Source organism: Homarus americanus, unplaced genomic scaffold, assembly GCF_018991925.1.
Source record: "Homarus americanus isolate GMGI-L3 unplaced genomic scaffold, GMGI_Hamer_2.0 scaffold1438, whole genome shotgun sequence".
NCBI classification, from domain to species: domain Eukaryota; kingdom Metazoa; phylum Arthropoda; class Malacostraca; order Decapoda; family Nephropidae; genus Homarus; species Homarus americanus.
This window is the reverse complement of record NW_024753943.1, coordinates 245,915-318,003: the sequence shown is the minus strand read 5'-3', so window position 1 is coordinate 318,003 and position 72,089 is coordinate 245,915. Positions and strand designations below refer to the sequence as shown.

Genomic DNA, 72,089 nt, shown 5'->3' with positions numbered 1-72,089 from the left:
CCACCTGCACCCACCACCCTGTCTTCACCACCCCTCCTCCACCTCCACCCACCACCTGTCTTCACCACCCCTCCACCCTCTTGCCTCCACCCTGCCTGTCTTCACCCACCCCTCCACCCCCTTACCTCCACCACCGTCCCCACCCTCCACTCTACCTCCACCCCACCACCCTGTCTTCCCACCTCTTGCTACCTCCACCCACCACCCTGTCTTCACCACCCCTCCACCCTCTTACCTCCACCCACTCCTGTCTACCACCTCCACCCACCTCACCCACCACCTGTCTTCACCCCTCCACCCCTTACCTCCACCCACCACCCTGTCTTCCACCACCCCTCCACCCCCTTACCTCCACCCACCACCTGTCTTCACCACCCTCCCACCCTCTTACCTCCACCCACCACCCTGTCTTCCACCCCTCCACCCCTTACCTCCACCTCCTGTCTTCACCACCACCCCTCCACCCCCTTGCCTCCACCCCACCACCTGTCTTCACCACCCCTCCACCTCTTACCTCCACCCACCTCCTGTCTTCACCACCACCCCTCCACCTTACCTCCACCCACCACCCTGTCATCACCTCCCTCCACCCTCTTACCTCCACCCACCACCCTGTCTACCACCCCTCCACCCACCACCCTGTCATCACCACCCTCCACCCTCTTACCTCCACCCACCACCCTGTCTTCACCACCCCTCCACCCTCTTACCTCCACCCACCTCCCTGTCTTCACCCCCACCCCTCCACCCCCCTTACCTCCACCCACCACCTGTCATCCTACCCCTCCACCCTCTTACCTCCACCCCCTCCCTGTCTTCACCACCACCCCTCCACCCCCCCTTACCTCCACCCACCACCCTGTCATCACCACCCCTCCACCCTCTTACCTCCACCTCCTGTCTTCACCACCCACCCCTCTTACCTCCACCCACCCACCCTGTCTTCACCCCCTCCACCCCACCTCCACCCACCCACCTGTCTTCACCACCCCTCCCACCCCTTACCTCCACCCACCACCCTGTCTTCACCACCCCTCCACCCTCTTCCTCCACCCACCACCTCTTCTCACCTCCACCCCTTACCTCCACCCACCTCCCTGTCTTCACCACCACCCCCTCCCCCCTTACCTCCACCCCACCCTGTCTTCACCACCCCTCCACCCTCTGCCTCCACCCACCCCTGTCTTCCCACCCCTCCACCCCCTTCCTCCACCCACCACCCTGTCATCACCCACCCCTCCACCCTCTTACCTCCACCCCACCCTGTCCCTTCCTCCACCCTCCCACCCTGTCTCCACCCTCCACCCCTTACACCCTCCCCTCTTCATCACCACCCCTCCACCCTCTTACCTCCACCCACCTCCTGTCTTCACCACCACCCTCCACCCCCTTACCTCCACCCACCACCCTGTCTTCACCACCCCTCCACCCTCTTCCTCCACCCACCACCCTGTCTTCACTACCCCTCACCTCCTCCACCCACCTCCTGTCTTCACCACCCCCTCCACCCTCTTACCTCCACCCACCACCCTGTCTTCACAACCCCTCCACCCTCTTGCCTCAACCCACCTCCCTGTCTTCATCACCACCCCTCCACCTCTTACCTCCCCACCATGTTGTACCACCCCTCCACCCCCTTACCTCCACCCACCACCATTGTCATCACCACCCCTCCACCCTCTTACCTCCACCCACCCTGTCATCACCACCCCTCCACCCTCTCCTCCACCCACCACCCTGTCTTCACCACCCCTCCACCCCTTACCTCACCCACCACCCATTACTTCGTCCTTCTCCTCCCCAACTTCCTATTATCTCAAGTTTCCATCCCACTCGTCCTCATTAACTTTCCCTTTCTCCCTCTATCCTCCTTCCGTCCATTTCTCCCTCCCCAACCTTCTTCATCCCTCCCTCCTCACCCTTCCTTCATCCCTCCCTCCCAACCTTCCTTCATCCCTCCTCCCCCAACCTTCCTTCATCCCTCCCTCCCAACCTTCCTTCATCCCTCCCTCCCCAACCTTCCTTCATCCTCCTCCCTCATCCTTCCTTCATCCCTCCCTCCCCAACCTTCCTTCCTTTCCTTTTCTTTCTATCCTTCCTACTCTCAATCCTTCCCTCCATCCTCTATTTGCCTTCTTTTTCTCTCTTTCTCTCCCTCTCACTCTTCTCGTTCCTTCCCTTTCTCCTCTTCTCGCCTTCGTATCGCTCTCCTTCCTTTCTTCCTTCCTTTCTCCCTCTTGAACCCACGGCCACTAGGTCCCAGAAGTGTGTGTGTGTGTGTGAGAGAGAGAGAGAGAGAGAGAGAGAGAGAGAGAGAGAGAGACAGAGAGAGAGAGATGGCAGCCTCCGGAAGACAGGTCATAGGTGCATCACGTGACACCCTTCTGACATTTTCATCTTTCAACCCCCCTCCTCCCTCTCTCCCCCTCAGGAGAAGGGGGAGGAAGGCGAGGAAGGATCAGGGTTAAGATCTTGCTGCCTCTCTCATCGCTTTAATGCTTTCCGATCCCCGTTCTTATTTACCAATATCGACGCGCATTGGTCAATTGTTTTTAATTTGTGTGGCGAGAGAGAGAGCGAGAGAGAGAGAGAGAGAGAGAGAGAGAGAGAGAGAGAGAGAGAGAGAGAGAGAGAGGTTGTAGTGTGTTTGGAGAGGTGTTGGAGTACAATTCTGTAGGGATAAGATCGTCAGCAGCAGTGTGAGCCTTCAGCAGGGTATGGATCGTCAGCAAGGGTATGGATCGTCAGCAAGGGGTATGGATCGTCAGCAAGGGTATGGATCTTCAGCAAGGGTATGGATCGTCAGCAAGGGGTATGGATCGTCAGCAAGGGGTATGGATCGTCAGCAAGGGTATGGATCGTCAGCAAGGGGTATGGATCGTCAGCAAGCGGTACGGATCTTCAGCAAGGGTATGGATCGTCAGCAAGGGGTACGGATCTTCAGCAAGGGGTATGGATCGTCAGCAAGGGGTATGGATCGTCAGCAAGGGTATGGATCGTCAGCAAGGGGTATGGATCGTCAGCAAGGGGTATGGATCGTCAGCAAGGGGTATGGATCGTCAGCAAGGTATGGAACGTCAGCAAGGGTATGGATCGTCAGCAAGGGGTATGGATCGTCAGCAAGGGGTAGGATGTGCAAGGATGGATCGTCAGCAAGGGTAGGATCGTCAGCAAGGTATGGATCGTCAGCAAGGGGTATGGATCGTCAGCAAGGGTATGGATCGTCAGCAAGGGGAATGTCAGCAGGGGCATGGATCGTCAGCAAGGGGTATGGATCGTCAGCAAGGGGTATGGATCGTCAGCAAGGGGTATGGATCTTCAGCAAGGGTATGGATCTTCGCAAGGGTATGGATCATCAGCAAGGGTATGGATCGTCAGCAAGGGTATGGATCTTCAGCAAGGGGTATGGATCGTCAGCAAGCGGTACGGATCTTCAGCAAGGTATGGATCGTCAGCAAGGGTACGGATCTTCAGCAAGGGGTATGGATCGTCAGCAAGGGTATGGATCGTCAGCAAGGGTATGGATCGTCAGCAAGGGGTGGATCGTCAGCAAGGGTATGGATCGTCAGCAAGGAGTATGGATCGTCAGCAAGGGGTATGGATCTTCAGCAAGGGGCATGGATCGTCAGCAAGGGGTATGGATGGTCAGCAAGAGTATGGATCTTCAGCAAGGGGCATGGATCGTCAGCAAGGGTATGGATCGTCAGCAAGGGTATGGATCTTCAGCAAGGGATGGATCGTCACAGGGGTATGGATCGTAGCAAGGGTATGGATCGTCAGCAGGGGTATGGAGGCGTCAGCAGGGGTATGGATCTTGTTGGATCACAGGTGGATCGTCAGCAAGGTATGGATCGTCAGCAAGGGTATGGAACGTCAGCAAGGGGTATGGATCGTCAGCAAGGGTATGGATCTTCAGCAAGGGTATGGATCGTCAGCAAGGGGTATGGATCGTCAGCAAGAATGGATCGTCAGCAAGGTATGGATCGTCAGCAAGGGGTATGGAACGTCAGCAAGGGGTATGGATCTTCAGCAAGGGGTATGGATGGTCAGTAAGATTGAGAACCGTCAGGGTGGAAGTGTTGGGAAAGGACAGGTAAGTCAAGTAAAGTGGGTGTGGTGTTGTGAAAGGTTCTTAGTGTACAGACAAGAACTCTCTCTCTCTCTCTCTCTCTCTCTCCTCTCTCTCCTCTCTCTCTCTTCTCTCTCTCTTTTTTCACAGACGTACTAAGATAGGTGACTATGAGTAACACTGAGACCTACCTGTGTTGTCTTACCGTCTGTTAAGGAGTAAAAGTGATGTATGTGTGTGTGTGTGTGTGTGTGTGTGTGTGTGTGTGTGTGTGTGTGTGTGTACAGGCGTCGTCGTACTACTCCTCCTACCACCACTGTCCATCTCTGGTGTTGATAAAACCTTCACTCTCTCACATACACATATACATATACACACACACACACACACACACACACAAAACACACACACACACACCAACACACACATACATACATATATCTCAACACACGGGACAACTATACACAGAGAGGAACATCCCAGTATACAGAGTAAATATACAAACATACATACCGCCACGTATAACCCGACATACAGCTAGACCAGAGCCCATGAAAGCAGGTAATAACCCCAGCCATTTTGGGCTTAACGTCAGCTCATTTGGGTGTTGCCACATCACTCTGGGTTTTAAGGCGTTATTTGCTCAGTCAGCGTGTACAGGAGAGAGAGAGGGGGGTCCTAGGGGTAGTGGTTCTGGTAACACTGACAATGATGGCCACCCGCTCGGTCGTCCAGATCCTCAAAAGGTTAATTAAGTGTATTTTTAACACGAACGGGAAGACGAGAGAAAATATTTTAACTGGTTCACTGAAGGTACTGAACCGTGATGGATTCTCAATGGGTTTTAAGATACGAGAGCACAACTTACTACCTCACTTTATGTATTACGGTAAGATGGCGGCTTAAGTACATAGCGTTTTCTTATACATAAAAGAGTCGAGACTCGGAATTGACTAATGAATCTTTAAAAATACGAGACCATGTTAGGTTAGGTTAGGTTAGGTTAGGTTAGGTTAGGTTAGGTTAGGTTAGGTTAGGTTAGGTTAGGTTAGGTTAGGTTACAAAGGCTAGAGTGGATGACATTGCATTGGCCTCTGACCTAAGCCAAGACGTGGTAGTGGTGACTTTTGACCTCAGGTGTCGTGCCAGTGGTCGATCCTGGCTGGTAATGACATACATACTTCTCCCCTGAAGAGTAATTAGCCGTGTGTGACGCGCTTACCTGCTGCCAATTAGAGTTAAATACGGTGTCATTAGGCGTGGCGGTGAACCTCGAGGAAGACCCCGGCGCACCAAACACACCTGCTGATGCTGTACCACACACCTGGCACACCTGCTGATGCTGTACTACACACCTGGTGATGCTGTACTACTCACCTGGCACACCTGCTGTTGCTGTACTACACACCTGGCACACCTGTTGATGATGTACTACACACCTGCTGATGCTTCGCCACACACCTGCTGATGCTATATTACACACCTGGCACACCTGCTGATGCTTACTACACACCTGCTATTGCTACGCCATACACACCTGCGAATGCTACACCAACACCAAACACACTTGCTGATGCTGTACTACACACCTGCGAATACTACACCATATACCAAACACACCTGCTGATACTGACGGGGAAGCCACTCGTCATTATACAACACTGTGGGAGGTGTACCTCTTAGGGAGTATTATCAAAGTCAACATAAAGTGTGTGGGCGGACCTCTCTCTCTCTCTCTCTCTCTCTCTCTCTCTCTCTCTCTCTCTCTCCAAAGACCAATGATTCACTTCACTATTCACTCCTGCGTGGCATCTCTGCTGATAGATAGATGTGTTGTGGTTCAGAGACGATAGATAATGCGATCAAATCATCTTTATCTTCTAAAATGGATCAAGAAATGTGTCTTTTTGCGGAACCAAATGCAAGACAGAATCTTTTGAGGCTGTTGTGAAGATGAAGAAAACAAAAGATGAAACGAAAACAAAAAAAACATCACCTGGACTTGATTTCTTGAAAGGCTCGTGTGATGGTTCTTTTCTCTCTCTGTGCTGAGGATGAGAGAATCTTGTGTCTCTTTATTAAACATTATCTCTGAGTTCTCTCGATGCTGTCTGTGTCGTAACTCATAGTAAGACAATTTGATGCGTTGTTGTATTTCTTATATGAGGGAAGAGTTGTTTGCCGAAAGGAAGGTCTGAAAGTCCCAAGCCGGGAGGTGGTGTGAAGGGTCTTCTAGCAAGTCGTCAACAGGTGTGTCACGGGGACTGAGTACAGAAGTAGATCATAGATGTTTTAGTTGGGTTAGACCTGACGGAGGCACAGAAGGCGCGAGAGAAGGGGGGGGGGGGAATATGAAGATCTGAGGAAAAAGTAAATTATCTTATATGCTGACGGACAATTTTTACCACCGGGAGAAGATGCCAAAGTACAGTTGAGATTGGTGGTGTTGAACTAAAGTGGTTGGATATTATTTTTGTAAACCTCATTATAGAGATTACGAAGCAGTTTTCTTACGTGATACTAAATGGATTTAGGCTTTTTCAACATGTACGTGAACCAAAACTCTGCTGCATAATGTTAGTGGATAACAAGTGTCACTGAAGGAGCTAACGAAGAGTAGAGGGAATGAAGGTAATGCTCACCTCAGTCAATCCTGGCCAGTAAGGGTAAACAAACAGCCAGTGGTCCCGTCACAGTCAGCAACATGTTGATAATAGCAAGCATCACAGTCCCCAGTCAACACTTGAGGCGTTCCCGAGTTCCACAAATTCCAGGTCTGCGCCACTCACATTTCCCGACTGCATCTGTGGCGACGTGATAGTGTCAGCTGAAGCGCCACCTTCTAATGCTAAATCCACAGCGCGGATTGTCTCCTTGACAGACGTGGAGCGAGTTGCGGCCTCAGTACCTGTTAAGAGAATACCGGTGTCGTTTTTTGAAGTATAAGGTAACAGCCGCCATAACTCTCGCTGGGGGATCAGTAGGACCACAACCACCCTGGCGTATTGACTTAATGGAGCAATTACCCGTAGACGTCGACCCCACAGTGTTACAATTAAAGGACATTCACATCAACATCACACACATACACTAGGAACTCCCAGGTGCAGCAACTAGGTAGGGTTAAAATAGGCCTATACAATACTTCCCACATACATATTGCACAGATTTTCTTGCTATTCTACTCTTGTCTCCAGTCACTATATATGTAAATGAGTTTTGTTACCTCAGTGAGAGTGATTGAAAACTCCATGGAGCTCTGGCACTCAGTATCAGCTCCTCTCACCCAGGCTCTCGTGGCTGTGAATCTCAACATGGCTAGTTTAAGAGACATCTGTTGGTGACGCTGATTGACTTTACATTATAAACTTTTATGCAATTTACGTTCAACGAGACTGACAGAAATTAAGCTAAAACGAGAAGTGTATCGACGAGCACTTGGACACATCACGGTGAATCAACCCGGGCCTCACTCACTCTTGTCTTGTCTGGTCTACCCGTGACTAAACGTATATGTTGTCATGAAACAGTGAATCATGAAGCCACTTAATGGGAACAGTAACTTTTGCTTCGAACCTTCAACTCTTACTTGTGGATCGTATTAGCACTACACAGTAATCGTATATGTTTCGAATCTTGTTACTTTGTTTGTTTGTTTTTATTGTTACTTTCTTCCTATTTTGATATTGTTACTTCTTTCTTTGTTTTTATTTTAATGTTTCTTTTTAATCTTGTTAATTTATTGTTATTTTTTTATCTTCCTATCTATACAACGCCACACTCCTCCAGGAAACTCTCCCCTGGCCATGACATAATCCCCCCCCCCCTACCCCCGAGGCCACTCTACCAGTACCTACCTCCCCTACCATCCTCTACTTTTGTTTCCTCACAAAAGAAGTGAAAAGTTACTTACCTTTTGTTCTGCAGAATGACGAGAAAAAGAATTCAGTGTCCCAGTTTCACTACTTTTGTTTTAGGTGCATTTAATTGTAGGGTACCATAACAACCGCTGTAGGGTACCATAACAACCGCTGTAGGGTACCATAACCGCTGTAGGGTACCATAACAACCGCTGTAGGGTACCATAACAACCGCTGTAGGGTACCATAACCGCTGTAGGGTACCATAACAACCGCTGTAGGGTACCCATAACAACCGCTGTATGGGGTACCGCAACAGCCGCGCAGGTGCCATAACCGCCGCTGTAGGGTACCATAACCGCACCAGCGGGTGCCATAACCCAGCCGCTATAGTGCCATAACGCCGCTGTAGGGTACCATAACAACGCTGTGGGTACCATAACAACCGCTGTAGGGTACCATAACAGCCGCTGTAGTGCCATAACAACCGCTGTGGGGTACCATAACAACCGCTGTAGGGGTGCCATAACAACGTGTAGGTGCCATAACAACCGCTGTGGGGTGCCATAACAACCGCTGTAGGGTACCATAACAACCGCTGTGGGGTGCCATAACAACCGCTGTAGGGTGCCATAACAGCCGCTGTAGAGATGCCATAACAACCGCTGGGGGTACCATAACAACCGCTGTAGGGTACCATAACAACCGCTGTAGGGTACCATAACAACCGCTGTAGGGTACCATAACAACCGCTGTAGGGTACCATAACAACCGCTGTAGGGTACCATAACAACCGCTGTAGGGTACCATAACAACCGCTGTGGGGTGCCATAACAGCCGCTGTAGGGTACCATAACAACCGCGTGGGTACCATAACAGCCGCTGTAGGGTGCCATAACAGCCGCTGTAGGGTACCATAACAACCGCTGTAGGGTACCATAACAACCGCTGTAGGGTACCATAACAACCGCTGTAGGGTACCATAACAACCGCTGTAAGGGTACCATAACAACCGCTGTAAGGTACCATAACAACCGCTGTGGGTACCATAACACCGCTGTAGGGTACCATAACAACCGCTGTGGGTACCATAACAACCGCTGTGGGTACCATAACAACCGCTGTAGGGTGCCATCAACGTGGGTCCATAACAACCGCTGTGGGTACCATAACAACGCTGTAGGGTCCATAACACCGCTGTAGGTCCAACAACCGCTGTAGGTGCCATACCCGCTGCCATAACAACCGCTGTAGGGTACCAACAACCGCTGTAGTTACCATAACAACCGCTGTAGGGTGCCATAACAACCGCTGTAGGGTACCATAACAACCGCTGTAGGGTACCATAACAACCACTGTAGGGTACCATAACAACCGCTGTAGGGTACCATAACAACCGCTGTAGGGTACCATAACAACCGCTGTAGGGTACCATAACAACCGCTGTAGGGTACCATAACAACCGCTGTAGGGTACCATAACAACCGCTGCCTATAGGGTACCATAACAAGTAGGCCTTTAGGTACATACCGTAAAGCCCTCTTAAGGTACCGCAAATTTGTGAGTCTTTAGAACACGTCATGATTTTTTTCAGCACCTGTTGTGAGAAATGACGTGTATTGTTCAGTGTTCATTTCTCAGGTTATAATGTTCACTCGGGCCAACTTCAGGAGCCGCACAAAAGCCTCTGAGCTCAAAGGATCTAACCTCAAAATTCTCTTGCCTGAATTATGTTGTTTACTATTGATAATAATAATCGTAGTTGAAATAGTAATAATGAAATTATAATGATCAATAATAATAGTAGTTATCCAGTAATAAGATAATGATTGATAAATTAATGATAATAAGACCTATTTTTATCATTATTATCAATTTGGTGAACTGATAAAGGTATAATTGGCAATTCGCAACTTCTTTATATTCTTATGATTTTTATTCTACTACTACTACTACTACAGTACTAATACTTCTGCTACTACTACTAATAATAAAAGTACTTCTGCTGCCACAACTACTAAAGAACAATGCTGAACACCTCAAACAGATAGTCGTAAATCCTTTTGTAAAGACATAGGATTAACACCCTTATCCCTACTGTCGTTATTAGACCCTAACCTAACCTGAATATGCGATTGACTTTACTTTCATTAAAAAAAGCGAAAGAAGTATAGAGACTGAGCTAAATAGTGAAGGAAACGGGTGACATAAACAAACTGGGTGTCATGGCTGCCAACCTTACCGCAAACGTCGTAATTATTTTCACCCCATTTCCCTTCATCTTGTTTTTTTTAATTTTACTTTTATTATATCATTTTATTTATTTTGGTGTTGTGGGAGTTGACTGGACTATTTCTGTACTGCCTTGAATTTGGGGGCTTGTACCGTTGATCTGTACCTGTACCGTTGATCTCTACCTGTACCGTTGTTCTCTACCTGTACCGTTGTTCTCTGCCTGTACCGTTGATCTCTACTTGTACCGTTGATCTCTACCTGTACCGTTGTTCTGTGCCTGTACCGTTGATCTCGACCTGTACCGTTGATCTCGACCTGTACCGTTGATCTCTACCTGTACCGTTGTTCTCTACCTGTACCGTTGTTCTCTACCTGTACCGTTGATCTCTACCTGTACCGTTGATCTCTACCTGTACCGTTGTTCTCTACCTGTACCGTTGTTCTGTACCTGTACCGTTGTTCTCTACCTGTACCGTTGATCTCTACCTGTACCGTTGTTCTCTACCTGTACCGTTGTTCTGTGCCTGTACCGTTGACCTGTACCTGTACCTGTGTTGATCTGTACCTGTAACTTGTACCTGTACCGTTGATCTCGACCTGTACCTGTACCGTTGATCTCGACCTGTACCTGTACCGTTGATCTCTACTTGTACCGTTGATCTACTTGTACCGTTGATCTCTACCTATACCGTTGTTCTGTACCTGTACCGTTGATCTCTACCTGTACCGTTGTTCTGTGCCTGTACCGTTGTTCTGTGCCTGTACCGTTGATCTCTACCTGTACCGTTGTTCTGTGCCTGTACCGTTGTTCTGTACCTGTAACGTTGATCACTACCTGTAACGTTGATCACGACCTGTACCTGTACCGTTGATCTCTACGTGTACCGTTGATCTCTACCTGTACCGTTGATCTCTACGTGTACCTGTACCGTTGATCTCTACCTGTACCGTTGATCTCTACCTGTACCGTTGATCTCTACCTGTACCGTTGATCTCTACGTGTACCGTTGTTCTGTACCGTTGACCTGCACCTGTACCGTTGTTGTAGTTTATTATTAACAGACTACCGTGATAATCCAGGCAGTCAGTCATGTGTGTAACTTAAATTAATAAGATCACTATGGTCTTTGTTCTAAGTTCCTTAATACTTGGCACAGTAAGTTTGGGTTAATGTGTCTTGTCTGGCTTTGAGGTCAATATTATTATTATTATTATTATTATTATTATTATTATTTTATTATTATTATTATTATTATTATTATTTTTATTATTATTATTATTATTATTATTATTATTATTATTATTATTATTATTATTGTTGTTTTGTTATTATTTTTATTATTTTCATTATTATTATTATTATTATTATTATTATTATTATTATTATTATCAATATTTTATTATTATTATTGTTTTTGCTGTTTTCTTTTATACACAAATTTCATATTCAAATAAAAAAAAACGTGCATCCCACTTACTTTAGTTCGTTAAACTCAAAGTCATATTTAGAACAATTGTCAACATTTATATGACACTCGTGTAGTTAACTTGCTAACGAATATATGACGGACTGTGTTGAAATATATCACCTGTTGATCGAAAAGTTTTAAAAGGTTTTTGTAAGTTTATGTTTTGTCCTTTGTGGAGACTGAAAATATACATAAATGAATATAATGTGTGTGTGTGTGTTAAGCCTTAATACCTTATCAAACTACAGTATTGACTCTCTCTCTCTCTCTCTCTCTCTCTCTCTCTCTCTCTCTCTCTCTCTCTCTCTCTGTAAATTTTTAACGCCTCTAACTTTACTTACTTAAGCGCACTAAACTGCTGCCAGTACTTGTTTACAGCGTGATATAAATTCACTCTCTTTTTTTTTCTGGGGCTGGTGGGGGGGGGGTGTCACCTCTCGGTAGTGGCCCTGTGATAATTCCCTACAGTTTGTTACAATAAATTCTAGCCCCACGGAGTCGTGAGTCAGAATTCCCCCCCAAATCCATACGTTATACATGTTTTTTTTTGTTTTTTTTTAAGACAACTGGCTAGGGGCAATGTGGATATAGTACACTGTATACTACTCCTTCGGCTTACACGGACGCTGCTTGATTGGCACTGCACTCGACCGCCTTCAGTTCCCCATTTGTAAACATAGGTACCCATTCGTAGCTAGTAGATGAACTTTGAGTGCCCAGGGAGAGAGACCAGCGATCCTTGGTACAGAAAGTGAGCTCTGTATCCACTCAGTCTTTTTACTGGGGGGTGAAGAGAACTCATCTAGTTAAGGTACAGATTCAGTGCAAATTTGATCCTATTTTGGTTACCATGTTTGTGTCGCGGACTAAACGAGCTCGTCAGATGCTTCTCATATTGTCTGGTTTTAGAGGATTTTTAGACAGTGGGCACAGCTCTGTCGACTGAGCACCCAACACTGAGGCGTCCTTGGCTTTAGAGCTCCGTCAACTGAGCCCTATGTTCTGTGCTCCGTCGTCGATAATTGTAAACATGGTGACGCCTCGGTGTTAGAGCTCTGCTGACGGAGGGCTCAGTTGACGGAGCTCTAATCACAGAGATGCCTCGGTGTTAGGGCTCTGCTGACGGAGGGCTCAATCGACGGAGCTCTAATCACAGAGACGCCTCAGTGTTAGGGCCCTGCTGACGGAGGGCTCAGTTGACGGAGCTCTAAACTGTCTACACTCTCGGTGTCTTCCAGGTTGTTTACAATATGATCACCTGTAGAGGCTCACACCCCAGAGTCAAGCAACTGTCAATATTTCTCTAATAAACTTAAAATAAGTTCTGGTAACATTTGGGCAGAGTATGATGAAGCTGTATACCTATAGCGTTAGGTAACCAAGACAACCCATGTTGGAAAATATCCACGAACAATACCTAATGTTCTTACGGAGTAGTTTTGATTAGATTAGGTTATGTCGCGTTGGGTTAGAATAGGATGGCTATTGTTACCTTGGGATAGGGTCAAGGTTGTGATATAAATACTTTAGGGATCCTGATCGTTGGGTTTCTTTTAGAATTAATGACAATTTTACTTTGTTTTTTGCCCTGCATCCCAAAGCTTACTCTATTTACCTAAGATACGTAAAATTACACTGTATCTGATTGAAAGTCACATAATATATTCTTATAAATGTTCACTAAGAAATAATATATATTAAACGTTCTCCAGAGACCAATATTTTAGTGTGTTTCTGCACCAACCCGAAGCAGCAGGATACTTTACATCACTGCTGCCTGTGTTGTGCTCCCTGCAGCTACCACTACATGTTTCTGTTCCCTGCCTTACCTCTCTGGATATTGCAAGCCATTCCAGGTTTAGATTTACTGTATATTATATTAAAGTGCATCTCGTATACCCTTGTAAATCGTTTCCATAAATACAGGATACCTAAACGTGTTAACATTTCCCCCAAACATTTCCTAAATAATTTACATGTCGTTTGTTTTAGTTACCATGAAGATGTACACACGGTGGTAAACACACTCCCTCATATGAGCTTAATATTTTATGCACCAATACGACACACAGTCACCGATTGTACGATACACGGCAGATATTATGAACTTTTTTCCCCGGTTGAGTACTTAAGGATCAAATGCCATCCTCTCTGAATGGTTGTCTAGCGTTCCTGTCAACAGCTTCGTCGTGTAATGGGTGAAAAATATCACTCAAAGAGGTTTAGCAACGAAGCGATTATTTCTCCGTCTCCACTGACCCAGGCTTCTGTTTTCCCGTTGTGTGGCTCCTGTTTTCCCGTTGTGTGGCTCCTGTTTTCCCGTTGTGTAGCTCCTGTTTCCCCGTTGTGTGGCTCCTGTTTACCCGTTGTGTGGCTCCAGTTTAGTTCACTGTGTCCTTTCCTTGGTATGAGACTAAAGGAAGAGCGAAAGCCAGGCTGTGGTTGATTGTGGCACATGAATTTATAATTTTAACGCAGATTACGGGAAATAATCTAATGAGTAACCTATAGCTAACCTAACCAAAGTAGCTTAGCCTAACTATCCTAACCAAACTGACCACACCTAATCTAACCATCCTAACCTAAACTACTCATACCTAGCTCATCAAACCAAACCAAAATAACCGAACCAGATTTTTTTTTTTTTTTTTTTTTTTTTTATTATTATTACCTACACCTGAGTACTGTGTTCCAATGTTATCTTCTGAATCTCGGTAAAGACTTTTTGATCAAGTACCGAGTCTTGGACGATGTATCTGTTTTGTTTTTTTCTTGACGGTACCTAAGGATACCGAGGTGAAGTCTCCCTGTGTATTGCTTTGTCTGTTTTATTAACATGTTCTCCTGGCCCCACTTAACCTCATACGTGATCAAAACTTTAATAAACTTATTTTTAATCTTAATAAATATTTCTTCTTTAGTTTCACCGAAAATATACAGCGTAGTTTTTTTTTTTTTTTTACACAACAAAGGTTAAAGCTATAATGGCAGATAAAACATGTATAGAGTATTAAAACAGACAGTCACAAGTGTTATGATTCCGTCAACAGAGATGTAAACATAATTCCAAAATTCTAATGTATGAAATTCAGGGAAAATCCTCACCCTTGCCAGCATATCAACATATTTTTTTGTCCATAGAAAACGAAACTGACATCAAACTCCCGGTGAAGGGGTAACTGTTTCCAAATGTCACGAGATATGGTCCAAAGTTTGTTAAATTGTGCCTGTTCTTTTTAAGCAAGTTCTTCTATAGCCGAGTGTAAGAGAATTTAAATGTCTCGTGAATTATGCTCTTGTGTCCATGGTCGTGTCTTGTGTGTGGGATATATGATGCGAAGTGAAAATGTTTTAAGCATTTATTTTGTATTTACGTGCTCAGGGTATAAAATAATCGCACTGAATGCATAGGTTATAAAAAAAACCGAAGTTTGTGTATAAAAGATTTTTTAAACATCGAGAGAGAGAGACCATGCAAAAACATTATAGTCACCCCACGAAAAATTAACACCCCTCTCTCTCTCTCTCTCTCTCTCTCTCTCTCTCTCTCTCTCTCTCTCTCTCTCTCTCTCTCTCTCTCTCTCTCTCTCTCTCTCTGTAATCCTTTGCTCTTGGGAAAAGGCCATTAACTTAGAACAGCTGATCCTTGGTTATGTTCGTGAAAGCAGACGACACGAGTCAACCAACCAATACTAGGCAAGATTTGGTTGGCACTTGGAACTAGTATAGATGGACAGGAGCGGGAAAACTATAGAATAGATAGATAGATAGATAGATAGATGTAATAATTCATCTATAAAACAGGAAGAAGTAAGCAAGGAATGGCGGCTGAGATTCAACGTTACGAAGTTCAAGAAGACACACTGGTCGGCACAAGAGCAAGCAAACGTATCCCATGTCCCAACCTGACGAAAACTCATCATTAACTGAAACCAAATGTGAAAAGGTGTTTAAGTTGACAGCGAACTGAATTTTTGGGATCATTGTGAGAGAGTGAGTGAATCTTGCTAATAAACTAATAGGGCTTATATGAAGTTCTTCCACATTCTAAGATGGTTGTTCACTAGAGGTCACACAGCCTTAAGTTAACTAAGCCACAAGAGAAAAACTATGAGAGCTAAATTTCTTCGGTGCTTTTATAACAGATTTCATTGTGACATGTTCGGGTACGTACATTCAGAAGCCTGTGCGTGTCCAGAACTTGCCAACAGTGCGTAACGGAGATCTGGGCTACATACCGGTTAGTGAATTGACTAGTAACGTGGACAGTGAACAAATACAAGTGCACAGAAAATGAGATTTGGAGAAGAACACATTGAGCGTATGAAAACCTTGAAGGTGTATCGTGATAATATGAGCAGAAAAAACAGGTGAATCGTGAATAGAAAACATGAAATGGCTAGGATACACACCAAACACAGGAATAGCTAAAACTGCACTGCACATGCCTAAGAAACGATGAAAGTCCTCAGTGCACGTGAGGAAAAGTGCACACATACCTTCAGCTGAACCCATGAAAACCACGACGGTGCACGCTGAGCCGATTTCCGGAAGTAGCGGCAATTTTGGGACAATATTACGATTGGAAAACCGTAACCATTCATACCCGCGCCGTGTGTCACTCTTACGAGCTTCCTAAGGTCCGTGTAAGCTCGTATACCCTCAGGAATATACGTGGAAACTCTTTGTATATTCATTTTCAAAGGAATATTCTGTGTTTTCATTTTCATAGAGATATTCTTTGTATATTCGTTTTGGAAAGGGATATTTAGTTATATACTTGTAATTAATCTCGGTAAGAAATGAGAGAAATTGGATAGATGGAGAATAAAGGAGTAGGATATTATGGTAAAGGGGAGATATAGGGAAATAATTGGATAATTTATGAGTGAGGAAATTGAAACGGGGAGTTAACACACACACACACACACACACACACACAGGGAGAAAGTGGTGAATAGCAATTTACATGTATAAAAGATTTTTCATTCTTTATTCGTTATCAAAATGAAGGTGTTCGATGCATTCGTCACTATTAGATATCACCATCATTATCATCTACGTCTTTTTGTTTACATTTCAGAGGTGTGGTCCTCCTTCATTACTGAGTCTTGTCTGTTTTATCCTTATTATCGTTCTCCTCCTCTTCCTCGCCTTCCTTCTCCTCCTCTCTCTCTCTCATCACCATAGCCCTTCAGCTTCCATTATAATCAGCCTGTATCAAGTCCCTCTATACCCCCACCACTTCCCGCCATTAGAGAACAATAGATGTATAGGGTTTATTATTTTATATTATAGTATTTTTATTAGTTTTATTATTTCCAGTATTTTTCTTTTACTGGTTTTATTATTTGGTTTATTTGGTTTATTAGTAAATTATTGTTTTGTTTTTTGTTTTACGTTTATACCACTTAAACTATTTTTTTCGTGAACAATGATTGTGAAAAACATACGTCTCTCTGGTCCATTTAAGCGAGTAAACAATAAACCGGTTTCGAATTTACGCTGAGTGTTTACCCTAACATTAGGCCCCTCCCACCTCTAGGTTAACCACCTAACCCAAACATAATATACAAAACATAACATAAGTAACAAATATTATATGACAACATAAACATAATATAACAATTTACAAATGTTATATTATGTGGTGTTCGATATCTTTCGTTGTGTTTGTTACGTTACATTACATTGTGTTTGTTACGTTTGTTATATTATGTTGTGTTTGTTACGTTACATTATATTGTGTTTGTTACGTTTGTTATATTATGTTGTTTTTCTTACGTTACATTATATTGTGTTTGTTACGTTTGTTATATTATGTTGTTTTTCTTACGTTACATTATATTGTGTTTGTTACGTTTGTTATATTATGTTGTGTTTCTTACGATACATTATATTGTGTTTGCAATACCTGTTATGTTTGTTACTTTTGATACATTTGTTGTGTTTACGTTACATTGTGTTTGTTAGATTTATTACGTTACTTTGAGTTTTTAAATAATCTAAAAGACCTAATGAAGAGGGACAGTAACTTGAGTAAAGTACTGTATATGGCAGTGACTATCACCAGATTAAAAGGGGGGTGGGAGTGGTAGCTGTGATAGGGGAACAAAGGGCCTCCCTCAGCTTCACCTCACACCTTGCAGGTATGAGGTGAGGTGACAAGAGTTTTGACATCACATGACAGTGGTTGCCGCCACTGACACCATTTAGGCGAGTGATCTGTGAGTTGATACACGCGATAAAATTGAATGTCTTAAGATGATTGTTTAACTTTTCACATAAAAAAATGTGACTAAGTAAATTTCCACGAAGAATTTGTCAGGCAAGTAAAAAATAATAATATAAGGGCAAACAAATTTCAAAAGTCACTTGCCCGGGTCTAGTAAATGTTCCACATTATCTGCACAGCCTGTTTTGAGAAGCCTCTTCCTGGGCCCCATTGGTATGCAGGCCTCGTCGGGTCTCGGCCCCCCCACCCTAACCTCCTTTCCTCTCCTATATACAAAAGTTTCCGTAATTAAATGAAATTTTATTACCGTCGGAAAACGGCATCATTGGGCACTTTTCTCCAGCACACTTTTTTTTCGTAAAACGGGTGTGTGTAGACGAGGGGTGAAAGGGAGGGGAGTGGAGGGTGTGGTATTTTGAGAGGGAAGGACTTTTTCCCTCCCTTTTCTATGGGGTAGTGGTTGGTTGGTAGGGGAGGTAGGGGAGAGGAGCGAAAGGGAAGACTTCACCCCCCCCCCCTCCTCCCTCTTGTACTGAAGTGTTGGCTGTTGTCTTTGTCATAGTGATGGTAGTAGGTCTTAGCTACAATAATAGTTGTTGTTGTGATTGTGTTTACAAGGTCGTAGTGTCCTTGCTTCTCTGTTTTTTTGTTACAGTAGCTGTTGTTATGGGCCAGTTGAGGTCGAGGTGGATGGTGTTATACCTGTTTTGGATGTTTAGTGTGTTTACGTTGTTATTGCTTTTGTTCGTTCTTCATTTGGTTGTTGTTGGTGTTGGTGGTGTTGGTGGTGGTGGTGGTGGTGGTGGTAGTGGTGGTGGTGATAGTGGTGGTAGGTCCTAGTTTCTCAACCTTGTCGTTGTTCTTTCTAGTTGCATATTTCTTCCTAACTCTTACTCTATTTTTTTAATAGATTAGAGTAGGTTTTTACTTTCTTCCTCTATTTCATTGGAATTTGAACATTTATAGGTTTTTTTCATGTCTTCGGGTTACGTCTTAGTGGTAAGATCAATAGTAACCATATTCTCAAGCTATACTGTACACACACACACACACACACACACACACACACACACACACACACACACTCACTCACTCACTCACTCACTCACACACTCACACACACGGTCTGTACACAGAGGTATTCCTGGCCAAGCTCCAGCCAAGTGGGGAGCCCATACTCTCCTTTACTGTATAACTTTGAAGTTACTACAAACATACTGATTGATTGGCTAAAATTTGTAATAAATCTTATCCGAAAGAAGAATTGATTGCCAGTTATGTTAATCCCGTCAAAGTTAATTGGGTTCAGAAAATTTTAATTGATTTGAGTAAAGATTTTCATCTTCCTTTTAGAGTTTCCCAGAAGTTTGGGTTCGGCTTCTGGGGTCCGTCCCCCGCGGTCTTCTTGCTTCCTGCTTCCTCCATTCTCATCGTGGTGTTGTGCGTCTCTCTCAACCACGTCCTTCATCTTATCAATTATCTCCTTCCCTCTTCATCTTCCTTTAATCGGATCATTGCCAGCTCTTTACCTCGTAACCCTTGATACAGGTAAGACTTTTGTACCGTTTATTATTGTGAATTATTGGATATGAAGAAAAAAATCATTAAGCATCTCAATAATCCATCTCCTGATTGGATACAACATTCACCTAACCCCATGGATCTCAAGTTAAGAGTCTCGTGGGCGGCCATTGAAGTGGTCTCCCTCAGTCGACCCAGTTTCAGAATGGGCATCTAACTCTACACGTAGGCGACAAAGGGCAGTTCCTGTTACGTTGTCTCCTTGTATACCGAAGGCTTATACTATTCATTGTGCTGTATCCGTAATACTGTCACTCTCACTATTTCCATTAATCTGTATATTACATAAATCACCTGAAGAATAGTCTCCCGAGCTTATTTCACCTGATGATTAAGCACCCTAACGCCACCTGGGAGGGTTTAGATTAGTATTACGGTATTTAATCATCAGTTGAAGTAAGTTTAGGTGTCTAATCTTCACATGATCCTATTTCATTAAATCGGAATAGAAATAACAATACAGGCGTAGAGATTTACCCGTAGTTGTGTACCTGATTGGCGAATTAAATGGTACTTCAGACTCCCGCCTCCAGTGATGAGGATGGGGATGGATGGAAAGCGGCGGTAGGGGATGATGGTGATTTGTAGGAAGTGAGAGCTAATGGTTGGTGAAGCGGTTGAAGGAGGTAGAGGAGGAGGTTGGTGGGGTATTTGGGAGGAAAGACTGAGGTGGTGATGGTGGAGAGAGGATGGATGGGAGATGGGGAATAAGGGGATTGGATTCAAGTTGGATTGGTGATGGGAGTTGGGGCAGGATTGTAGGGGTGGTGAGGGATGGAACAGGGGCAGTGATGGTGAGGAATGGGGCAAGGGGAAGTGATGGGGAGGGATGGGGCGGTGATGGGGAGGTGTTATCAGGCAGCAGCAGGAATGTGTCATCGGGATTCGCCAAGTCTTCACTATTCGTATGGAAATTATCTGCTGCCAACTCTGGGTGTCGCGGCCACTGTGTCTAATGACGCGGGGGTGGGAGGTAAGTGGTGGGGTGGAGGGTGAAATGGGGGCAACGGGAGAGACAGATAGGGGTGACGGGTGAAAGGAATAACGAGAGAGGGAAGAGATACAAGTGAGAAATGAGATCTGTGTAATATTTGTGGCAAGGAAGAAAGTACTTGGTGGGTTGGTGGTGGTAAGAGTGGGTGGTGATGGTAGTGCTGCAACAATAATAATACTCTGGTGTAGGTTAACAGTGACCTGCGACGACCACCAGTTAATTGTAAGATAATTGAGGCCATAATAATATGCCTTACTCTTTTTTTCAACAGATGATGCTGGGCTATTGTTATGTTGTGTGTGTGTGTACAAGACCAGGTGTAGCGGCTGTGTCCCTAGTTAGTGTAGGTTCTCTGTTTCTGTACACGCATCTATATCAGTTTTCATACTTGTACAGTACCTGTTTTGTCATGTTGAAAATTAATTAAATTAAATTACTAGTTCATTTTATTATTTCAGCCACCCAAGCGGCTAACGAACCGACCAGCAGCGAAGAGGATAAAAGTAACATAGTATTAATTGTTACATCATCTTGTACAGTAAAGAATTTAATGCACATTACGTTTACATCGAAAGAACACACGCAGGAGAACCCGCGTGTGTGAGATCAACATTTTTTAACATGTTAGAGACAGACCAAACTAGCCAACTGTTTTTTGTCTCAACATCAAAACCAAGATATTTATTTCAAAGATATTGGTGCCGCAACAGACATGGGTGATATGTCACTTAATAGTATGATAACTTACGTATTTTTACGTGTGTTAATCAGTGTATCATTATATTATGAAAATGTGATCAATAATGTGTCAGAAAAATCATCAAAACAGAAATTTTTAATCATTATATTTATATTATATTTGCCCCCGAGGGGGCTAGTTTATTGGGCACCCCCTGTCATCCTGTGCAAGGTGAAGCGCAAAAATATTTACAGCGCCCATCTGGGAAGCATGCGTAGTTCATGCTTGCCTTCATGACTCATGCATTAAGGGCGTAAAAGCCTGAAGGGTTATGGGCTTTGTCAGCAAGTTACATAAAGTGACAGAATGATAAGTGTGTGGGGGAAAATTCCCGGTAGAACTCATCTGTTTATGGCAAGGCGTGGCAGGTCCCTAGTGCCAGGCCTGTCTCTAGGAGGACGGATATCTGGTCAGGGAGGGAAGAGGTGTTGGTAACAGGGTCATCAGTGGTTTGTAGGTAAGAAAGTCAGGAGATACCCCGGGAGTCTGGGTGGGGCCCCTGGGACCAGAGACTGGGGTGCAGGGCATTGAGGTCCCCAACAAGGAGGGTGGGGGTGGAGGTGATATGTTGTGGTAGGACAGACAGTGGAGGTGGAGGGAGGCACATAGACATTGGCAATATTGAGGGACATACCTTTTAGTGTGATTGTGATGGCGTGTACGTCGGTAGTGTCGGCATCAAGGAGGACGTCGAGAGGTTGGTAGGGGACATCCTTCTTGACGTAGATACGTAGTCCACGTGCTTGTCCTCGTGGTGGTCCATCGACGCGGAGAACAGAAGGTTCCGGCATGCCGGTGGGGGACTGGGAGCCGGGGGTGGTGTCCTCGGGTTCAATAGGGGGCTCTGTTAGAGACAGCTCAGAGACAGGAGCAGGCGCAGCTTGCAGTGAGTGGACAGATTGGGGCACCACGTGTCGTGGTGATGAGGCAGGACATGGCACAGGGGCAGCAGGGCACACTGGGGCAGGCCCGGTAGGCGCCACTCCAGCAGTGATGGCAGGCAGCGGTTGACTAGGCCGTGAGCATGAGGGGCACACAGGGGGGCTACCAGGTTGTGTCACACCAGAAGAGGGGGGTGACTGGGTAGCAGCTGGAGGCAGGGGTAGTCTGTGTAGGTTGGAGATGGCGGTACAGAGTGTATCAAAAAGTTTTTCAATACAGTTGGTAAATTCGTGGAAGAGTGATATGATCTGTGTCGTGTCACCGGAGGGGGGTTGTGGGGGGGCACCGGTGGGATCACAAGGCCTGACAGCGTCAGAGTAGAGACGGGGAGGAGGCCCAGTAGTAGTTGAGTTAGGAGACGGCCGAGACTGCTGTGTTGCAGCCAGGTGAGGCCAGGCAGGGGCAGGTGTTGCTGAAGAAGAAGGCGTTGCTTGAGACAGAGGAGGGGGCGCAGAGGGAGGCGGCCCGGTAGACTGAGGGGGGGGGGGTTGCGGATGACGCGACCTTCGGAGGGGCTTTTCCCCTCGGACAGACGGGCGTTTGGGGCATTGCCCTGAATCTGCATTGTGCCAGCCACCACAATTACAGCACCTGGGGTCAACAACATAGCCCACACCACCCCCATTGAGGTAATCTTTGATTTTCTGGGCACAGATGGCGGAGTTATGGTTACTTGAAAAGAAGCGACATCTAGGACGATCACACAAAAAGCAGGCTCGGGATGACAGGGTTCTGCATAAAGTGGAGGGAGGGGAGGACTGGGTGGGCCTCAACAGTGGCTGGGTACTCCCTCCCCTTCCATTTAACAATGACCGCTGCTTGTGGGGTGTTCCCTCAGTAGTGTTGACGTATACTGAGTATACGTGGATTAAAGTCACGAGCATCTTCGACATCAGCGTATAGGGGGAATTGTTTATACATTTCTCCTGCGCGTGGACCCCTTGACCTCCATCCTGCAGGGGCAAACTCCCCTTCCTTACTCCCTGCACTCCACTCCTCCCTCCCTGCACCCTACCCATCCTTTCACCCCTAACATTCCTTCCTCCCTGGACTTCACCCCTTTTTCTCCCTCCCTCAACCTCACCCCTTCCTCCTCTCATAATATATCTATTCTAAAAACGTTGGATGTGTTTGCAGTGCGCGTAGTGTAAACAATCTTGGGCAGCTTACATTATGTGTGTTACAATTTTTTATTTAATTTTACTTTGTGTGCCTTGCGTAATTAGAATATGTAAATATATATAAAAAAAATATCTTTGAAGCACAAAAGTAAAACGTTGATAGTGTATGCTTTCTGTTCAGTGCAAATATCGAATCTCGCGATCTTTAATTATAATTATTCTGAACTTCATCGGCGTCTGTGTAGATACTCCAAAAAATATATATATTATTTTCCATATTCACCGTATATCCCCTTAAAACACCCGGATTACAGGCCTTTCAACCCTAAGATTTCCAGGATTGTTATCAGTGGCGCTAATCTACTCCACATACCGAACTGCATGCTTATAAAACTTTGTGGGTGAAGGAAAATATAGGATTCTTTTCTGGAATTCGCTTACATTTTATTCTACTTTAATTTACTTTACCTTGTTGTCCTTTTCTCATAATCTTAACCAAGTGGCTCAAGTTAAGAAACACAGCATAGGTTATCAACAATAAAATCTGAATTTAACAACACAGTATAAACATAAATATGGGTTTGAAAACATCTTTATTTAAGTGGTATTATTTAGTATGGTAATTTAAATGTGACTTTTAACGTCGTAGCAGTGATACATATTAATATTTTTTTAGTTATACTGGAGAAGAGTAACACCTTTTTTTTCACTATATCCATTTCAGTGAGGCTGTCATATAATAGGCAAATGTCAAGAATAAGTTACACTGACAGGAATAACTACAAGCTCGCCAAGTTATCATGCTGAACGAATATAAGGAAATACTTTTTCACACAGGCTGGTAGACCTATGGAACGGTCTACCAGCCCAAGCAATGAACTCAAGAACAGTACAGTACTGCTGATCGGGCTTCAAAATAGCTCTTGACAAAATTACCAAGAACAATGGAGGGTCTTACACAGGCCACTGGTCTCCTTCCCTCGGCATGGTCACCTTTAGTGGGTGGCCAGTAGGTAAATAGGTAGGTATAGGTTAAAAAAAATGAAAAAGTACTAAGGTTACCAAAGAAATTCAGAGAATACTTTGAAATTTAAATGTACAGAAAAGAAAAACTAGATACCTTGGTCATATAATTAGGGATGGAGGAATAATAACAGAAATGTTAATGGTCAAAGTGAGGGTACGAGCACCAGGGGAAGGCAAAAACTGGGATGGATAAATGAAATAAAAAAAATAGGTCCCCAGAGATACAAAATCGTGGGCGATGGTAAAAACAGTCCGAAAACATTTAGAGGGGAGGACTGTGGTCGCCAACCCTCAGACATGAGAACAATACTCTGATTAACTGAATCTTTCATATCTTTATGGAGGATTTATTCCGATTATTTAAACACGCTATTAAATGTAAAAGTTTACCGTGAATAATTTGACCCATTTTCTGACTGTTTTCTTTGTCCGCAGGTATTTTTGATGCCACACTCGCACAATGATCCAGGATGGTTGAAGACCTACGAGGAGTACTACTTCCACCAGACGAGCAAGATCCTCCAGAACATGATAGAAAAACTCAGAGTACATACTAACATGACTTTTATATGGTCAGAGATTTCCTTCCTCTCTCTCTGGTATGAAAGGTAAGCCACAGTTGAGATGATATTGTGATTCTTCTATTCTATAATATGATAACATATTTACCACTTACTTATTTTAGCAACTATGATAATATTTATAAGCTGAGATTAACGGATGTGTGGTTGTTTATTAGAAAAAGGCCGAAGACATTTGATGGAGATTATAGGAGATAGGAAAACTACTAAGTTAAGAAGTACCACGGTGTGTTAGTTCGGGATGTAAATGAGTTTTGGTAGGTAAGGGTTTTTACAGAATGTTATATCAAACAGAAAAGGTATGACACTCCCTTATACTCTAGTAAGCCACGTCCATCTGATATCTTGGAGAAAAACAAAACACCATAACATATCGGGAAATTCGTCTTTTGGATATTACTAAAAGTATCGGTGAATGAAGTAGAGTTTATATCGTGAGGGGCGGGAGAGCTGCGAACAGAACATGTTCTCCAGCCACGGCGTCAGCCCTGGTCATAATGATATGCATCTGTATGCAACCATAATATTGTTGCAGCGGTACAGGCCTGGGGAGCTGTTGGTGGCGTACCATTTGGGAGATGGCAACTATATACGTTTTCATTATGATTTTTATCTGCATTGGGTTAATTTGGCGTAGCGGGCCACTGCTTCTGAGACCAGACAGTCCTACACCTAACTAATTTGACTTGAGCTAATACACAAAAATTTAGTCCACAACTAACCTCAAAATTACAAAATAAGAAACCCCCTTCACTATGGAGACGCCACTTTAATATTTTATTTGGCTACACGCCATACGATTTTATTCAATCCAGGGGGAAGCTCGTACACAAGGGGTTAATAGACTATCACCACTAATGGATTTCTGAAGAAAACCTTCAAAACTACAAAACTTTAAATGTCTCTTAGGCTGGGAGCCGTTAATAATTTTCACGATTACATCAAAAATGTAATTTTCCAAATCACAATATCTACCACCAAATGATGTTCCTCAACTTGAATATTTCTTATATTTTATGACTGACGAACATTATGAATTTCGTCAGCATTTGCTTATTTTTCTCGTGGCTCGATAAGTCATTATAAGACTACCTATATACAGAAAAAGAAATAACACCAGACAGATATTGAAAAATTTAACGATACGTAGTCACGTACTATCAGCCAGTGTCTTCCAAGCCGAATTACATGTATTTTTGTGTATTTGACCCGCCAGATTATCATTACATTTAGCTCATATAATTATAATATTACTATAATTGTTTAAACTAAGCAGAAATAGATCTGTGCATGTTATATGCAGGACTATTTATTAATATACGTTGTTGAAACGGTGAAAAAATAGATCTTATGTGTACAAACAGGCTCAGAACCCGCAGATGGCAGGCTGCCCACTGCCCAGCTGTGCCTTAATTGGCTATACTGGCCTCGCCGCTGGTGGCCTGTCAGACCCACAGACCTGCTCCTCCCGGCCCCGACACACAACACCAAATTATTAACATAACCTCCCGGGAGAGGGATCACATCCATACTATTGTATTTACTTACCTGATATGTTGTCCGTGATTGTGCTTTCCAACTTTATGTTCATTGATATATTATTTTTAACCTTCTCTGATGTATAAAGTTTTTTTGTTTGTTTGTTTTTTAATAAAAACCAACGCCATCACTTGTGTCACATGCACGAAAGGCTGTCAAAGTTGTTTTAAAAACTTTGTCCAAACAAACTGTAACTCTCCATACCCTGATAATGTTAAGCTTGTAAAGAACAATGCAGAGGTAGGACGTAGGGATTATGAAAGCGAACCATTTCATTTAAATTGCAAAAGAAACATTCCACAAAAGCGTTGCTAGCCTTTTTACAAAGAGGGATTTGGATGCCAGGGTCCTGGCATCACTTTAGGAGAGTATCCACTACACGTCGTGTAAATATAACACGTTAAACATATTAAAAGGCTATAATTTTTACCACTTATTTCGGTGACTAAAACATTAGTGAAATCAATAGCATGCCTCGGGAGTTTCTAGGTTTCTAGGGTTGGCAAGTACCGGTATGTTGTAACGTCAAGCAAATTACAGTATATCCATATTTGAACTTGTTATAGACTAGGTGTAATGGTCAAAGAAGAAACTCTTAGTTTTTTGCTTATTTCAATGTTTTAGTATTTCAGTGAGAAACTGTTTTACTTAATAATTAAATAGCATTTTCTTCATAAAACAGGGTATTTAAGAGTGGGCCCTACATGTAACCCATTGTACCACACACACACACACACACACACACACACACACAGGGACCCTAACACCTTTCACCGTTGCTCCTTAAATGCAATCTTAAAATCACCGTCTAGATATCTGTGGAAATTTCTGTAAACAATTTACAAATACGGTAATTATTGCCACGTGTCTAAGAAATCATCACAGTGGAAAAGAGGAAGAAGAACAAATTTACCTTGGCGGTGCCCTTGATTTAATATTCACGAGAAGCATGAATATAATGTAGAGGCATTCAATACATAAGAGAGGCATTTGATATACGGGAGAGGCATTTGTATACGGTATAAGGGAGTCTTTTGATAAAGGCATCAAAGGGGATCTTTAATATAAGAGCGTAATAAATATGCAAGAGCAGCATTTCATTTACAAGGGAGGCATTTGATAAACAAGTGAAGTATTTAATTTACACGAGAGGCATTTCACTAACTCAGACAGCCGTTCGGGTGAAAAGTTCAGAATTCAAGTATGTAATTGAATACCGAGGGAGAAAGGAATTTAAAAGTTAAACACACTAAATAACAGCGGTAGTTTAATTGGACGCCGGAAAATAAGCTGGGGGAAAATACAGCACAAGTTGGTCGTTTTATCCGTGCGTGTGTTGCGGGAACAGTGGAAGATGGAACAATGCCGTTTATATAAGGCATAACAGCAGGAGGTACAGAATTAGCAATGAAGGATGTAAAAGTACAGTTTTGAACTCCTAATAATAAAACTTTGTAAATTGCATTTCCTGGGATAGTTGTTTGCTGCATGCTCTGGGAGGATATCCCCATATATATGACGAGGAATTACATTTTACGGGTTTTTGGATCACCTGAAATTCTCCACCCCAGCTTATTTCACCTAAGATTAATCACCCTAACACTATTTGTGGGGGTGGGGGTGAGGTTTAGGGCGGTAAATCTTCAGGTGAAATGAGCTTGAATGGAGATTCCTTCAGGTTTTACTCATGAAAAATCAAATGTCAACTGCCGCAACATTGAATTGTTGTTCGTTGCCACTTCCCGTGTGTAATGGTCTTTCTCCAAATCTGATAATTATTTAAGTGCGTATTAATTATTAATTCTTTGTTTTCATCTTGCTTGCTTGCTTGCTTGGCGATATCTTTTTGAACTAGGAAGCTGGTGATAAAATATAAAAATTTCTCGTTCATTAAATTAACCAAATTAACCTACCAAACTTAACTTAAATAATACAATACAATAATGTTTTGGTGAAGCTCAAGTTTAGGTAGGTTAGATTTGGTTTGGTATGGTACAGTAGGTTAGTTTGGTTCTTTTATGATCAACAAATTATATGTAGCAGTTCAGTATCTGCTGCCGAGTAAAGTTCCCAGGCTCGCCGATGTTAATGATGCTCGTGATTTTATCCTACTGCAACTTTAAGTCTTAAACGTATGCCACTTATTGTATAACTTAAAGCTTAGGCTTTACTGTGTACCCAGTTTCAATTGTGCAGTCACATTGATCATAATTAATTTTATATATAATGCGTGTTTGAAATACGGCACAAGTAGTCCAGTTCTACTACCACCTATACTTGCATTATTGCCTAATAAATATCAAATAAATGAACTATGAATTGAATCATCGCAGTTTTACTGGGCCACTGATATAGGATATATCACGAAATGTAAATTTCATTCTCTTGCCAACTTTATTCATGTATTATTTTATACTCGACTGTAATCTCTATACACTAACTGAAAGCAACAGCAGCTCTGAATTGTGCAATTACTTCCAATAAATTACACATAAGTATTGTCTATTGGTCACTTATTCTAATTCTGAATGTTTTTCCGAAGTAACGGTAGCTTTAGCGCAGCTACATTTGGCCCAAGCAGCAGTAGCATCTATTTCCAGGAGGTAGTGAGTGCATAATTGCACACAACTTAAGTAACTAGAAACATCGAGGTTACATTCATCCCTTAGAGTGACTTTTGCTCCAGTGAGGTACGTGTTTCCCGTACACAACTGTAGTGTCTTTTGCAGCTGCCCAAGGCAGTTAGTATTTTGTACGTAATACTTCGTACATATTATCTTTTAAGCGAGGAACAGGCCCACTGTTACGTCCCTGCAGGAACATAATGTTGATTCGAAGCATTTACTGCTTTAATATTTCATTTTGCTAACAAATAGATTCAACGTGAATGGCATTTATATATGTACATTAAGCGTGTAACAAGATAAGTAATTACACTAGTCCAACAATTAAAAATTAAGAGATAGAACTCTCCATTTAAAAAAAGTAAATATACTTTGGATCAATCCAACTTAATATCATGTCACAGTTTCTTGTACACAAAGAAAGCCATATGACAGCAGTACAGTACGTGGTCATTACTTGAATTTAAAATTTTGTTGCACAAGAGTAATTTCTTAAAAGTAATAGAGTAAAATGGAATACTGTATCTTTTCTGGTCAAACAAGAACTGAAGATCAGTGACGAGAAGTTTAAAGTAAGTAATAGTTACCAAGAAGCTAATGTGGGGATATTTCTTAAAAACAAAATTCACATACAGCGGCTAGTTTATTGTGCACCCATACTTATCCTGCGAGTATGGTAGCTCAAAAAGGATTAGGCCTACAGAGCAGAGGTCCCAATGGATGTGTATAATAGACCCCCAGTGGTCAGAATATAGTGACTTTGAATGTTAGAGTTTTTCAAATACCTGTACATTTTTTGTTTAGTTCTCTATATACCTGTGGGAGTTCATTTATTCACTCCTGCTTCAGTGATATACTGCAGTATGAGGCCATATGTTTTGGTCACAAACTTTGTTCTTCACATCTGGATGAGAGACATTAAAGTATAATGGGTGTTTTTTTTATTCTATACGTAGAAATTTACTTAGGTACTCGATGTAAAAAAAGTGGACATAATCTTAACATGTCTCATCTTTTTTTTTCTTTTTTTTTTGCGGGGATGAGCCCACCGGAGCACAGGTCACTGATTCACATGAGGGCCTGGGGGGGGGGGCGAGGGGGGGCGAAAATATAATAATACAGTAATAGTAATAATAATAATAATAATAATAATAATAATAATAATAATAATAATAATAATAATTAATATTAATTAATCAAAATAGATAAAAATACTAATAATAATAATAACCATAAATAGATACACAAACGAAAAAATAAATCAAGAGTGAGAAACAATATACAGCATGTTGTGTTGTCAATAGTAAGAGAAACAATTGTGACCCTGCAATTGTGTGTAAATGAGGCAGAAAGTCAGATCAGCAACTTGGGACTTGGTCATAATTTTTGTGATGCCATATGGCAGCAGGGTCTACCACAGACAACACATTATGCTTCCAATATCTTTCCAGGCAGTAGTACCTCCCAGTTTGATAGCTGCCTACTACCTATATCGTGCCATTAGAGATAAAGTGTTGTGTCATTTCACACACACTGTGCTAAAACCTGGCTTTAAAAAGTTATATTTTTTCACAATCTATAGAATATCTTATTCGAGTGTGTGGCCATAAGTCTAGCCACCCCTTATGCAATGAGTTTTGTGCATATCTATCTGAAGGGCATATTGCCGGAGGTACTTTTATCCTAACCTTGGTCCGGTGGTTACATCTTGTAATACTGTATAGTGATCTCGTTACTTACTCCATTAACATGTTCTACTTGATACATATCCTCATGGTACACAATGGATTGCATTTGTCTGCTTGCTTATAATTTATCAGCTTGTTCCTTCCTGATTACAGTTTTTAGGGTTCCCTTTGATAGACCTAGATTGTATTCAGCAGTCTTTGTTAGATGCGAGTTTGGCTGAGGCATCAACTCTATTACGTTCACTGAGGTCTACATGGTTATGCTCTTGGGGGGGAGGCAACTAGAATGTTTAAGGAGGCACAAACAAATTTTCTCTGAGTGTGGTCCTCAAGCAGCCCCTATAAATTACCCTGCCGTTATACAATAGGTGGTGATGATGGCGCCGCCGTGCCAGTTGTCTGTGATATATTTTTATGCAACTCTCGTATACATGACCTCCTTTTTTATACATAGATGATAGTCCTTTACTATATAATTCCAAAAACAAAAATTTATTTTTATTGTCCCATTTATTACAGCATAGAGTATTATAGTTGTTGTTTTTTTCTTGGCAGTTATAATGAAAATAAAATTAGACCCATTTAGATAATTATTGAATTCAAAATTAACTGCTACAATTAAAAAATTTCACACACATCAGTTCAATGCTCCTAATCTTACTATACAAACGTTTACAATTAAATTACAGCACATATAACCAACTATGATCAATTGGTATAATTGTTATAATTGGTATATGCAAGATCTGAGGGGGCACTGAGAGGGGGCACTGCTGCTTAGTCCCATCCCCCTCCCCCCCGCCCCTTCAACACGCGCATATTTGTGTATGGCTTCAGAGACACTAGCTTGATAAGTGTGGGTGTCAAGAGCAAGTAGTATGATAAGGAGTTATTGATGATGATGCTATGTGACTGGTTTCAGCAAGTTTTTTATTTGGCTGGACTAAGTATGTGTGTGTGTCCGTAGGGCGCACCCGACGTTGAGACAGCAGCTCAAGGACTTGGTGTCGTCGGGCCGCCTGGAAATAGCCACAGGCGGCTGGGTGATGACGGACGAGGCGAATGTCCATCTCTATGCCATGCTGGACCAACTGATTGAAGGTGAGTACCTATGGGGAGCACCAGATGAGTTACACGTTTGACCAAGGAACTTAAGAGGAACACCAGTGGGGTTACATGGCCGAGGAACCCGGGATAAACATAGAGGGTAAAGATTCGATTTAGGTTTAACATAGAACTTCCTCTTTTCATTTATATACGGATATAGAGCAAAAAAATAATAATACTTTATTCTATTATTATGTTTCTGCCCTGTTCACTTTGAACAACCAATATTGTTGGTAATTGGGGAGGACATATCGGTTAAAACACTTGAAAAATATAAATTTGCACCGAAAACGTAATAGAATATTTTTTTTTAGCCCCTCATCCCTGTATAAATAGAAAAATGAAATTACAGTATGTACAAAATATGACCCCTTTACCAGATCCCTTCTTGGATTACACCGCTCCTCAAAATGTAGCACCTCCTCCTATTGTAAGGCGGGTCAACTGAGATACGATGGGGGGAGCATCAGAAAGTCGTGTCTAAAGTCTAAACTCATTTACAAACACTCATACGTCTGGCAAAGACACAGACGATATTTACGTCATGTTAATTTAAATCAATTTCTGTACATCTGACTATGAAAATCAATATCATGGGTCAGATCACTTTCTTACATCTGTTGATACAATTTAATCAGAGTTCGAGCTTGCCTGGCAATAATGAAATGGACGTCAAACGCACAAGTTGGCAACGTCTTTCTTACTACCTCATCAAAATACAGACAAGGGCCTACTGAGAGTTTGCAATTAGATCTTGGAGATAAGAAGACTGACACATTCTTTTCAGGATATTAATTACTTTCTAAAATATGAAACTGACAATAATTTCAATACAAACATCAGATTCTCTGACGATTGGCAATCAAAATGACCTAACTTCAGTAGCAATTTGGCCCCAAGGACGAGGTCAGGGATTCGTCACTTCTACTGGCAGACTCTAACTTATTTGACAATTTCACTAACAGTAAATACAGTTGAAGCTTTCAACATCACTCACAAGGGATCTCGAATGTTTCATCTGTAATCAGACTTATCTAACTTACTGTACAACATCGGTATTCTGTTTCTATTTCAAATCGCACATGACATAACATACTAAGGAATACTAGAGTCTCAGCTCTACTTGAGAGAAAATCGGAGTACTCAGGCATACTGAAACGGTGAGAAAACGGGCGTCTCAGATGGGGGACTCAATAATTAAGATCTTGCATAGCTTTCTACTGATAATTTGATTCTCTGACGATTGGCAATCAAAATGACCTAACTTCAGTAGCAATTTGGCGTCAATACTTCTACTGGCAGACTCTAACTTATTTGACAATTTCACTAACAGTAAATACAGTTGAAGCTTTCAACATCACTCACAAGGGATCTCGAATGTTTCATCTGTAATCAGACTTATCTAACTTACTGTACAACATCGGTATTCTGTTTCTATTTCAAATCGCACATGACATAACATACTAAGGAATACTAGAGTCTCAGCTCTACTTGAGAGAAAATCGGAGTACTCAGGCATACTGAAACGGTGAGAAAACGGGCGTCTCAGATGGGGGACTCAATAATTAAGGCATAGCTACATGTTTTAGTGACTATGGAGCGTAATACGAATCATAATACGTGTGTTAACTAACATGTACTAATGAGATCAGTACACTATAACACCAGATCATTCCAAAAAGTCAGAATCCACTCAACGTCAACAAAAAATATAAGATTGACCTATACTAATTACCACATGGTTCATTTACAATTAGAGGTCTTTAAAATTATTTAATAAATTTAGTAATAACCATTATATCAGTGATAGCTTATGATAATGGCCATAACTCAGTGATGATGCTGACAAAAATAATGTTTGTGCTATTATAGCCAAACAAATATATGCTCACAAGGATAAATATTTCCCCAGTCAATGTACAGTACGGGACTGTAGACTGTATAAACAGATGTATTGTATGGTATTTACTTTTGCCAAATTTAAATTGTGAATTAAAAAGAAGCCAAACAATTCAACAGTTGTACAAAACTTTGCTAAACATTGCTGAGCTTCTCTCCTAAGCTTGGGTAACTTGGGATAAATTTGGGGAAGTCATACAGTATAGGCCTACAGTATAATGACTTCTGGTTTGAATGAACCAATCATTTCTTAAATTAATTTCAAACGTAGGTATATTATTGAATATTCAAAATTTTAACTTTTAACTTGATGCAATTATTGAATAGTGTTATATTTAAGGTTTGCTTCATATACATTGCAGTGAGCTGAAGGACTACATCCTACAGCACTGTATACTGTAAATCACCTGTAACCATTTATTTCTTGCCAATAGTACAGATACAGTACATTCACTTAAGATATACAGTCCAGTATATCAAGGACATTCAGTACTTTTAGCTGAATTATATTTTCAGTAAAAATTTAAAGCATCAGATCAGTACTACTGTATTAAATAAAAACAAAATCACCTATTTTACCTGTGTACTTTACAGGTTCTCATATATATATAACTATACTGTAGTACATTACTATACAGTACATTGTAAAAAAAAAAATTTTTAATCCATTTCTATTTAATATACTGTACAGCGTACAGTATTAATTGCAGTACGTACAGTATTTCAAATGTCATGGTACATTACTGAAAATTCATCTGTTTTAATATTTGGAACTATACAGGTACAGGGGGCCCCCAAGTTTGCGGATTTTTATTTTGCGGTCCTCTATTATTCGCAGATGACACTCTGGATGAACCCAAGAATGTCTGTGGGTAGTTTTAAAGTTGCCGGTATTTTTGAGGCTGGGACAGGAAGCCATTCGTTCTAGAGACAGTAATTTCCTTTACCTGTATTGTAAATATGTGTGTGCAGTCATTTTGAGAACCTAATCCCCAAGAATTTAGGGGGCCCCTGTAATATACTTTACTGTACTGTATATAGAAATGAATCATAGATATAAGTACCTTGTACTGTATGGTCCTTCTTTTTTTAACTAATACCTTAAAATGATGTTTAGAATTAAAGAGTACAGTACTTCATGTTACCCATTTATTTATGTAGTAACTTTTGAACTTCCATTCTGTTGAAGAGTCCTTCATAACTAACTTTTGCAGGTCACCAGTGGTTGTCTAACATCCTTGGAGTCCGGCCAGTCAGTGGTTGGTCAGTGGATCCTTTTGGCCATGGAGCAGCTGTACCATATCTATTACAAGAGTCAGGTGTGAAGGCCACTGTTGTCCAGAGGATACACTATGCTTGGAAACAGTGGTTGGCTGAACAACAGCTTGGAGATTTCCAGTGGAGACAAGTATGGGACTCTACTGGAGAAAATGACATCCTCTGTCATAACCGACCTTATGATATATACTCTATCAAACATTCCTGTGGCCCACATCCTCAGATTTGCCTTGGATATGACTTCCGGAAGGTAAGTCAGTGTGGTTTATTAAGTACTGGGGGGGTCTTTAAAAATACTTATTTACCTAATGGTACTGGGTGGCCATTCTGAGTGAAGAAGGCCAGTGCCAATGCTCTTGATAATTTTATCCAGGCCAGTACTATTCGTGATTCCACAGCTTGGGCTAGTAGACTGTTCAACAGGTCTGCCACCCTTTGTGTGAAAAAGTATTTCCTTGTATTCTTTCTGCATGATAACTTGGTGAGCTTGTAGTTATGTTCTCTTGTGTTGGTGGTGCGTGACATCACAAAAAAGGTCCCCGGTTCACGTTTTCTATCCCTTTCAGGATTTTTAATGTGCCCTATTGTGTCTTGTCTGAAGGATTTTTAGTACTAAGGCCTTCAGTTTACTTGAAAAATCATTTTTTTATCGAGATGACATAGTTCAGGAATCATTTTAGATGCTGTGTGTTGCACCTTTTCTAGGTATGTTAGATCTTTCTGGAGATAGGATTTCCAAGCCTATACGTACAATACATGTAATCCAGACTGGGACATACTGTACTGTATTCTCTCTCTCTCTCTTTGTTTTACATGAAGTGATGTTTGATAAAAACACTGTTGCAAATTACCAGTAATCATATCCATACAGTTCTCCATTCACATGAGCTTTGCAACACTTGGGGAGAAACACTATTTGTATGAGTTTGTTGTATGTTAGAATACTGTACAATATTATATCATCTGATAGATTAAATGATATGAGGGTCATGATAAGGGATTTTGCAATAGTATCTCAGTAGTCATATACTGTATGGTAAAACAGTAAAATGGTGAAAAAAGAAAAAAATCAATTGCCTACACTATGAACATTCTCAAATTCCAAAGGATTGTAATTATTAAATGTGAGTACCAGGCTCAATATCTGATATCCGTGTGAACGACAATGTTATTTGACTAACACCACCGCAATCCCTCACTCAAACTCCACTCATGGCGAAGCCTAAAACTGTCCACATTATTTCGAATGTCTATTATGGTCACTTATGCCTCATATTTATTGAGTGATTTTTGTATGCTCTCACATAAAGGAAATCAATGACACTTGCTTAATGTACAGTATTTAACATCCATGGGATATGCTGTATAAGCACATATGAAAAGGCATTTATAAGACATGCATTTATGCATAGGACCAGTCAAATAACATTAATATGATGGTAGCATGCTAAGTACAGTAACCCCTTGCCATTCGCGAGTTTGCAATTTCGACGATTCGCGGTAAGCTTCCAAGCCTTTTCCTGCAGCACAACTAGTCACCCCATGCAGCATCTCGTGTTGTACTCTCAAAACTTTAGTGTTTCTGTGTGAAATGGGTACTCTAAAAGACTGCCTAGTGTCAGTGCTAGTGGCGTGAAATGTAAAATGCAGAAGTCAGTGATGACCCTGACAAAGAAAGTTTTATTATTAAACAAGTTAAAAGGGGATGAGTGCTGCCACAGCTGGTCAGTTGTTTGGTATAGATATACAGTAGTGCACTAAGGTAGTATAAGTTGCTATTCGTGGTTTTGCCAATTGGCGCCATTTCTTGGAACCTATCCCTCCCGAATGGCAAGGGTTTACTGTACTGTATAGGGTGGTTGTAGCCTTGCCCAGGTCTGCCAGACATGGCAGCCCTGTTGTAATCAGACACGATATGTAGAGACCCCATCCCGCAATCACCCTTAGAGTAGGTGACAGTTGCATAAGTTTCAGCAGGAGGTGGGAAGAACATGGAAGTATGCCAGACTACAGGTGATTATTGATAAGGAGGCTGGACAGGATATTGTATGCAACTTGTAATTTAAATACTACCTCTACTAATAATAATAATAAAATTAATAATAACGTATTGTCTGCATTATATGCTAATCATGCACACCTCAGTAAATTATACATTGCACAATGATATTGCATCACCCAGACAGTGTTGTGAGATACACAAAAAGTTTAATTTTATTTTTATAAAATGTTGCAGTATAACTCTGAAGAGTTATTTACTTATAATTATTTTTCTCTTTGCAGGTGCCTGGGGAATACACAGAATACACCATAAAATCTGTACCTATAGATGACCACAATGTAAAGAAAAAGGCAGAGCTACTTTTGGAACAGTATGGTCGCACAGGGTCACTCTATCCTCATAATGTGGTTCTTGTCCCCATTGGTGATGACTTCCGCTACGATCACGCATCAGAATGGGACCAACAGTACAATAGTTATCAACGTCTTTTGACCCACATCAATGGTGATCCTAAATATCATGCCTCTATCCAGTTTGGAACACTAAAAGACTATTTTGCTGAAGTACAAAATCGGATGCGTGATTATCCAAGCCTTCAAGGGGACTTCTTTGTTTATAGTGATATCTTTAGTGAAGGGCGTCCTGCGTACTGGAGTGGCTATTTCACAACTAGACCTTATTGGAAGGTGCTTGATCGACAGTTAGAAGCTTCATTACGTTCTGCAGAGATCTTGTACACTTGGGCATATGCCTGGGCTAAGCAAGAAGGCCAGGCTAGAGTGGTGCAGTTGTTAGAAAAGGATTATGAAAAATTAGTGCGCGCTAGACGAAATTTAGGTCTATTCCAGCATCATGATGCCATCACAGGGACATCTAAAGCTTATGTGATGCACGACTATGCCATTAAGCTTCACGAGGGCTTGCACGATACATTAGCTCTGGCTGGTGAAGCAGCTGAAGCATTGCTTCTCACACCAGCTGCAATGGCTGCTTTAGATCATCGGGCTGCACCCCTGCATCATCTTCATCCAGATTTTGAACGTTCAACATATGAGCGGTTACCTCGCAAGTTGCCGTTAGCTATACCACGTGATCAGCCTCGCCTTATAGTAATGTTCAATTCTCTGGGACAACGACGCTATGAAGTAGTCAAAGTTTTGGTAACTGCTCTTGCTATCAGAGTGACTGATGAACATGGTCATGAAGTGCCTATCCAGATTAATCCAGTATGGAATGATACTGGAAATGGCATGGCTATCCTGTCTACCCAATTTGAGTTACTCTTTGTAGCAGACTTGCCAGCACTGAGTGTGATTACCTACAGTATTCACCACACATCTCGACCCACCACAGACCTGCGTGCATCTGTGTATTCCAATAATTATGCTCCAGCACCTGATCAAAATTACTCTCCACCATTTGAAGCACGTGATGTTTTGCCAGGTGATATCCAACTTGAGAGTGACCACCTCAAGCTTTTGTTTGACGGTACAACAGGAATGTTACGTTCCATTACAGATAAGATCAGTGGTCGTGTCACACAGACTGCAGTTCGTTATGCTGCATACCCTTCTGCACAGTTTAAATCAGGGGCTTATTTATTTAAGCCTGATCCTAATGCACGAGAACCCGAGGAAGATGTATTGGCAGGTGCCAAACCACGTCTCTTCATTCATTCTGGTCCTGTGGCATCAGAATTAAGTGTAATGTTTGGTACAGTATTAATGCACACAACCCGCATACTTCATGTGACGCACCAGCCTCTTGCATCCGCTGTTTATATGGAAAATGTGTTTAACTTAGGTGCCCGTTACAATAGTTCAGAGACACCTGGATTCCCTCCACATTTCCGTGAAACGGAAATGTTTATGCGCATCATGACAGATATTGATAATGGTGCAGAACCTACCTTTTACACAGACCAAAGTGGTCTCCACATGCAAAAACGTGTACGTGTTCAACGCATTGGTATCCAAGGCAATTACTTCCCAATTACTTCAGCTGCTATGATTGAGGACAATGGTCCTGGACGGCGGCTCACACTTCTCACAGACCATGCTGCGGGAGCTGCAGCTTGGCAACAGGGCTGGCTTGAAGTTATGGTGGAAAGAAGGACCTTCTATGATGATGCACGTGGTATGGGTGAGGGAGTGACAGATCAGAAACGCACTGTAGGGCGATATTGGCTGTTAGTTGAGGATACACAAGGCCCAGAACCAGTAGCTCGTCTTTCCCTTGCAGCTCATCACCTAGCTAATGATCTCAACTATCCAACTACTCAACTCATCAACGAAGGTCTTGATGCTGATCAACTGAATTCTGGGGCCCATCTCATAACTCGTCCACTGCCTTGTCCACTACACCTGATGACATTACGCACCTTGCCAGAGCCACAATACCCAAGTTTGTTACCATCCCGGACCACACTGATGATCATTCAGAACCAGTCACCATCCTGCACAACCTCTGCTTCTGTCTCAACCTGCAATGGACTAGCTGATTCCCCCTTTCCTGGCACTGAATTCACATTGCAAGTAAGTAAAGACTTTTGGCTTTTACTAGTTCGGTTACTGCATGTATGTCAGTTACGGTAGTTATATTTTTATTTACAGCACCAAAGGCTTAGTATACAGTATGCTATATCCACACTGCCCATTATGGGGCATGCATACACATGGGATCCACTTTCACTTTCACATACATTTCTGCTATCCACCTTTGCTCATCCAAACCTTAATTGTTAAGATCTGTCGTCCCCAACACACACACACCTCATCACTTAAGTCTTTCTGCAAAATATACTTCAGTCATTTTCCCCACACAGTATCAAATTTTCACATACCCATGTCCATACTGTATTGTTTACAATTACAGTACAAGGATAATAATCAAACAAGAGTTAACATAAATACTGTACTGTAATGTACTTACATCAATTCATTGTTCCAGTTCTTGCATGCAATCTTGCGCCTCTAGCCCCATCTTTATTTAAGTCTAGAATCTGTACTTTTTCATTGATAGCATAAGCATATTTATTCCTCTTGGTTCCAGAAGAAGATAGCTACAGTAGACTATGAAGGTTTCTTGCCATAGTTTGAAGCCATATCTCAGTAGTTTAGGAAAATGAGATGCAGGACAGAGCACAAATGCTGCCAGTATGGATATCATGGGTTGTTGGTTTACAAAAAAAAATAGGAGAACTTCTAGGTACAAGTATCCCTCAAAATACAAATAGGTTAGGTTCCCCAAAATTCCATTCATTAGAAGAACTTTTCCATCTCAAATAGAAAAACACATGGGAAAATGGGGTTTAATTCCCCAATGATACAAATACCCAATATCATACCCCAAAAACACAAAATCATTTCACAAACAAGAAAAAAAAACCTAATGATTGTACATATTTTTGTTTTATTATGCTGTACAGTTTAAAAATACTGTACAGTACACATTACAGGTATTGGAAAAAATATATAATGGACCAGACCCCTGAAGCTGGTTGTCTGGCCTCTAGCAACACTGCTCCACACCACATACAGTACAGTACGTTTATACTTCCCTGACTACTCCAAAGGCCACCACATACTAAGGAGAAATAAAGGATGGGATGAAAATTCAGCAAGTTAAAATTGGACCTGCTCTACTTGCAATAAAAATCTTAACTAAAAATCTACTAAAATAAATTACATCCCTTCTGAAGTGCTAATGCCTTGAAATCATTTGCATTTTGATATTCCAGATATTTAACATTATTTTAGAGAATAACAGGTCCACTTACCAATTTTGAAAATATTTAGTTTGAATAAATGGACAGCTATACAGTACACACATTTTCTATGAACCAATCAGCTATTTTTATGGAAGTGGAGCGTGGCTTACGGGCCAGGTTGGCATGGAAATACTATAGTTTTTCAGCTAGTTTATAATGAATATTCTGCACTGCACAGATCTTGATTGAAATTATTAAGATAAATGTAATTAATTGCTTTAAAGCTCAAGAAAATGACAAAATGGTAAAACCCAAATGCATGTTTTATTTAGTTAAAACAATTTCTGTTTTCAATAGCCATGGGTTTTTTCTCCTTGATCGACCACCCTGCTGTGTGTAACAGCACAAAACCGCGTGAAAACTGTAAAAAACATATACGTGGTTACATGGTGTCAATTGGTTGTTATCGCTCATTTTTGTATTCCACCAACCTTGTGGTGGTTGATATTTTACGGACTGTACAAGCACTGTAATGGAATCATCAGTTGTCTTTGTGCTGAGTTTTATATCTTGGGTTTGGGGTTTTGCATAGTACAGTACAGTACACAGTATTTGTCTATACAGTAGTCCAAATATTTTCTGTTTATATCCTTTTAAGCAAAGGTTAAATTAACATATTGTGATATGAATGGTACAGGTTTCTGAAAGGCCCAAAGTAATGATAATCTGTAGCATTTACAGGTACTGTACAAGTACTTGGTAAATTAAAGTTTATATTCTACAATACAGTATAGTCTCGATTTACGCGGTCAATTGAACCCGTGGAGGCCCGTGTGAACCTAGAAACAAGTAAACGAAATAACAGAACATATGGGATTAATTGAAATAGAGACTGGGCCGACCCCCAAACTACACTTTTTCCGACACAATACGTACGTTGTAGTAAAAATAACATCTTAATTTTATGATGGTATGCACACACAATAATAGTTAGGAGAATATAATTTACATTGCTGGATTCCTTGCAAGACAGCGAATAATTTGAATATAAACATCATATATTTTGCACAAATGATAAAATTTTTGGTCTGTCTAATAAAATTCTTCAATTAGATCTAAAATTGTATGTCTAATGCAAGTTTTAGCATGTTTATATTCAAATTAATCACTATCTTATAAGAATTCCAGCAATGTAAATTATATTCTGGCCGGGTAATTTCTATGAATTTTATGAGCTAAAAACAATTATCTCGAGTATATAAACAAATTATACTTCACCAGACACAATACGTTACGTACGTTGTAGTAAAAATAACATCTTAATTTTATGATGGTATGCACACACAATTAATATTTAAGAGAAATATCAATAATATTAGGTTTTTTAACACTTACGTTAGTAGAAGAGATGGCTGGCTACACGGGGATGGGGGGTTGGTTCTGAGGCAGAGGGCAGATTATTGGCCCTCACCTGTATCACTTGTATTACCTGTATCACTATCCACCACAGAGGCTTGCAGGGCCTCTTTGTCAAACCCCTCAAAGTCCATATCCTCACTGTCACCGATTTGGGCTGGCTGTGGTGGGTGGCGGGTGAAGAACTCGGTAATGTTTTGTTGACTGGGCGACCTTGTGCGCACCCTGCCTGCGCCGCTTCCCACGTAAATGATGGAAAATACCGCTTAAATAAAAATTGTCGGTCTGGCAAGGTGCCACGTAAATGACCAAACGCGTAAACCAAATCCGCGTAAATCGAGACTACAGTATACTGTACTGTATAGTATTTCGAAATCAGACAAAAATGGAATCAGTAATTAGTTGGCCATTACTAGTTCTCTTACTAAATAGCAGTAGTGCAACAAATATAAACATTGATTCCTTATTCCCTCTTGCGGGAGTGGGGCTTCCCTTCCTTGAGGGACACTTGGTCACATAAAACAAGCCCCAAACATTTTAGTAAGTCTAGCTGTGAAAGACTCTAAGAAAATAGGAAACTTGAAGCATTTGCTGAAAATAATATGAAAATTTCCTGCCAATTAAAGAAGGCAGTTGGTATTTTCTTACAAAGTAAAAAGGGAACATGAAGAATGGATGAGGGTTCCCTGCAAACATATGCAAGTGGGAAAGAGTTAAGGATGAAATTAAAAGACCAAAAAAAATGACCAGAAAATATGATAGATAATATGAACATGACATTAAGTACTGTACCAAATGGATATGGAGGTTCATCAATAATGGCAGGTTACCAACCAATGCTGTAGTATGCATTTGTTTTCCTTGGACATATTAAATCTTTATAAAATGATTTGGACATTTTTTTTTTTACATTAGCTGGAACATCCACATTAAATCATTTGTTTGATTACTTCAATCTTAATCAAGCTCTTAACTTCATGTTCATGTTGACAAGTCTCTACTGTACTTTACCTCTTATATGCATAATAATAATAATGATAATTTCTTCATTTTCAGGTTGCCAACATGCAAAAAACTTCTCTGACAGCAACTAGTAGCAAAGGACCCCTAGCAACCTTACCAGACTTAATTGTTCCTCACCACAGGCTTAGGGCTGTTAGTTTAACCTTCCCCCAGCCACCTACTCCCCCTCCACCTGCTGAATAAACTATTACACATCTTTAATAAAAGCCTGTTATTCCCCTGGAATATCTCCTACTTTTCTGTACTATTTTCCTTGTGTGACTCTACTTGGGCTGGCATCTATGAAACAACTTCACTGGGGCTCTTTGCATTCTAGGTGTATTTTTTAACTACAGAATTACATTCCACCAAATCTGAAGAAACCAAAGTATATTGCATCATGTAACATGTTTTACTGTATTAGCAAAACCTGTTAATATAATTTTTATATGTATAGTTTATTTGGAAGGAAGTTTTGAAGAAATTAAAATAAAAATAAACAAAAGTTTCAAATTATTTATCCATCCAGACACATAGTGACCAACTTCAGAAAAAAGATTTACCTGACAAGAATATCCCCTCAACATACTGCACTGTAATTATTATTGTGCATCATTACTAAAAATAAATTAACAAGAAAGTGAAATGTGGCACTGGTTTTCAAGCTAGACATACTGTATTTCCCACTGCAGCACTGAAAGAAAAATTAAAAGCACAAATGTACAGTTGCTGATCTGTCTTTCTGCCTCATTTACACACAATTGCAGGGTTTCAATTGTTTCTCTTACTTTGACAACATAACATACATACATACATACATTCGACCTCACCAGCCCCATCAGCTCGATGAACAGGCTTTGTGTGAAATATCACAGTCTAGAACTACTTTTAGTGCTCTTGTGGCATGGTCGGTAACATTCCCTGGTCCCATGCATTAGGTCGAGGGTTCGAGTCCTGGCTGGTGAGGTCGTTGATTATATGTTCAAAGTCCGCTTGTTATATGGACTAAAAATGAAGTATACATGGTACCTTGTGTTTCATACCAGCTGGATTCGGTAAAATGCTACTGACATCCAAATAAGCAGTACGGGCATATATATATATATATATATATATATATATATATATATATATATATATATATATATATATATATATATATATATATATATATATATATATATATATATATATATATATATATATATATATATATATATATATATATATATATATATATATATATATATATATATATATATATATATATATATATATATATATATATATATATTATAATAATAATAATGGAAGTATTATGCTTACTATGCTAACCATGGAAGCCAACTGCTTGTTTGGTTGTGGACTAGTTTAGTGATGTAAGAGCGGATCTTTGACGAAGCTTCGAAACCCCTGACTCTTTCGTTAATAATTATCAGTTTTATTTTAGCTAATGGTGGATAGAAGTGATTTAAGAAAATTAATGAGATTATAGCTGACGGACCAATCGTGTATGGTGTTCTTTCCGCCATCCAGTCGATTATTTTCATATGAATCAGTAAAGCGAACCAATAAATTAAGGAATCGAAAAGCACTTCGGGTTCGCCACTCGCCAGTGATCATTAGAGGTAGGGCAGTGGTGGCGGCAACGTGTGTGTGTGTGGTCATACAGTATTTGATCGCTATTTCCATGTTTTACGTTTGCTGTCTGTGGATTACCTCGTGTTTGTGGCGTCATGAGGACTTCCAGGACTCTACGTTGTGGTTATTAGCAGTTGAGTGAGGGTAAGGTGATAACAAGTTGTGTTGTTGTACTGTGGGGTCAAGGGAGGAGGAGGCGGTAGTGTAGCTTTCTGCCGTGTGTACAGGAGTTGTGGATGCCGTGGCTCAGACAGAAAATACTGCTATTAAGATGGCTATTAACCAAAGTTAGCATGTGGTATAGACAGATAATACTGCTATTAAGATGGCTATTAACCAAAGTTAGCATGTGGTATAGACAGATAATACCGGTACAGTACTGCTATTAAGATGGCTATAACCAAAGCTAGCATGTGGATAGACAGATAATACTGCTATTAAGATGGCTATTAACCAAAGTTAGCACGTGGAAAGATAGATAATGCTGCTATTAAGATGGCTATTAACCAAAGTTATCATGTGGATAGACATATAATACTGCTATTAAGATGGCTATTAACCTAAGCTAATATGTGGATATGTGAATAAAATCCTAGAATTAGTATCGGTACATTGTTGTTGCAGTGCGGGGTACTTATCCACCTGTACTGGGACCTTGATTTTGTATGAATTTATTGAGTAAAAATCACACATACATACATGAGGGTTATCGGCCTGGTTATGCTTTCAAGTGTTAAACACCTTGTTCAGTTGGAAGTTTTGTATGGTAAGAGGGTAAGTATCGCCCGGGGCCTATATGTTGCTATTGCTGAAGCAAATTATGCACGGGATCACTAAATCAACATTTCCAATATAATTATTTGCCCTTGATAGTGTAAATACTTGTATGCTGGCCACTTCTGGACTAATCTTAACTAATTTCAATAAGCTATTCTTTACAGAGTGAAGCGATCCTAGTGTTGTTACCAGTACCCTGCATAACAACAATTAAAGCTTGCGGCAACAAGGTGGCTATACAGTATAGATATTATAAAGGGATTCTAGCCAGCCTAAGGAAGGAAGGTTGATATTCCCTTAACACATAATCAATGTTATTTACATGATATCTGGCCTGTAGCGGGGAGGGATCATCGTGTTCCGCTATAGTCGCGGGAGTGGTGGTCCAGCAGGCGCCACGGAAGCGCTGTGTGGGACATCTAGGAGGTAGTGGATATGGTGCGTTGTTACTTGCATAATGTGCCAAGAGCGCTGTTCAGGGGATGCGGATACCACCCAAGCAAAGTCATACCCAATGACATACGGGCAGCAATCACGTCCCTTTTTCCGCGACCTTTCTTCCCATAGACATACGAAAGAGGCCGGCGTTTACGGGGACATCGCATCAGTGAAAGCGGGAGTTCAGGGGATGGCTGCTTCCTGAGCTTTCTCTGTTTGCGGCAAATTTGGGTCCTAAGCCAAAAGTGTTCTGAGGAACACGCAGTCAGGGCGTGGCCTTGTTGCAGCCGTCTGGCAAGGCCATCTGTTGCCTCATTCCCCCCAGATACCGACATGACTGGGTATCCATAGAATGTCACAGGACGGCCTGCATCCTGAAGTGTGGATGTTAACCCTACCTATCTGGAGGATGAGGTCCTTATTTTCCCTGATCCAAATGCGATCCTGTCGAGAGCAGACCTGAAATCGCAGAGATAGCAAGGAAACCATCTGCTTCTTCCTTAGCAGAAGGGCAGCAAGGAGGGTTATCTGCCTGAGGAGGATGCCCTCTGTCGAAACTCTGAGAGACAATTTGATAGGCCCAGGGCATCAGGGACGGGAGATGCAGACATTCAGCCCCGGCCCGACCTGTAGCGGGGCCAACAGAACCTTAGTAGAGGACGACTTTACCTGGGGACCAGTGGGCGATCCTAAGAGGTGGTATTCTTCCAGAGGGAATACTCAGGGTTCACGGGATTTCGGGAGCGGTCTACTGAGGGCAATCACTTCAGGTTGACAATCCAGCCAGGGAGAAGGAGATTTAACCAACAGCAGGGGTTCTACCGGATCTTGGGCTGTATATCGTAACGTGAGTATTTCTCTCCACAAGTCCAGGTCTGGAACGCCTCTGGTTTAGCCGTATGTCTGGCGTAGCACGATTTCCGGTTATCGCCTGCACCAACATTGATAATCTAACCACCCAGATGGCTTGTGTCCCGATATCAAGTGTTCTTATATAAAACAAAATACCAGCCTTTTGATACGCCCCCTAGTAGCTACGCCACTAGCAATCACGCCGTATTATCATTATATATTAGCCTTCATCCAGAGGGTTTGCTACTGAGGGAATCAAGAGATGACTGAACATTCATAACAGTAAAATGGTGAACTCTGAGGTAGGTTATTATTGGTTGCACGGGACGAAGCCATAATGTGGGTGAAATGAACTTAACCTAACCTCACCCCAATCAAACCAAGTGTGTCTGTAGTGATGATGAATTAGTCTATAATAATCAGATCATTCAGAAGCACCAATCATCGCTCGGCTATTCATCATCACCATTATCATCATCATTCATCATTTATCATCATTCATTATCATCATGATATACGCCATCATTATTGTCATCATTCATTAGCGATCATCGTCGTCATCACATATACGCCATCATTATCGTCATTCATCCTCATCATCACTATCATCACACCACACATTACCACCCCTTTCGAGCCCCTTCTCGCCCGCCTTGGACTACCAGCAGTGTTGTTGGCAAATTAGTGGTGGTTATTTCTGGTTCGTTTACGCCATTTTGTAGATTTTTCATAAAATAACATATCGTTATATACCAAATAAAAATTTTATTACATATGCAATAAATTCTGATTATCTATATGACATTACGTAATTTATTCAGAATGTATTCACTGGTGCAGAACTTCTACCTATGGGGACTATGTCACCTGTCGTTTGTATCGAGAGTTCTGACTGGCTACACCAAACGAAGCGCTTAACTGTAGTCGAGCTGTGCGCTTACATTTCTCTTTAACCATCTGTGATTTTTGTTGATCAGCTGAATAAAAATGCCTTCTATTATTTCCCGCAGAAGCAACTCAGTTTGTTAGTGAGCATTTAGCATGTAATATCCGGTCCTACTATTACAAGAGCGTCGAAGTTATGGAAGTTTCTGATCGGGTGGTTCAGTGTCTGAGTCGAGCTCTCAGCGTCACTTTGAAGGTATCAGCATTTTCTTAGTGCCAATTAAGCAAATAAATATGGCCACGCCAGCCATCCGATTAAGTGTTATTACTTATGTCTGCGACGCTTTTATATCATGTGCTTCAACACACAAGAGCGTATGTCCATTGTCCATACTGGAGATGGTTCGGTGTGGTGGCGATGTGGAAGAACTTTAGACCAGGACAGCCAGACGTGGAGTGGAGGGAGCGCCAGTGACGGTCGAGGCGATTAGTGGATATGTATGGAAGTTAATATTTACAAAAATGTCTTTAAATAATACATCCAGTTGTCATGATTATAAAATACAGACGCTATCATGTGTGTGTTGGTGCTGAAAAATATAAGGTATGTCGCTGTGTGTATATTTCCCCTTACAACTTATTTTCTCTCTCCAATTTACGTAAATTGATAGCCCACAGACCGCATAGAAATGTTGATGATCAAATTTAATTATACTGAATGATCTTGACAGCTTCACTGGGGTAGAAATCCATTTCAACGTGATTTGGTTGTAGGAGTTTAAGGTTAGGTGCCAGAACAAGGCGACCACCCACGCTCATTAACCCGACCTTCTCCCCTCGACCATTATCCGGTTTAGCATTTATACGGAGTCCTTTAACACGGCTTTAGAGGATTATGAACATTAGATTAACACCTAATCGTGTCCATGATCAAACCTTATAAGTGGCTGTTCCCAGTCGGCGTAATAGAGATGTCTCAACTGTGTACATTATGCCTTCAGTCTTCATTGGTGCATTCATAAGTGTTCTAAGTGGTCTATGATTATCGGGACCAAAATGTAAACAGCACTTTTTGGCTAAAACGTATGTAACAATATAAGCAACTAACCACTCAGCGCAGCCAAACTCAGCTCGACATTAGCCACCACGTGAAGATTAGGCACCCAATCAGATTTTACTTGTTATACACAGAAGTGCCACATTTGGTGGGGGGGGGTGTTAGGGTAGTTAATCTTCAGGTGATATAAGATGGGCTGCTGTCATATCTTCGTGATTTCATAATTTTATCTTGTTTAAACCAAACACGATTTCTATGAGCGTCTTAAATCCCAGTATAAGTGGCGGTGTTACCTTGTTCACCTGACAGTCAAATATTGTAGCCAGGAACAATCAGATCCATCTTGAGTACATCAGTTGGTCACTGTGGAGGAATGGTGGTGGTGGGGAAGTGTCTGTGGTGGTGGCGGTGGGGAAGTGTTTGTGGTGGTGAGGAAGTGTTTATAGTGGTGGTGGCGGGGAAGTGTCAGGTGGTGGTGGGGAAGTGGTGGTGGGGATGTGTCTGTGGTGATGGGGAAGTGTTTATAGTGGTGGGGAAGTGTCTGTGGTGGTGGTAGGTAACTCACTTGCCAACCTCCAATCACCAGTGTAAAGGTGATATTTTCGACAAGTAGAATAATATACTTTTGTGCTATAAATTATTACATAGTCAAGTGAAGTATAATGGTCAAATAAATAGTTTACTTTCCATTATCACCGTATTCACTGTGTTAGGAAAAAAATATTGTGACCTTCGCAAGATATTCACTGATATTTAGGGAAATGAAGAAGATAAATTAAAGAATATCACTATCAGAAAATGAGGATGTTCTTAAGAAGATAAATAAATTAAAAAAGACAAAATCCCCAGGGCCGGATGAAATTTTCCCTCGAGTTTTGAAAGAGTGTAAGGAACAGATTAAATATATTTACAAAATCATTAGACACGGGAGTGGTGCCAGACTTGTGGAAACAGGCAAATGTAGTACCTAAATTCAAAAAGGGTGGCAGCATCAGCGTCAAGTTACCGGCCGATTCTGTAATACATATGTTTTTGTCTTTCTATTTCTGTGATTTACACGAGACAACCTCACTAGCTACTCCAGCAAGGAATATTTTGTGTGATACGACCAGAAATGTGAGTTTGGGGATAAGTTAGAATATTATCTTCACCCGGACGTGGGAGACGCGTCGTGCATAATAACTAGAGATTATTAACAAGACTGGTGATAAGAACTGGGGCGAGGTGGTGTGCGGTTGTCGGCCTCTGGATGACCCAAATAGACAGACCTAAACCCCTGATTGTTACACTGTAATAAACACTTAACACCTGTACCGACCTCATGTAATGTAGTTTGTAATGACTTTTACTCTAACCTCTGACCTGACCCCTTGACTTTCCTCAGTCATGCAGTAAACAGCTTGCCAGGTAAAACGCCTCTTTCCTTCTGTACTAATACTATGCAACACTCTACCTATCCCTGCAACATCCTGCCTGTTCCTGAAACACCCTGCCTGTTTCTACAACACCCTGCCTTTTCCTGCAACACCCTACCTATCCCTGCAACACCCTGCCTATTCCTGCAACACCATACATGTTCCTGTAACACCTTACCTACCCCTGTAACCCGACCTGTCTAATCTATCAAACCTTGCAACACTTAACCTAACCTTTTTCAGGTCCAAGAGTTGAAGTGGATGTCGGTGCAGGCGTTGAAGTGGATGTCGATATAGGCGTTGAAGTGTGTATTGGTACAGTCGTTAAATTAAGCGTTGGTGTGGATGTTGGTGCTGGTTTTCTCATAAATGTCGATGATAGTGGATTTTGATGTGGGCAATAGTGTGGTTTTTTGGCGTGGGTCTGGCAAATGCATAGGCATGTTAAAGTAGAACAGTTGATGTTATTGATGCTGTTAAGTTTGCTGTAGGTGTGGATGTGAAAATGACTAGCACATGAAGTAGGTTTTGATGTGACGTTAACCTAGGCACTGTGAGGGCTATTGTTGGTGTTGACGTTATATTACTCATCTTTAACAATTAAGGTATTTAAGTACGTAGTCCAGGTAAACTATTTGACTGGTCCCTTTTGATTAGTGACGTTCACACCTTCCTCACTTGTCTTGTATTGTACACCTTTCAATCTCTCTCTCTCTCTCTCTCTCTCTCTCTCTCTTCTACAATGCATCACCTCCCCCTCTTCCTTGCCACTCCCCTCTTCCTCTTCCACATAGTCCCCATTCCATCCTCCCTTCCAACCCTCTCCTCAGTTTTATACTCCTCACCCCACTCCTCCGACTTCTATATCCCTAGCTCTCCATCCTTCCCCACTCCTCTCCCCCCTCCCATTTCTACCCCCTCCCTCTTCCTTCACTCTTCCTCCACTTACACAACATTTATAGTCCTTCTTCCCCACCTTTCCCTCCCCACCCCTCTTCCTTCTCCGTCCCTCGGTCTCTCCACCCCTCTTCCCTCACCACTCCTCTTCTTCCACATATACACCCCGCCCTCCCACCACTCTCCTCACCTTTCTCGTAATCCACAAAGTTTATGTAACTACTCAGGTGCCGCTGCTCATTAAGGCTTTCATCATATCAAATTAATCTCTCTATATATAGCTGCGTGTATGTGTGTGTGTGTGTGTGTGTGTGTGTGTGTGTGTGTGTGTGTGTGTGTGTGTGTGTGTGTGTCAAAATACTCTAAACCCGACAGGAGCTTTCCCTGTCAGGCCAATTAAAAGGGGGAAAAGGAAGTGAATCTGTTAATTGTCTTCCAAGAGAAAGAGAAAAAAGAAAGGAAATTAAAGTAAAAGTGTTGGAAGGTATAAGGGAAATTTAAACTTTCTTTCATGGCAGAAATAATAAGTGGAAGGTGGAGAGAAGAAGAGGAGAAATGATGGTGGTGATGAGAAGGGAGGGAGGGAGGAAGAAAGGATGGGAGGGAGAGGTAAGGGGAAGACGGTAGATAGAGAGGAAGGGACGTAAGGGAAGGAGTAGGTAGGGAGGGAGAGAGGTAATTGACGATGGTGAGAAAGGAGTGAGTGAGAGAGAGAGAGAGATGGGGGGATGAAGGGTATGGTAAGGTATCAGTGACCTCTCCGCCTGGTAATGATGACCGTGGATACGCTTGCCCCTAGACAGCCTTTCCTTCCTTCCCTCCTCCTCCTCCTCCTCCTCCTCCTCACCTACGCTTCTTTCACCTCTTTTAACATTACGATCCCTCCTCTTCCACCAGCCCACCCCTTCCTCCTCTTCCCCTTCAACTCCACACCACCCCTCTTCCCCTCCTTCACCAACCCTATGTCCCACTTCCTTCCTCTTCATCTCAACAGGCCTTACTCTTCTTGTCCCTTCTCCTCCTCCTCCTCTTTTGCCTCCTTAACACGTCCCACCATCATCCCTCCCTCCCTCCCTCCTCCTCCTCCTCTTCCTTCCCCTTTTTCTCCCTCCTCCTTTTCCTTCTGCATTTCTCCTCCTCTTCTTCCTCCCATTTTTCTTCCTCCCCGTTCTCTTCTTCCTCCTCCTCTTCCTTCTGCTTTTCTCCTCCTTTTACAAGGTTTGAAGGGTAGAGACAGGTGAGAGAAGGAGTGAGAAGGAAAGTGAATAAAGAGGGGATATGTAGAGAGGAAATGGGAGTAAGTAAGAAGGGGAAGAGGGAGAGTAAATGATTAAAAAAGCGAGAGAGAAAGGTGGAAGAAGTAATAAAGAAGAAGAAAAAAGGGGGAGTAATAAAGAGGGAGACGAAATGGAGAGGAAGAGGCAAGAAGAAATAGAGAGAGAGAGAGAGAGAGAGGAAAGAATAGGGTGATGTATATGCAAATATATAGCGAAAGTTTACAAAGGCGAAAAAGAAATAAAAGAGGGGGTGACAAGGAAGAGAGAAAGATGATAAAAACACTAGAAACAGCGAAAAATGAGAGATACAAAAATTCAATGAATAGAAGAACTTAGCAAGAAGATGGTCAAAATAAAATAGAAAAGTTGTTAGAAGGAGAGAGAAGATAAAGGCGCAAGTAGCAATAGAAAGAAGAGAGAAGGAGAGATGAAAGGTTCAAGAAAGCATGAACTACCATCATGGCCATTGTGTACCCCTGGCTCCAGGCAGTGCACTACATCGCCCATAAATACATTCCTTGAGTTACCCGTTAATTGTGTCTGGCGTCTTTACGTTTTCTTTGATGACATTCTTCCCGTTTCTTCCGTTTCCTCTTTCTTTTATATTTTATTTGTTTTCTCTTATAACTTCTACTTTTGTTCGTTCTTTCTCTTATTAGAAAGCAGGGATTATGGGACTAAAGGAGGAGAAAGGGAGGTGACATGGACAGCTGCGACACACAAACGACACAGCTGGTACTCTGACTTGAAGAGTACACACACACACAGTAAACATTGTAGTCAGTCGCATTATTCCTCAATTTAAGGTACACCTCGGTGTTATCTAGGTTCTGGTGCCACCATTATGGGTTTATCACCATATGGACATCTCTCTACCTGTGCCTCGTGTACTTACACTTGTACTTGTGGTGATGTTTCTCGGTAATGCTCTCAGAAACTTGAATCAGGGTGAAAAATGCCCTGTAAAGTCGCCTGGCGTGTCACCCATTGATCACCTGTACGTCAGACACCTGAGCCTATCTCTCCACTCTCTCGCCTCGCACTCCACTACCCGGGTGAGTCAGGGCATCAAGGCGCTCCCTTACTGGTGGTGGTACGACAAGTGGCTTCTGCCTTGGTGGCTGCCTCATACATAAGTGCTGGGCTCTTATCTAAAGCCAGCTCTCTCTCTTTCTCTCGGACACACCACACCAAATACAGCCACGATATATCCTCTCCAGATTAACTAAACAGTTTGTTTGTGTATCTATCATATCTCCGACCTTTCTCCTGCTTTAGTCACTTCTATACTGATGTCACTCCTTCCTCCACCGTGTAAGAGTCAGTGTTGCACCGCTGTGACATAAGGCTCGTACGAACACAAATGAAAACACAACAGACGGTATTGACTCGTGAAGGAGGCCTCGCCTGTCAGTGATTGAATTCTAGCACTTGTAAGTTCTCAGGATATTAGACCCGACTTGTTTATGACGTTGAAAGTTAAACAGCTCTCTCTCTCTCTCTCTCTTAGTGCCACATTCTTCATCCTCCCGATTTTTTCCCCTTTGTCTAATCGCTTTATCTCTTTTGTCGTCTTCCATTCTGGATTTTCACCTCCCCTGTCACCTGTTTAGTGGACGAGCACGAGTATAGCCTGGCCAGCACTGGTCTAACTGCCGCTGTGTGTCCGTGTGGTACTGCTGCACTCTCACCACAACAACACCTCACATGAATAAATCTAATACTAACCAAATCTCTTCTCTATCTCACACATCAAACTTGTATTTTGTATGAATAAAAATTGCACGACATCAATCACTGGGCCACCTTTCTCCGTTAGGTTGCACTAAATATAGAGTGTTTTAAAATGTGAATATATATGGAGTTGGAGACATTCTCAGTATTAGGAGACACTCGGACCTGGTGACGAGAAAAATGATGGTTTCCAAATATGCGTTCCTGCGATCATTGGCCTCAAGTTCAATATTCATGGAGTCAAGACAACCAATCAGGTATCTTGTACTTTCATGTTGAGTTTATGGTTTATCTGCCGGTGATGTAAATTGAATAATGCATTTTTGCAATCATTATCACAATAGATACGTCTGCTGATTTGATAATTGTGAACAAGTTATGAGTAGTGGACCCGGCAGAGTGAGAGAGGAGAGAGGGGGAGAAACAGACACACACAGCACATTAGTCAGGTCACCATTCTAAACCAGCCATGATGGACAACATTTATCAAGTTCACCTCAATTATTCAGTCATTTGCCCTCTCTCCAGCCCCCTCCTTTACCACTTGACAATTGTGATGCCTTTGTGAATCACCATTACTGTATATGTGTAACCTCGCATGTATGATATAGAAACACAGTCGCGAGAGTTAACATAGATGGAATAATGGAATGGAGGTGGGTTTTAGGGGTCCTCGTCATCATGCTGAAGAAGGGCTCGGGGTCCTGAAGGCACTGTGTACACACCTCCATAATACATGTTGCTCTCAGCGTGAGGTTCACAATTAGTGTCGTATTGTTAGCGTTTATGGAGGGGACCGCTGCGTCCTGCCAGCAGTTAGTTCCTCCTCCTCTTTCTGTGTCCTGCCTAAATCATGACACTTTTAACTCCACTTAAAGGATGGTTTTAAGTTTATGTGATAATAAATTAATTTAGCACAACGCTATTGTACTGGACTATGATGTTATAATATTGGACCAGTAGGTAGATATACTGGTCCATCATGTTAAAATATGAGGTCATGGCGATAAAATGTCAGTTGGAATATGATGTTAATAGAGTTCGATTTACATGTTTACCTGTTGTCTTGTTAAGAAATAGACAGGTTTTTAATTTGCCACATTTTTATCACATATGAAAAAGTAATGCACAAAAACATTTATTTAATCACTACACAGTATAGGTTTTAATAATCTAGCTTATGAGTGGAAAGTGAAGGTATAATTATTGGTCTGCCATGTTGTGACGTCACATGATGAAGAGCACTTGGTGGTGTTGTTTTCTTCGTTTATTTTTCTTTACATATTTGATGAATTAATTGTAGTAACCAAATTTATCACAAATATCTAAAACAATTACACAAATATACTTTATCATTAAAAAATTGTATTGATATAGATAATAAGTTTAGAATTGTGATGAAAGGAACATATTTTTTAAATAAAAAAAATAGCAGTGTGAAATTGTTTTATTTTTTGATGAAAATCATGAAATTCTAGATTAGAAATTATTAATATTGTGAAGAAACTCAAGAAGTGTTGATGTATTAGGAGGTAAAGAACTTTATTATTTATGAATCGCCTGACGACCTCTTCAATATTTGCTGTCTGATCGTTGATAAAGCCAGTTTTTTCGTTCGTTCACAAGCAGGTTAATGTACTAAATTCAGGACGCTTTCATCTCTATACCATCCAAGTGTAGAACCTCAAGATCGAGAATGACAATGATCAAGGAGAATCAATTTGAACTATTATAGCGCAGGTTAACGAATATATCACCCAAGTAATTATACCGTTAACCCAACTAATGTGTATTGTTGTGCGTCGTTGAAGGAAGATGTTTCATTTGGTATTCATTTTCAATTTAACTTTCAGCAAACTGGTATTGTATGTAAAAGAAAATATAGCGTTGCTTGCAGTGCTTGATGGATTGCAATCGACTTGTATATCTCCCCCTTCGCCTTTGCAAGAAACCTTTTCATTTAAAGTTAAGTTTCACCTTTACGTGAACTTTGGTATAAACTTAACCTTAGCAAAATTTTATTATTTATCGGTGAAAATGTGGCTTTTATTTTTTTAACATGCGTAATAAGTATTTGTTTATTTAATCATAAACTAAGTTATTAATTTGTGGGTACATTTAATGTTGTCAACTGCACCATGACGTCACAGCATGGCGGCTCTTCTCTTCATAACAATGGGTTCCGAATTCGTGAGTGGCGGCCGATTTATAGCGCATAAAATAGTGTAACTGCGTTTAAACCGAATTAATGGTGATCTTTATAGCCACTTTTGTTAGTATTTACGTGTTCCTGGCCTATTACCCAAGTTTTCATGACCCCTCTATACGGTAAGTCCATCCTCACCTTTGAACTGGATAATATGGGTTACGCATTTTTTATTGTATGCATCATGAACACCTGTATGTCTTCATGGCCCTCTGACTGTATGTCTTCATGGCCCTCTGACTGTATGTCTTGATGGCCCTCGACTGTATGTCTTCATGGCCCTCTGATTGTACGTGTTCATAACCCAACAACTTTATTTGGCTGGATTGTAAGCTTTTGCGCCTCTGGCTGATCGGTGAGCTTTTGTACCTATGTTTGGCTCGTATGTAAGATTTTGATTCTCTGATTGACTAGAACAGTATGTCAATCTTTGTCTCTTGTTATTGATATTGATATTTAAACAGTTTATTTAGCCAGAAAAATACAGATACAGAGTCGATAATAATAACAATATTGACATGGCTGATGTATCAGCTTATGCACCGCTAGTTGTATCTCAGTGGAACATCTCTCTTGTAATATATATATATATATATATATATATATATATATATATATATATATATATATATATATATATATATATATATATATATATATATATCAGTGAGACATATCTCTTAATTTATTTATCAATGGAACGTGAATTTAATTTTGTATCTCAATGGAACGTATCTAATTTATCTCTTTGTTGAACATGTCCCTAATATTGTATATCTCAGTGGAACATCTCTTATGTTTCAGCGGAACGTCTCTAAAACTTGGTCTCTTAGTTGCATTGGGTACGGAATAATATTATCTCTCATAATTATTAACAATATACGACATCCTCTAATGCTATTTATTCTAAGAGTTTCACTTACCGCTATGATCAGTTCAAATACCAACCAGAACCGCGTTGAACATGGTGGCGAATAATTTAAGTCAGCCTTTTACATCCAGGACCGCGTTGAACATGGTGGCGAATAATTTAAGTCAGCCTTTTACATCCAGGACCGCGTTGAACATGGTGGCGAATAATTTAAGTCAGCCTTTTACATCCAGGACCGCGTTGAACATGGTGGCGAATGATAAGAGTAAGCCTTTTACATCCAGAAGATATATTTCGGCAATACTTTCTTTGTTATGAATCGTGAAAAATGTTTTTTAAATGTAAGGGCACAGAGATGTGAGGTATCTTTCTCCCTCTCAATTCAGATATTTCGCGGAGATATAATTGGACATACATACATACATGGGCGGATGGATAAAGAAAGAGTGAGAGGGAGAAATGCAGTGCCCCTGTTCTTTGCCAAAGTTGCAGCAACGTATAATTCATCAGAATACGCCATCATTGCTTTTTAAATGTTCACACTTGTAACCTCAGCAGACACTTGGTGGTAATCTGTGAGTGCAATGAAAGCAAAGCAACAAGAGAAGTTTTTTTTTTTTTTTTTACCTTGTATGTCATGAACAGCAGGTCGACCCCTTTGCTCCCTGCCGCGCCGCCCGCCCTGCACGCTGCCATGACCCCTCCTCGACCTCACCCTCTCCTTCGCTCCAGTATAATGCTTTACGGCGACGTCACAAAGTCTCAAAACCTCAGCCAGGGTGTAGAATAACAAACCTAACCGTACTGTAACACTTGTACCACAAACGAAGTGAAGTCATCACTTACGAAAGCTGTGGCAATCTCGAAATAAGTGTTTAAAAGGAAAGACGGTGGAAATCCTGGGTATAGAGTAAGGCAACAATCTTCATAATGGTCGGAGAACTGAATCACCAGACCTGGATCCCTCGCTTGTTTACGCCACAGTAGCCGTACGTGATGACGAGGCTGGAAAATATACAGGGTGGAGCATAAAGTCGCTCTAATAAGAATGTGCTTAATAATTAACACCCGGTAAAATGACTTCTGCGCCACCCTATTTATGTTACGTGTTGATGGAGTAAGAGTTGACCCCAGCAGATGTACAATTTATAGTTGATATAGACAACAATGCCGCGTCTTGTTAGCATATTTTTATTACCGCAGTAAATTGAAACACATTAAGCCTCTGACGTTCCATTAAGTACGACTAACCAAGTCTCCCGTATAAGGCGAACATAATGTAGAATTTGTCGTTTGTTTGCACAGTCCATCCATTCTCAGCTAACCGTAAGTAACAAGGATGTGAAGTCGTTTGCTATTAATTACGTCTTTTTAACCACCGAGTCAGCTGTTTGTTGTTCAGTTATGTTTCTATGAGATGAAAACTACCTACTGTATTTTTGTTTAATTTCTTCGTCTTATATTATAAAAATATTAAGTTTTGGATTTTTTTACGATAAAAATTAAAGCTTATGTAGATTACAAGAGCAAGAAAGAAAAAGAGTGCTGGGTAAAGAAAGAGGGCAATAATTCCTTGTATCATGTGAGACAAGTGGAAAGTTGTGTGCCACATGTGTATGTTAAACATGATAATTTCTACACCCTGCCGACGTTATCCACTGACAGAACCTAAATAAGTTTCTTCATAAGGAAAAAATATCAGCTCATTGAGGTGTTGTACCACAAAGCTGTTGATACAATGAGTATTATGCGGGAAAATTTTAAAGATATGTCTTGTCTCCTGGAGGGGGGGGGGCGCAATGCATGAGTGCTTGTTTACTTTGGCTGCCTGGAGGAGTGAGCCTGTCAGGGTGGGTGGGGGGGGGAGGGGAGGAGGAGGGGAATCCTAGGTGGCCTTCTTTAAGTAGGTGTAGCGTCAATGCCACCATCACACACTGGCCAACACCTGGTTGCAAGATCACTCTGAGGCTGTGGTTATGTAACTGATTAATTAGATGTTTGTTCAACTCACAACTGCTTGTTTTGATCAACATTAAGAGGATAACGACGCAGGCTGCTGGCGATATTTTACGGTGAGTCACTGCATGATGAGCAACTTGACGTGCCTTCAAGGGAGGGTCGCCCAGGGTATGAGGGAGGCGTTTGTTGCTCCAGTGGCACCTATTCACGAGGTTAGTTAAGGCCCCTTTATAGAGTCAAGAGTGGCAGACTTAATGAGGAAGAGACCCATCATAAAGAAGCTCATTTGACCACTTCACGTCTGGGGAGGGTGAGCTGGGCTGCTCCTCGTCACTGACACTTGACTCGCAACAATAGGACTCGACTTTCCTTGGGGTGGGTAGGTAGGTAGGCTCTGTTGACTGAGGTTACCAAGACCTGTTGGTTTTGGGTTTCTGTTGCCAAGTGACGAGAAAGCTCTTCACTTTTTCCGTATTTTAAAGTAAACAGTCGATTAGATTATCAATGTTCAGCTATATTTATGTGCGAAAATTTCTGATACTTCTGATTGTGCTGAAACACGTATATGTGTGGACAATGTATACGGTATTGTATTGAAAACGAGTATTGTTAGATAAGAGATAATCACACAGTTCACACTATAAAAGTTCATTATAAATAACACCAACAAATTGTGTCAGTCATGCGTAAACATACCGTGATACAGTTTCCTGGCACCATCCTGTGAGTTGTTGATTTTATAATGTATTGCTCCCCCTTAACAACTAAGGCTTTTGAGCGCGTAGTATTCTAGGTGGATACATACATTATTCATCAGCAAATAAAATTTAAAGGAGATGAATTTTTCTCATTTGGGAGTTACTGCACACACTGCTGATAAATCTTCGGTTTTCCTAGCCCGATGTGTGCCGCCGACCACTCCTGTAGTCAAATGTTGTCGTTGAAGTCGATGTAAGATTCTCTAAATTAGGTGAAAAACGTTTAAGTTACTACAAATGTGAAATATTACAAATACGAAATATAGTAAGATTATACATCTATTAATAAAATACTTTGAACATAATTACTATATACCATAATACAGCAGGTCAACTTGTCGTATAGTACAGTATAGCCTGTCGTACAAGTGAACTAATTAAAATTCGTACTGTTTTTTTATGTTAATCAACAAATGATGTAACTCAGTGATTGAATAAAGTTCTTATTTTCAGATTTATAAAAGATGAAATACTGGGAAGATATTTTTTGGGTGAAAATGTTATTACCTAGCAAATGTAGACTAAAGGTCGATGAAACACTATAAACTGATATTTGATGTTTGTTTTCTAAAATTACCTTCGTTGATTGTTTGTTTTACTGATTTAAAGGAATAATTCATTAATATTCTCAAGGTATTAGGGCGCAGTTTGGTGTTAGTTACTGTTACACATTCACACATAACTCGGCTACCAAAGACATTAAAAAAGAAACCCGTGTGTGTGGCTCCCGTCACCAGACCTGCCAAAGTGTGTTTTCTCGGCTAACTGCTGGATGGACAGTTTGAATACAGACAGACTTAACTGTCATGCTCACACACACCCCAGATCTACACCGCTAAAGTACAAACTACCAAACACACATTCCTTGGATAACAAATATCTTGAAATAGATCAAAGTTTGATAAAGAATTGTACAGTAGATACAACGAAAGTTCTAGACGGGATCTGGGGGCGAATGAAGTGTCAGTCCTCCTCGTAGCCTCGTCATTAAGCCTGGATAATGCCCCTGGTCACAGTCAGATCTTATCACACCTTCTGGTCTCGTCTGATTTTGTGTTTGTGGGTTATCTTGTCAACAAGAACATGTCCTCTGAGTCTAGTTTTATTTACAGGGATTTTGTGTGATGTTTACTGGATAAAGTTTTCGAAGATATAGTTCTACTGTTTTACTTGTTTCTGGGTTACTTGATTCATGGTGATTTCCTTCTACCGTAGCATAAATGGCAATGGAGTAAGAATGATAATTACCAAATAAAGATTTAGGTACTTGTATAGAATCAGATAATTTATATAAAAATAATAGACCGGTAAATGATGGCCGTTGATATACTTTCATTAAAATAAAGTTATTGGACGTTCTCATCTCACGACATATGCATTTATTTAAGACGAAATAAAAATATGTTAATTTCTTAGATAACCTACACCAAAGAGAGATTCTCTGTTAATTAGATATTAATGATGAGAATAATAAGTCGACCAATTAACATTCACACTCGTCATGGTGTGTTAACCCGCCTTGTGATAAGCAGGACTTGCTTGCCCCTGGAGGACAGTGACCCACTCTGTCAGTACACGTTCAGTAACCCGCAGTCAGGTTCATTCACCACCAGGTCCAGGTCCACAGGCTCTCTAGGGCAAAATAGTTTTGAAAAAAGTTACTTGCAAAATTTCCTAAACCATATTGAACGAGTTGCAATCAATGCTAAGTAATCTTATATTTGTTTTGCATTAGGGTCGTCTTCCGTTGCAGGTTGTGATGCGACGTTGATAATTTAGCACCCTGATATTCGTTACCCGATAGCCATGATCAACCAGGCTACCAACAACACCTGATAATATCTCACCCTCAAGATAAAAGTATTATGGCTATGACTAACACGCTCTCAAACTTTCAACAGGATTAGGTCCGGGGCACCGTATGGCATGTGACCACCATCAGGAGTGCAACGTCAGGCAAAAGGAATGACGCGGCATCAGTGGGTCGTCAGCACAACTCCGCTAGTCAGCCCTGTTAAATCTGACATCCTGACTGCTGCTTGTGGCGAATTCCTCCCAAAATCATACTCGTCGTTTTTTGTCTTGGCTGATGGCTTGAGCTTGTCTGTAACTGGTTCACTTAAGGAACGACATAAATATCACAGGTACACTTTACACCACAGGTACACTTTACACCACAGTTACATTTTACACCACAGCTATTATTTACACCCACAGGTACACTTTACACCACAGCTACACTTTACACCGCAGCTATCATTTACACCCACAGGTACACTTTGTATCACAGGCAGGCATGACACAGTTGTACATTTGGTTCAAAGCTAAATGTTATCTTAGCCTTTGTGGTAAAGCTCTGGCATGCTTACTGGATCAACTGTTCTCCTCTCCCTCTCCTCCTCGAACCTAATCCCCACTTCTCCTCCTCCTCGTCTTCCGCCTCATTCTCCTTTTCTTCCTCCTCGTCTTCCACCTCATTCTCCTTTTCCTCCTCCTCCTCCTTCTCGTCTTTCACATCCCGCATCCTTCTCCTCCTCCTCCTCCTCTTCCTCTTCCTCTTCCTCTTCCCTCCCTCCCTCCCTCCCTCCCTCCCTCCCCAGCTATTTCATTCTCCTTTTCTCCTTCTCAAAGCTATTCCTCCCTTCCTTCCTTCCCAAATTTACTCTCTCCTCCATCTCCTTATCTCCTCCCTCCACCTATTTCTTCTTTCCTCCTCGAAGCTATTCCCTTCCCTTTCTTCCTTTCCAAACCTTCACCCAATCCTTTTTTAATTCCTCCAAACCTGCTCCTTCCCTCCTCCCCAAATCTACTTTCTCCTCTTTATTCCTTCTTAAACCACCCCTTCTCCTCCCCCCTTTCCACCTCCGTACTTGTATAAACACACCCCTCGTTAGGTGGCGGTTGAATGGTGGGGTGAAATGGGACAGCTGAGGTTCCCACACGTCACCTAGTGTAGCTTCGTCTAATAATAAGCCTTTCCACGCTAAATTTCCCTGTGCTACACTATAACTTGGCGTAGCGTTATCTAATCTCGCTAAGTAAACCTGATCTAACTGTACCATACCCTAACTAACCTAGCCTAACCTAACCTAACCTAACCTAACCTAACCTAACCTAACCTAACAACCTAACCTAAGACATTCACCTTAGCATAACCTCACCTCATTAAGCTTAACCTCTACCCTCATACACCTGACCAATTCGCTATCTTGGTCAGGGCCATGATCGCCTCCAGGTATTGAAGACGTAATGTTATTGTGTATGGCTCTGCTATTCATATTAGGGTTTGGTCTGGAACTCTCCACGCTGGCCCCGGGGCGAGTTGGCAAGTACCCTTTATACTTTGTGCCGGGTATTGTGCTCTAGTCAAATCTTTCGTGGTTCTACATGTTTCATATGTCATTATCATCAGCTTGTGTTTATCTTTTGATGGAGGATAATATCTCGGTTTCTCAGGCTTCAATAATCTTGTCTTCAGCTGTGTTAGTCTATTGAGTGTCAACCTTCGTTCTCATTCCATCCATCCATCTGGTAAATGATCTTTTCTTACGCCGTGGGATACAGTCGAGGATTTCTTTTGTCCACTGTTAGGCTGCTGTTGTTTTTCTTCCGCGACGAGTTTACAGTTATTGAAATTCGTTTTACTTTGCAATAATATTTCCGACTTTGGGTTCAGGTTGACCCATTCGTTTCCTGTCATTGTTATGCCAAATGTACTGTACATATATAGTCATGCTTCCTTGAGTAACCTGGAATTTATGACTAATTATTACGTTTATCCGTAATGTTTAACTTGTAGTATTAGTTGTGTTTTTGATTGTTAATGAGTTGATTTTCACCAGATAACACCAGTATATAAGCACTTACCCTAAATATATGTATTCCATCAATTACTGTAACGATAAATTGTTGACGTCTACTAAGTGAGAATTTTAGGATCTGTTGAATAGTCATTTTTATCAAGTTTATCTCAGTCCTCTCTATTTAATCTCCCCTTGTAGCTTTTGTACTCGTATTTTTTTCACTCTGTCGGGTTTTATATAAATGTTGTGGTGTAAATATATGTGACTTAAGCAGGAGCCATTATTATTAAACTTTTTTTAATAATTTCTGCAACACTCTTTTAGCAAGAAGACAGCACACTGACGTTCTTTCTGACTCTTGTGTAACCTGAATATAGGAATAAGATCCGTGTTCACATCTCTATACACCCCTAACCCCTTATAGACAATAGTGATGAGGACCAGTATCACTATACCTCCACACACAAACACACACACACACACCTTACAACACTTCTGATGATCAATACCATAGCTGAAGTGGTCAGAACAAGCAGGTGTTGACGCCAGTGTGCGGCTCTGAGAGTGTCAACAGCCTCAGGTGTTTAGTCAGTGACATGTCAACACGCTAATGTGCCTCGCCTGTACTCCATCATGGCGACTGTGTGTATGTGTCTTGGTGACTGGCTGTGATGAGCGTGTGTTAGGTGTAGTGTGTCAGGGTTATGGGTGTAAGTGTGTCTGAGTTATGGGTGTATGCGTACTGTATATGTGTGTGTCTTTATTGTAGTGTATCTAGGTTATGAGTGAAAGTTTATTAGTGTATTAGGTGTAATGGGTGTGGGTGTAGGTGTAGTGATTTGATTCTTTAATATTTTCCATACTAATTAAGATATAAAGCTAGAACCACGTATAAACGATGGAGCAGCTATCAAAGTATATTATTAATCTGTTTGCTTGATTACTGACTGCTTGATTGACAACTAATTTCACTGTTATAGTAATTTTTGCTTGTTTCAGGTAGTGTCGGTTGCATGGAATCCCAATTATGACAACCTGCACAGAAGGCACAATGCGTCGAATCGTTTATCGAATCCAAATCCATTATACAAACTCAGCGGAACTTACATACAGCATACGGAAAGGATCCCCCCTTCAAAAAACACCCGGAAGTATCCCCCACAGGAAGGGGTAGGGTCGTCCAAGAAGTCCTGATGAAGTGTTCTAGAGGATACAAGTGTCTTTTGCACGCAGGTAGTATCCATGAGCTATGAATTAAGGTCGGGGATGCAATAGCGATGGCCGGTTCATGCTGGTATGCTTGGACGCACATGACGTGAAATTGAATATCGATTGGGTGTTTTACGGGTATAGTATAGTAGAGTAGGTGTAGTGTGTCCCGGTGTAGGTATAGTGTGTGTCTCTGTGTGTTTTGTGTAGTATGTCTGTGTTTGGTGTAGTGTGTCTGTGTTTGATGTAGTGTGTCTATGTTTGGTGTAGTGTGTCTATGTTTGGTGTAGTGTGTCTATGTTTGGTGTAGTGTGTCTATGTTTGGTGTAGTGTGTCTATGTTTGGTGTAGTGTGTCTATGTTTGGTGTAGTGTGTCTATGTTTGGTGTAGTGTGTCTATGTTTGATGTAGTGTGTCTGTGTTTGGTGTAGTGTGTCTATGTTTGGTGTAGTGTGTCTGTGTTTGGTGTAGTGTGTCTATGTTTGGTGTAGTGTGTCTATGTTTGGTGTAGTGTGTCTATGTTACAGGTGTCGCGTGTCTGTGTGGTAGGTGTAGTGTATCTGAGTGTTGGTGTAGCAACATAGTGTGTCTGTGTTATGGGTGTAAGTGTATCTGTGTGTGTGTATTTATGTTAGGTGTAGTGTGTCTGGGTTATGGATGTAGATGTACTGTATATGTTTCTGAGTGTGTGCGTGTCTTTGTATTTATGACTGCGAGATAGCAGAGAGGGGGAGAGTAGTAGGGTGAGTGTAACACCAACACACCCAGTCACCACCACCAGTGTATCACCAGCACACCCAGTCACCACCACCAGTGTAGTCACCACCACCAGTGTAACACCAACACGCAGTCACCACCACCAGTGTTTCAAGCACCAGTCACCAGTCGCACACCTGCAAGTGTATCACCAGCACCAGTCACCACCACCAGTGTGTAACTCACACCAGTCCACCACCACCAGTGTAACACCAGCACACCCAGTCACCACCACCAGTGTATCACCAACACGCAGTCACCACCACCAGTGTAACACCAACACGCAGTCACCACCACCAGTGTATCACCAACACACCCAGTCACCACCACCAGTGTATCACCAACACACCCAGTCACCACCACCAGTGTAACACCAACACACCCAGTCACCACCACCATACCCAACAGTTAACACTCACCTCTTCACTCAGTCACAGACCTCTCTTTCTCTCCTCGCCTGCTTGTGTGTGCTTGACATGGACGTGTGTGTGTGTGTGTGTGTATTATTGCATACGAATATAAGTTTGTGTACGTGAGCTTGTACATGCATAGGACTCTGCAACTTGATGATAAATGTTATCTTAAAATGGTCTTCCAGTTACACTCATTACTTTTAGCAGGATGTTTATCTTATCAGTCACTTAAACTATTTTAACTTGAGATATACAGTATTTTGTAGTAACATTGTGATAATATACAATTACCCTCACATTAAAGAGCTGCAGGATGTGGCTGTATGTCTTATATTTTAAGAGCTGCAGGATGTGGTTATGCGCCCTATATTTTAAGAGATGCAGGGTGTGGCTATATGTCCTATATTTTAAGAGCTGCAAGGTGTGGGTATATGTCCTATATTTTAAGAGCTGCAGGGTGTGGCTATATGTCTAATACTAAAATAACTGTATGGTGTAGATGGGTTGAAGGCTTTGAGAGGGAAGGGAGTTTAACAGTCGAGAAGTGCGAGGAATGAAAGAGGTGAATAGTGATGAGGTTCAACTAAAGAGAAGTTGCACAAGAGCCTGAGTGTGGAGGTGTAACTAAAGCCTCGGTGGATCATTAGTGGGGGAGAGACGAGACTGTGGGGAGGTTATCCATCACCCTCCTTCCCTACACTGCTCCCATGGTAGTACTTCCACGGCCGTCTCAGGCTTGCATGCTACCACTGTATACAACATACATCACATTAATATATGCAGCATACAATATACAACATATATATAAAACACAATATGTTACATTAAATATACGACATACTAAAATGCACTATACAATGATATTCAGTGTACAAAACATCGTGCAATATTCACCATCTTGTATAAAATACAATTTTCAACCAATAACAAAAAATTGCAACATTCAGCCCATAAATTCTAGTAAGACTTTTTTTAATACAATATATTTTGTTACATACAACATCTAAATTTCAACGTACAACTTAAGAGTTTCCGTACGCAACATAATTTTCAACATAAGATAGAGAATGTTCAAATTATCTGTCCATCTATATATATCTATTACATTATGTTCTCGACTGCTCGTCTGGGTGGAACGAGTTCACTGGCAACAAGGAGAAAAACGAGTTAGTTATTAAAATCGTTCATAACAACGTGGAAATCGTGAGTCCACTTTATTCTCTTCAGATTCAGATTTACCCACAGCGTAGCGCAATGAATGGTTCGTTCAACTGTTATACAAAAATTCTTTAATTGTTCATAAATTTCTTGTAATCGCTGTAACCATCAAGCAAACATAAACCTAACCTAATATAGTTAATGGTTAAGTTAGGTTAGCTGACGGTTGCAACGATTATAAACAAAATCCTAACATGTAGGTATTACTTGTAATCCTTATTTACAGATTCCATGCAATATACTGTATATACTTAGTAAATAAATACATTTTAAATATTATGTAACGGAGTTGTACGAAAATCTGTACTGTATCAAGAATCTTTTAAAATATAGGGTGGCGCACGTCACCTTAAAGTATAATTTAACCATTGTTCTAGTCTCGGACTCGGTAAAGAGACTTACTTATACGCTACCCTGTATTTCATCAGTGTTGAATACCATTGACTTACATATGTGCCGTTATTGGCGCGGGGAAGAGATATCTCGCATCAGTCTTGGTTCATAACTGTTTGTGACTTTTACCAATACAAACACAATGCTCTGAGCTGCCACACGGCCGTCACCTGTTTTCTAGGAAGATTCACAACACACAAGTTGAATATGTAAAGCCTTTCACCTTGGTTCTCAGCTCCGTTTAAGGTCTTTTTCATTGCCACTTAAGGACTTGTCTCTGTTTAATATTCACGTCTTATTCTCATTTCCTTATACAGTATATATTATTTTTGTGGTTTGTACAACATTCGACTATGCATGATAAGTATTTTATTGGTTACACTACTATGCTAAACGACGAAAACAGTATCATATTTTTTAGCTCAATATTAAAGTTAAATTAGGATAAGTTAGTTTAATTAGTTACGGTTAAGAGACGGTTAAGGGAAACTCGCTGAATATGGGGGAAATATGTATAAAATTACTCTTAATATTTTCTACACATCTCAAAAAAATAACACTGATACTTTTAGTGTCAGTATTTCCATAAACACACACACGCGCGCACACATCGATTGGTGGTTTCTACTTAGTCTTGTTTTTGCACTTATTAACAAGAGTTTTGCATGTATGTTTTTACCCCCTGAGAAGTGTGTGAGTCAACACTGAAGATGAACCCAGTCATGACCACCTCAGTTATCTCTCGCTCATGTTCCTCTATTGTCATAATGTGTCATTTTTTTCCTTCATTTTTTTTTATATCTTCGTCTTCTTTGTCTTTCGCTACTTGGGGTTATTTTATTATTATTTTCTCTTGTGTAATATCATGAATTCCTCTGCTGGGAGTATCCGCCACTAGCCTAGCCTCGTGAGACACCGCTTTGAGCTCACACATTTAGAGTTGAGATGCTTAAAACGCCAAATATGGCCTCGGTAATTTCTCTGCGAGGTAACAGGGTGATTTACAACTCTTAAACTGTATCTTTAATTCTACTTTTACAGTTTACATGAATGCTATTTCTATATGTTCAATTTACACTTATGATTAACTTTTTTACACAAATACCTCTTGTATTTGCAGGTAGTTATCAGTTTGTTTACAGTAACTTTACACATTTACCCCTTGTCTTTAAATGTAATATAAATTTGTTTACACATATACCCCCTTGTATGTAGTTATGATATCAATACCTTTACATACTTACGTTTTGTTTACATACTTACTCCCTTGTTTGGCGTGGCTCCCCCAGCAACCTGACTCACTCGCTCGTATAAACAGGTTGGAGACAGGGAGGGACTACACGATTGCAGTAAACCGTAAAAAAAAAAAATATCTTAATTGCATCATAGCCTCGCTCTTATCGCCATATCTGTGTGAATTATTTTTATTCTTCTTGTAATCTGTGAAGCTGTGTGTGTGCGTGTGTGGGTGTGTGTGTGTGTCCCCTAATTGACCTCTTGGGGTATGACCTTCCAGAAATACATGCACTAGCACCTCCCAGAAACACGCGCTAGCTACTAGCACATACACACGCACTAGCACCTCCAAGAAGCACACACACCAGCACCTCAAAGAGGTACCCACACACTCACACACACCAGTACCTCCCAGAAGCACACACGTCAGCACCTCCCAGAAGCACACACGTCAGCACCTCCCAGAAGCACACACGTCAGCACCTCCCAGAAGCACACACGTCAGCACCTCCCAGAAGCACACGCTAGCACCTCCCAGAAGCACACACGCTAGCACCCAGCACAAACAAGAGTCTCTCCTGGACCGGGGAGAGTCAGCAGCCCAGAGTTTGTTTACATTCCTGGCAATGACAACAAAGCATAGCCCGACTAGAGCCCTGAGCTGTACACACGATACAGGAGTTTATATCCATCGGCGTCTCAGCTTGGTCGCCCCTTTAGATATTTGATCGTATTATTATTTTACGGCTTCGGGTATTTAGCTTATATCTCGTTCATGATTTTAGTCGTGGATGCTCTGGCGGATATGAACGACTGGAATCTTCAGAATTTGTCTAATAACGAAATATATGCCTTCCGTAGATTGTTTGTGTTTGAAATTGGTAGCAGTGGATGTGTCGCTTATGAGCTCGATTTGGTATAGTTTTCTCGTTCGTAACTCCCGGACAGACAGAGATTATCCATACCTACATCTCTCCTTCCCCCCGAGACGACGCAGTTTAAGTTTCGTATTGTTCTTTACATCACCCCGGGCTAGGCTGTAAGGGCGTGGTGGTAGACTCATTACAGCGTTGTAAGCGGTGGTCATAAGAGGCTTGGCAGTCGGCCTTATAGTAGTTTGGTGATATATATATACTGTATAAAGTAGATAATAAATACCCATAATGCAGGTGGCGTGGCATAAAGTGAACGTAGTATAGGTCATGGCGATATAAACTTAAGGGTATTGCATGAAGATGGTCACCTGTGTGTCGTGACGTGAAGTAGCTGTTACAACACGCTGGTGAGTCATGGTGGATGAACAAAAAAAAAATGAGGAAACAGTACGGGACAGTGTGGAGGAGAAGGTGGAGGAGGGTATGTGAGGGTCAATGGGTGGGGCAGGCAGGTGAAAGTAACACGAGAGAAATATAATCAGTTAATAAATTTTACCCTGTGATAACGTTGTATTACTTTGGTTGCCATGACATTGTGAGGTTATATTTATTATTTTGTGAGGACATGATATTTAACACTCATAAATAGATTAATAAAACGTTGAGAAATTAAAAAAAAAAAGGTTCAACATTCCTACAGCTGTGCAAGGATACTGAGGCACCTTCATGTAAAGTAAAACATAAGACCATTTTTAATATTATTTTATATTTTATTAAAGAAACATATTCACCGCAAGTTGTGATTCTCTCCGCCTGGCCGTGTTCACCACCAGGCGGTAGCTGAAGGGAAAGCGGGATCCTATAGATAAATATTACACAACAGTAATAACATCTGTTTTACTTTACCGTTGAATTTTGCTTTAATTTAAACATACTTAATATAAAGAGGCAATTTTGTACTTCAACACTGCATCCAGACTGCGGAGCGCGATGATACGTAGTACAAGAACCAAACCACAGTTACTCAGAGGCGGTAGGCACCTTCACCTCAGACCAGCGACCTCCATGTTTACCAGCTGTGTTTTAACAAGGCCGAGCCACTCTATTCCACCGCCTCTTTTGTCACTGGATGAATCCCTCAACAAAAGCCATTCTTTATCCATCTTTATTTTCACCCATTCACATTCTAAGTTGACCCAATTGACAGGTGTAACTCTCTGTTTAACGTAGCCAAACGCACCTGCAAACAACATGTGATTTTTGTGTTTTTTGCGTGTTTACAAATAAATAACTGAGTGTCAATATTAGGAAAGCTGTTTTATATATTTAGTGAGTGGTTGGGGAATATTGTTGATTTTTTTTTTAAATTTTACCGAAAAGTTACAACATTTCTACCGACCTCGAAAATTATATACTAAACTTTTATTTTTATTCTGAGTTAATCCCTTTTACACAGTTTTAAGGAAGACAGCACACTAACTGTTCCTCCGTAAGGCCAATAATGATGAAAACTTAACAAATTTCCGAACAATTTACTCTTCATAAAGTTACTTACATAAATACTGGTTATATATTATTAAGTTTTTGAACGTCTTTTGTTTTCATTTCTATAACAAACAATCATACAATTTCGTGTCCATTCAAGTCAAGGTTTAACTGGTTTATATATCCCAGCAAACCAATTCTCAAGCGAAGACAATTACATAATAGTTTTTGACCATATAAGCTGGAAACAATAAAAAATAAATAAACTCAGATTTTCGGCAACAATTGTTTTTATTACGGTGTGTGACGTTCACTGTATCATTTTGTTCACTGATGGCGCTTGAGGTAGGGTTTTCTTCATTTGTTCCTTCATATAACACTTGAGATCATTACAAGTTGAGTGTGCCCTTACACCTGCGTCCGTCTGTATAACTGAGGAGAGTTACCTGTGTTGTGTTGTGTTTACCTGCTCAACACAAGTACTACCTGAGTGTTACTTGTGTTTCTGCATTACCTGCTCAACACAAGCACTCCAGGTGATCTGTTCCTTGTAGTTGTTTAAGTGGATAAGATGTCATTCTCGGTATTTACATATGAAACTATTATTAAATTATAGCTTCAGAACTCTTCCCCAAAACATCTTATTGTTGTTTTAATGATTGTTTCTTGGTTTATCGTCTCTATACTTATAAAACGTAGAGGAATTTTAAGGCATCGTAATTTTAAATGTCTTATTTTTCATTTTAAATTGACATCTGGTGTGGTTGCTGGAGAGGCGGAGGGTCAGGTTAGTTGTGGTGATGAGGGTGTCAGGGGGAG

General features: G+C 41.3%; 1 protein-coding gene across 1 annotated transcript; it reads left to right on the top strand.

Moving 5' to 3' along the window:
• Positions 1-24,686: 24,686 nt before the first annotated feature.
• On the top strand, positions 24,687-43,621 carry LOC121855656 (alpha-mannosidase 2-like). Its single transcript, XM_042350723.1, has 5 exons — positions 24,687-24,879; positions 31,671-31,804; positions 34,924-35,237; positions 37,271-39,523; positions 43,171-43,621. The coding sequence occupies exons 1-5, from the start codon at positions 24,716-24,718 to the stop codon at positions 43,318-43,320; spliced, it is 3,015 nt and encodes a 1,004-aa protein (XP_042206657.1). The 5' UTR covers positions 24,687-24,715; the 3' UTR covers positions 43,321-43,621.
• Positions 43,622-72,089: the final 28,468 nt, after the last annotated feature.

Excerpts from the sequence above, each read along its gene's own strand:
- LOC121855656 (XM_042350723.1), top strand. The coding sequence starts at position 24,716 with ATGCCACACTCGCACAATGATCCAGGATGGTTGAAGACCTACGAGGAG. Across the intron at positions 35,238-37,270 it reads TTGGATATGACTTCCGGAAG|GTGCCTGGGGAATACACAGA; the intron begins GTAAGTCAGTGT and ends TTCTCTTTGCAG. Across the intron at positions 39,524-43,170 it reads GCACTGAATTCACATTGCAA|GTTGCCAACATGCAAAAAAC; the intron begins GTAAGTAAAGAC and ends CTTCATTTTCAG.